The sequence below is a fragment of the Saccostrea echinata genome, unplaced genomic scaffold, assembly GCF_033153115.1.
Source record: "Saccostrea echinata isolate AGI-Se365-2 ecotype Australia unplaced genomic scaffold, CSIRO_AGI_Sech_v1 ptg000033l, whole genome shotgun sequence".
In the NCBI taxonomy this organism is placed as follows: Eukaryota; Metazoa; Mollusca; class Bivalvia; order Ostreida; family Ostreidae; genus Saccostrea; species Saccostrea echinata.
In genome coordinates, this window is record NW_026889782.1 from 8,858,064 (window position 1) to 8,930,152 (window position 72,089).

General features: G+C 35.0%; 1 protein-coding gene across 1 annotated transcript; it reads left to right on the top strand.

Moving 5' to 3' along the window:
• The first annotated feature begins 24,875 nt into the window (after positions 1–24,875).
• On the top strand, positions 24,876–60,061 carry LOC133198085 (uncharacterized). Its single transcript, XM_061334231.1, has 10 exons — positions 24,876–25,071; positions 33,176–33,295; positions 38,590–38,715; positions 39,032–39,133; positions 39,236–39,484; positions 55,574–55,828; positions 55,926–56,138; positions 57,360–57,466; positions 57,770–58,954; positions 59,975–60,061. The coding sequence occupies exons 1-10, from the start codon at positions 24,876–24,878 to the stop codon at positions 60,059–60,061; spliced, it is 2,640 nt and encodes an 879-aa protein (XP_061190215.1).
• Positions 60,062–72,089: the final 12,028 nt, after the last annotated feature.

The following is a 72,089-nucleotide window of genomic DNA, read 5'->3' on the forward strand; positions in this document are numbered from 1 at the left end:
GATGTCCAAGGACGCCTTACTTCAGCAGCAACATTTTCCAATGTAAGAATAAAAGTCATAGAATTATATCACGTGGTACTTTTAATTTTAAACTTATTTACTTTATACGAATGTAACAACTGTGCAAATTAAATAATCAGAATATCATTTTATCAATTTCAGTTCTGAAATGCTTGGAAATTAACCGAGAATTGAGATGCTTTTTGGCAGATCCGGATTGCCAAATTAGGTATATTATTATTTTTTAATAACGTGTTGTTTCATAAATTGTGAGAATAAAGGCTGAAATATGATGGCCCTACCAAGTTCCTTTTAGATTCGGTTTAAGAATGCGACCAAATAATATTCGGAAATATACTGAAACGCAAAAAGAAACGCAACACTCCTTTTTTAGGGGGAAATTATATAAAGGATATAACTTTTTACTTAAAAAGTAAGGACATCATCATCTTTGCCAAATCAAAAATTTAAAGTTTGAATGATTTTCATCTCATTACCGGAAGTTTGAGCCCGCTTAACAGAAATCAGAAATTGTATGTTTAACAAAAAATCGGCAATGATTTGGGTTTTCAGCTTTTTGTATCTGTTAATCATAACCATTGCACTAATATCTCGAGAAAAAAATCTTTTTTTTCTTTTCCCGAAGTGATGCCAAAATTTCCTCAAAATAACTGAAAGCATACAGTTCCATTGTTCTTGCTGGAAATTCTCAAAATAAAGCTAAAGGAAAGTTGCAGATGCAAATATGCACTACATCACGACTCATCTAGCTCAAACATTTCATAAGCATGATTGATAGTTCTTGGACCGGAAGTCGAAGGGTTACTACACTGCTCCAGGTTAGAGAAAAGTATCTGTTGCGTTTCTTTTGCGTGTTAGTATATGAGTGAATAGCACAGTAAAAAAAAATGAAAATACACTTTTTTTATCATAATATATAAGCATATCTGATTGTTGATGTTTTTTGCGACTTGGAAATGAAAAAAAATGTATAGTAATGAATATTTTTTGCAGGTTAAAAAACTCATTTGAACGCCAGTTTGCAACTATTATTGTTATTCTGAGGTTTTCAGTGATTGTTTCCTTTAGATGACATAGCAATGAATGGATAATATAGCATGGATTGTTTGTTTGTTTTATCATCCCTTCGAGAATATCTTACTCATATTAAGACGCCAGTTCTTGCTGGTGGAGAGCTGCAAAATTAAAGCTGTACTTAACATTTATGAATTTTGAGCGGTGAGGGATCTTTTTTGTATCATCACCTACTGCGACACGAGACCTCTCTTTATAGGGTCTCATCCGAATCACCGGTCTCAAGTCCCACAGTGGGAACCCGCGACGTAAGGATCAACTCCTTACTTCGCTACTCTAGCGCAAACGTTCTAACCAATGCGCCACAACGATGACCAAAATGGCACTGTATTGAAGGTCAATCCCCGTAGCCTTTATAGATGGGCTTTAAGGTCAGTCGGAACGGATTTATTTGAAGTAAAACATTTAGTCGATAGCGGGAATTGTTGTAATCTTACCCCTTCCTGGCATGGGGTCTGCAAAATTGATGGATATCACACCTGGTTTCTTCCATAATAGCTCTGGCTTCATTCTTTTTTTTTGTCTTATTCTTTATAATTTTTCTTCCACAAAGGTAGCCTAAATTTTCCACTCGGGTTAATTCTTATTGATTTTCCAGTTTTTGCAATGGGTCGGGGTAAATGCGGCACATCCACAGGACTGTCAGTCTAAATGATTGATCCTTTCTCCTTCTTGAAATTCTCGTCTTTGACTAGAAAGTGTTTGGTATTTTGTCAATCAATTCCTTGGGTATGTTTCACGTGAAACATATCGATTTCTATAGCACAATCTGCCAGTTGAGAAACCTTTTAAGATTACATGGCTTTTCTTTTGTCGAAAATACATTCCTCGTTGAGATTTTAACATTGAGTAGACTCATATTCTAAATGTCCGAATCCAGAGAAGGGTGGCAAATATTCAGTCGTAGATACGAGGGGTAATCACAAAGTCAAACTATCTCTATAATCACAAAACCATAATCTAAATCAGAATGAATGGAGATCGACAAACTGCGTGCAGAAAGCCTGTAGCTTCAAATATATAAAATTCATGTTCAATTTGTGAATTTAGAATTTAGAGTAAATTAAGTTATTGAAATTTATGGAATTATGATAACAAAACTTTTCTGAGGAAAATTTCTGGGCAAATTTATTTCTTTTATTAAAAAATGATATGGTATTCGTGGGGATCGAACCCTAGTAATAAAAATCCCGAGTATCATTTTCTTTTGAGACTAGCACGCTAACCACTGGACTACACAAGTCCTGATGAAAAGTGGCATTGAAATCATGTTTGTGATATGACCCTTGACTTCATGGACTTCAAGTATTTCCCGAAAAGATGCTGTGTTTATATCATAAAAGTATATTTTTAAGGTATTGTGGATCTTTGCTCCATATTTTGCTAACGAAAAAATGAATATTTTTATGCAAACTTTGAGGATTAACATTCACAATAATAGAGCAAAAACCCAATCATATCGAAAAATAGTGTTATAGTATGAGAAAATGACTCTCTTTGCCCTTAGTGTGTGTATAATATTTCAAAGGCAAATAATTTCAATCTTTGCGATATTTTTTTTTGCAAATTGTAGATATTTAACATAAACTATATTTTAATGTTAGATGAAATATCAAAAAAAAATTGATATAATTGAGATTCAATTTTTCACCTTCATCTTTGGCACACTATAAGTTTTCGCTCGTCGTGTTCATTCATCCTCTTTTGCCGTTACATAGTCATAAACATATTCTATTAAGGGGATGAAGGACACATGGTCACATGACTCTGTTTAACTACGTCATAGTCTCCGTTTATATAAGTGCAAAACGTGTAAAACATTAGTTCTTGTATAAATTTTTGACAATTTTTTAACTTTAATTACCATTTTATATGAAAAAAATTAAAAGTTTGAAAATTCTTGTAAACATTAACAAATTATGAAAATGATTGATCCACTCCTCTATTTCCCTAAACTGCGCATCCAACAAGTCGGTGACGTCATACATGATCTGTTAGTACAGCAAGATCATACTCGGTGAACGCAGGGGCGGTATTATTATGTAAAAACAGATCATTATCAGTATATGATGAAATATTTTGAGATAGGGTAACACAAAAATTATTTTCGCATGGCTGAGGACGGAAATCTTATGTAGGTATATCTTATTTCGCTTATTTAGTTTACATGTGACGTCATAGTTTTTTTTTCACGTACTCGAGAAATGTAACATGACACGTTTTTGTCATGCTTATGTCCTCTTTAACGATGTCCTGTGAAATATTGAGGTCAGCTTCACCATTCGAAATTTTTACAGTTAATCAATAATTCAAAGGATTTGCATTTCAACGTAAATAAAAAAATATTGAATGATAGAATTTTTTGTAAATTACGTTTTTTATTAATTAAGTTGTCTTAAAAAGTGCGTAATTTTCCCTTTCCAGATGCAGTGTGATAGAAGAAACTTGCTTTTTCGAATTTTAAACCCTATTCATACCCTGAATTATTTTAAAAGATATATGTCCACTTTAATATTTTTTATATATACTTAAAAAATCCCATTATGGACAGAGTAATGAACCCGGAAACATTGAGAATTAAAACTCCTCTTAGATACTGTAGGGCGTAATATTTGTTAATCAATATCTCCAAAATAAGGTAAGAAACCCAATGATATAACTGTTTTAAGATATGTGGGAAATACTTAATCAGAAATGTACAAAATATGAAAAAAATTGAATGACAAGTATTTTTTCAGCTCAAGGTCCTTCTCCTCCTTAAATAAAAGCAGATGCCACGTAATAATTTGCTTCAATGTTTATGACGTCACAATGGGAAAGTGACGACAATATGTAGATGACTTGTGACAAAAAAAATGGAGAACTTAATCGTACTCGGGCAAGGAATTGAAAGAAGTTCAATCATTAATTATATTAATACTTTTAGTGAAGAAAGGGAGATGGTTAAAATGATGTTCATTCTGGTACCGAGTGAAAGTAAGCTAGGGCATAGATATGTCCTTGGTTAAACAATTTGTTATGAAAGATCTCCATATTACAAATAGAAAAATACTTGAATATCTTGACAATAATATAATTATTAAATCCCTAAAATATAATTAATTTTAAACTTTGAATATATCAGGTATGAGAAAAAGAAAGTGCCCATGCTTGATCCACATTGGATAAACGACAGACAGAGAAGTCGGGTGATGGTCACCATGCTCAATCTTGGAAAAGATACCGTTATCAACCCATTTTATTAACAAGATCTGGCTATTTGTGATAAATGGGCTATTCTAGTTTTAAAAGATAACCTGCATTGTAAGACTCGGAAAATCGTTAGCTGTTATAAAGCGTAAGCTAAGAAGCATGTGACGTGACCTTCTGGACCACGTGTTTCAAGCGTGGGCAGAACGGTGACATATGTGAATTAAAACCAGAGAGGACTATTTTGGAAAAAATAATAAACACTGAAACATAATTTTACAGGGTTCGACACTAACGTTAGTCCGTTAGTCTCAGACTAATACATTTTCATTCGGACTAATAAAATATGTGGCTAATTAGTTCGAACGGACCAATAAAAATTTCTGAAAAACAATATGAATAAATTACCGATGTCCGATTCTCGACAAACTTTCACCGGAAAATCCCGCGTGTATTTTTAGATTTCTAGCTTTTGGCGGGTAGTTACGCAATGCAGGGTCAATTCAGCACTTAATTTGTCGACTGATCGTTATGAAGTATAAGGTTTTAGCGATCATTATTTAGTAGGACACTTTTAAGAAAGATGCTGGACAAAAAAAAATAATTAAAAAAAAAAAAACTAGATTGGGAATACGATCGAACTTGCTGATTGAGAGATTTCAATGAATCTGTGGAATAATATATTTCACGTAAATACTTTGTTTATTTCAAAAAATAATACTTATATTAATTGTCATGTTAAATTAATGTTAAAAAACATTGATGTTTCTTTTTTTTCACGGACTAATAAAATCGTGTGCGGACTAGTAAAAGTAATGAAGAACTAGTCCGGCTGGACTAAAGCCTTAAAAAGTTAGTGTGGAACCCTGTTTTATTTTTGTTTTCATGAAAGATGAAGTTATTCAATTAGTTCGGCCGTCAGGGTGGCACTGGCTGTAGAGCGATCGTTGCGTGATCGGAAGGTCTTGCCTTCTAATTACGGCCGCGACTGACCTAAGTCGATAAAAAATAGGTAGCAACTGTTCCTTCGCCAAGCGCTCGACACTTTGAAGTGAAAGTCGCAGGACATTCGATTGAGACCTTAAAAACCGAGGCCCCGTGTCACAGTAGGCGTTTTTTTAAACGACCCATTTTGAATTTATAGCGGAAAATCATCCCCTTCCGCCTTTCTCCCAAAATCACGTTTCTCAAGTGTCTTTCAGACTTGAGACGACAAAATGCTATGAATCTACAAATTCAACTTGGAAAATATCTTTTGCTTTGAAAATGTTATTTACTTTTTATTTTATCAGAGTTTTCAAATGTAAAGCACATTTCAATGTAGATTTATAGGCATTTTTTTCTACGACCCCCCCCCCTTTCCCCTTACTTTTTATTTATTTATTTATTGCTACACAGGCTATCTGAGCTTTGTGAAACATCGGATACAATTCAGATATATTTATACCATTGAATTCCTGATGTACTAATTTTGTAATTCGTGTAAGCATATTAAATATTGACTACTAGTACGTTTTATATTTAAGCAGAACTTTGCTTACGATTTTATGCCCAAGTGTCCGGTATGTAGTCCAAACATATATGCATTCATATTTCATATCTGGATATGGAATTAAACTGTTATTGAAATTCACTTTAATTTAATGAATTTTAATTTAAGTTCTTGTTAAAAGTGACCTCACAATGGCGTACGTTCAACTTTCCTGTGATATAAATGGGATAATTATAGTTTCTTAATATTTGTAAACAAAGAAGTGAGTTGGGATACCCCCTCCCCCCACCCCCCGATATTGTAAGCATACTTCAGTTGCTTCTATAGATAAAATGGAAACTCCTTATTCTTTCATATTAACTTCAATGTATCAAACTTTAAACTCTTCATTCATTTTAAAATGATTCATGTGTACCGTGATACATAACGTTGTGATTTGATTCGAGGAAATGCGAACCGAGACGGTTCACAGTGACAGAAGGTCGGACAGTTTGTTGCAATGAGATATTCATGAATTCAAATAATTTCTGCAAATAATTCTTTTTTACTTTTGATACTTACTTTGTATATATTACAGTATTAAGTTACCGAGTTCATCAGGCCAGTCTGAGTAAATGTTTCTGTGTATTCCAGAAAAAAACACATAATTGGTCCGAAACAGGAGGAATAACTCAGTTAAAGGGAGGGAAAACAAACATATCCCACATTTTTAGAGTTGTTCCTCTTTGACCAGTGAGCTTCTGAGAACGGTATCGATAATTACATTGTTTTATATATATATATATATATATATATATATATATATATATATATATATATATATATATATATATATATATATATATATATATATATAACATTTATTTGATGAATGCATAATTATAAGATAGACCTTGAATCGGAATGTTATGTTGCCAAAGGTAACGGGGGAAAAAGATATGTAGCATAAAAATTTTCAGATGAAAAATGCTGTGCTTTAATCAGGGATACGATTTACATATGAAATTATAAAAATTTGTCTAAGGGGTAATCTTTCGTTTTTTTTTCCTTTTCATAGAGGGGAGGGATTTAATTTAAAAAATAATAAATGATGGACTTTGGTACTTATAAAGAAATAACAATCAAGCCTTCCCATTTTTTTCTGTTTCTACTTAATACATCGGGGTCGAATCGCTAGTCATTATGACGTTTTATTATTAACATCAAATTTGACTTCACGTTAAACGTTTAATTAAAATCGCAAGAGTTATCTCCCCCCACTGTGTTGTACATCTTTAAATAGATATCTAATAGCTTATCATACCTTCTTCTTATTTTTTTTTTAATCTTAAAGGCTGCTGTGCATGTACCTGTAATAGTTGTTTCCTTAGAGTGCCAAGGTTCATGTAGGCAATGAAAGAATCTGACAACTAAAAGAGCTCAACGCTTAAAGATTGCTTTCTGGAGGCTGGATTTGAATCGCTTCAAAGTTTGTGCATTGACCGTAGATAGTTCTGTCTAAGCAATTTCCAGATGTACACACAACATACAGTAAAAGTACAAAAAAAGGTTCCAAATCAAGGGATTGCGCGTACTTGGAATGTGCAGGTGTTTTTTTTCCACATCAACCTCTTTGTCAATACGCTGGGTTTTCCATATTTCAGTATAAAGTGTACTCCCTAGTCTCAGTCAGAGAGGAACTCAAGGGATGATTTTTTTTTCCAGATTTGACCACAAAGGTGCACTCAGTTTAGCTAGGCTTGCTATACTGTACTGAGTGTGGGACACAGTGTTAGTAATATTTTGGCATTGTAAAAAATAAATGGTCTTAAAAAAGATAAGTGGGCTGTGTTGAGTAAGAGTTCAAATCAAGTGAGATTGTACATTTATTCTGTGTGTTTCCCCGTCCTTTCGTATATCTGTTCCTTTGTCTGCTATTTTTGCTACCTTTTGTAAACAAGATTGAGTTTCTACTTGTATTGTTTTGATTTATTGTAACAAGTCTTTTTACTACTGAGACATATTCATGATTGGGATTTTAGTAATTATTTTTATGGTATAAATTATACTCACCTAAAAAATTATTTCAATAGTTTTTAGTGAGAAAGAAAGCAATGCCTCTTATAGACAAAGCAACAAATTGAGTTTATTTCCTTTTTTCCCCAGGTCCAAGTACAGTCTGCCGAACAATTATAGTTGTAATGCTACGTCTGGAAACTGCAATTTAACCACCCTTGTCTCTAAAACTGAACCAAAGGAAAACTACTGGGATTTTGAAAGGATTTTCGATTTTATAGCTGCAATTTCTTTAATCAGCTTGATCACCTTCATCAGTTTATTGCCATACCTTTTGAAAAGACTTGTAAAAGCAACGATCCGTAAGTAAAAATAAAGTTTAATTTATAAAACATTTGCAAGAAATATTACCAAGATTATAAAAATATTTAATATTGTCTTATTAAAAAAAAACGTTCGTTTAAAAATAAATTCATAACTAAATGTAAATTGTTTCTTTTTTCAAAGAAAGTTACTCCAAAGACTTAATAAATAAATTTGCTTTTGGTCTATAGCCAAGAGTCTATACAGATAAGAAAATATGGAACATTTAATTTTCACTTGACCTTCCTAAAACATCCCAACACAGGGGTTTATTTTTATGTACTATCTTCCAAAATTCAAAACAATTAGTTTTGATATTTTGTTGGAATTTCTGTAAATTGCATAAAGTTAGTGAGATAAACCAAAAAAAATGAAGTATTCTGGATCTGCAGCTTTGGCATAAATAAATATGAATATCATAAATGAACTATTTTTCATTTAAAATTTCATCTAAGCTTTCCCAGAGATAGCATGAGTAAACACATAACCTTTAAATCGGAGGACAAAGAATAAAATTACATAGACGGGGAAGGAGTGTTCCTGTCCTCAATCAAAGTAATATAATGAAAATATAAGGAATGTACCTAATTTTGAATTACTAGTATATTTAAAGCAGAAATTCATCAAGGTTATGACGAAATGTAAAAAAAAAGGTTTTGAACTTTTTATCTTTCTATCATAAACTAAAATGTGTTATTCAAGGAATGAATTATATACATAACCATTTTATTCTCTATAACCTGGGCTAATACAATTTACGCTTTAGCAAAACTTGTGGAGCTATTGAATTTATTCTTATAGGTAATTTTTTCATTTTTCATTAAGTGTGAAAAGTAAGAAATCTTTATAATCATTCACAATATTACCGAATTAAAATTATCTTAAACACTATATGGATCCTTGAAAAAATATTATTTGATTTGTATAAAATCTGCTTGTTTAAAAGGCGAAATGCCTATCAATGTCTTTTTTCAAATCCTTCTTCAATACAGTCTAAATTACACTCTGAAAGATATTTTATTCATAATCTCAGAGAGAAGTAAACGTTTAAACAATTATAGTTTTATATTAAAACTCGTATATTCTTGAAATGTAAACCATAATTTTAGTTGATATTGCCTAAATTGCATTTCGGTGAACGGATTGGTTGATTGACTGTATGGTGTTTTACGTCCCGTTCGAGAATTTTTCACTCATATAGGGACGTCACCATATCTAGATAAAGGGCTTTAAATTTAGACCTTTACTTGGCACTCAGGGCAATTGAGCACTGAGGGTGCTTTATCGTGTTAACACCTACCGTAACATGAGGCCTATGTTTTTAGCACACCTGAGCCAATGGCTCAAGTGAGCTTTTCTGATCAAAGTGTGTCCGGTGTCTGTCGTCTGTAAACTTTTCACATTTTCGACTTCTTCTCAAGAACCACTGGGCCAATTTTAACCAAATTTGCCACAACGCATCCTACGAAAAAGGGGACTCCAGTTTGTCTATAGGAAGTGCTGTGCCCTCTTTCAAGGGGAGATGATTAAGAATTTGTAAAAATTTGGAGGCATCTTTTAAAAATCCTCTTCTCAAGAACCACTGGGCAAGAAAAGATGAAACTTATGTGAAAGCTTCATTACATACTCTAGATTCAAATTTGTTCATATCATAACCACCCATCTGAGGGCGGGCCACAATAGGGGATCAAAGTTTACGTAGGAATATATAAGAAATACCATATTATTACAGAAGTATCCTTAGGTAGTGTAGATTCAAGTTTGTTCCAATCATGACCCCTGAGGGTAGGGCAGGGCCACAACAGGGGTGTCAAAATTTATCAAAGGAGTATATAGGTTATATATCTTTAAAAATCTTCTCAAGAACAGCTAAATCATTATTAAACATATAAATACATAGTATCCTCAGGAAGTGTAAATCCAAGTTTGTTCAGATCATGACCCCTAGGAGGAGGGGCGGGGCCCATCAATTGGTTAAAGTTTACATAGGAATATATAGGTGTAATGGTTAAGGGGCATTTGAGTAAAACGCATTGAGGATTTCAAATAGTGGACTGACCTGACAACCCTTGGAATGGACTAAGCTAAGGGTATAAAAGGCAAAGCTTTGGGAAAGTCAGGCATTCAGAAGGTAGATGTAGAAGTGGAATGATGAATCAGCAATAAAGAAGAAAAGGTATTCTATCCTAAAAGGAAAAGATCAATGAAATTGAATGCATAATAGAAGATAGGTGATGAATACTCAGTATATTTAAACATAATTTGATATTATTACTATTATCATGTAAGGGTGGGATTGTCCTAATTATATCCGCAGTTTCTAAAGAAAGTTCGGGTATATTGTTGTTACTCATGTCTGTCCGTCCGTCCGTCCGTCTGTAACACTTTTCTTTCTCAAACTCCTCTTACATTTTACACAGTAGCCTAATCCTCTTTTGGGAGATGGTTGGTGGTGTCATGTAGATGTGCAGTAAGGTTTCGGAATTTTCATTTTCACCCTAGGGGTCAAATGGGGGTCGAAAAATGACGTTTTTTATGCAAAAAGCCCCTGCTTCCCTAAACTCCAATTACATTTTACACAGTACCCTAATCCTCTTTTGGGAGATGGTTGGTGGTGTCATGTAGATGTGCAGTAAGGTTTTGGAGTTTTCATTTTCACCCTGGGGTCAAATGGGGGTTAAAAAATGACGTTTTTTGTGCAAAAAGCCCCTGGTTCCCTAAACTCCTCTTACATTTTACACAGTAGTCTAATCATCTTTTGGGGGATGGTTAGTGGTGTCCTGCAGATGTGCAGTAAGGTTTCGGAATTTTCATTTTCACCCTGGGGGTCAAATGGGAGTTGAAAAATGACGTTTTTTATGCAAAAAGCGCCTGGTTCCCTAAACTCCTCTTACATTTTACACAGTAACCTAATCGTCTTTTGGGAGGTGGTTTGTGTTGTCATGTAGATGTGCAGTAAGGTTTTGGAATTTTCATTTTTACCCTGGGGGTCAAATGGGGTCGAAAAATGACGTTCTTTTATGCAGAAAGCCCCTGGTTTCCAGAACTCCTCTGACATTTTACACAGTAGCCTAATCATCTTTTGGGAGATGGTAGGTGGTGTCATGTAAATGTGCAGTAAGGTTTTGGACTTTTCATTTTCACCCTGGGGGTCAAATGGGGGTAGAAAAATGACATTTTTATGAAAAAAGCCCCTGGTTCCCAGAACTCTTCTTACATTTTACACAGTAGCCTAATCCTCTTTTGGGAGATGGATGGTGGTGTCCTGTAAATGTGCAGTAAGGTTTCGGAATTTTCATTTTCATCCGAGGGGACGGGTCGAAAAATGACGTTTTTTATGCAAAAAGCCCCTGGTTCCCAGAACTCCTCTTACATTTTACACAGTAGGCTAATCCTCTTTTGGGAGATGGTTGGTGGTGTCCTGTAGATGTGCAGTAAGGTTTCGGAATTTTCATTTTCACCCTGGGGTCAAACAGGGGTCGAAAAATAACGTTTCCCCCTGGGGGTCAAAGGGGGGGTCAATTTAAAAAAAAAAAAATTTAACATGTTTAAACACCCTTACCTCCCTTATATTTTATGCACTAGCCTTAAATCATGATCATTTGGAAGATGATTGATTTTGTCCTGTGGATGTGTAAAATGGTTTTAAAATCTGCATTTCCATGTGGATAGCAAATAGGGGCAGGAAAAAAATGGCCCCTCCCTAACCCATGGGGTCATGATTTGTACAAACTTGAATCTACACTTTTTGGGAATGTTTCCATATTAATCATGCTTTTGTTGTTCTTAAAAAGAAGAATTTTTAAGATTTTTTTCCCTTTTATTCCTATATAAAACTTTGATCCCTTGTTGTGGCCTGACACTATCCTCGGGGGTCATGATTTGAAAACTTAAAATATGTCCATAGGACATAAATGCCCCGCCGAATGTATATTACTAATGCAACCTGAAAATTTGTATGAGTGAATGAAGTTTGATGAGAATATCTTGAACAGTTTATTTAAAATTGAAACTAAAACCTAAAAAAATGGATATAGATAATAAATTCTCACCAAATTATGTATAAGTGCATGCTTACATAAAAATATCTTACATTGTTTCTTTAAAACTAAGCAAAATACAAATTAAAGAGAAGGGAGGTCAAGGTCACAGGAAAGTGCAATGTGAAAAGTTTTTGATGCAGTTGAATAGCTCTCACTAATACATATCAGCATATTAGGTTTGATAAAAATGTCTTGAATGATTTATTTAAAACTGAGCTTAACACTTATTTGAGAAAAGAGAGGTCAAGGTCAAAAGAAAGGTTGAGGTCAAAATGTTGATGCAGTTGAAAAGCTTACCTCAGTATGTATTTAATATTAGCATATGAAGTTCGATAAAAATATCATAAATGGTTTATTTAAAACGTAGATAAACACTAATTTAAAAACAGTGAGGTCAAGGTCAAAGGAAAAGTCAAGGTCAAAAAAGTTGAATGCAATTGATAGCTCTCAGCAGTATGTATCTGCATATGGAGTTTGATAAATATATCTTGAATTGTTTATTTAAAACTGATCTAGACACTAATTTAAGAAAAGTAAGTTCAAGGTCAAGATCAAAAAGGTTGATGCAGTTGAAAAGCTTACATCAGTATGTATCAGCATATCACGTTTGATTGAAGTCGGACATGACAAACACTATATGCCTCGGCAATATTAATGGCAGGGCATAAAAAACTTGAATCTACACTATATGAGGATGTTTCTATATCAAAATGACTAACAAGCAAATTTAAAGAATTGTGATCCCCTGCTTTCCGTGTCCTAGTGGATGGGATGCCATTATTTATGATATATTGTTTCAAATATGCACGCCCTATCATATGTCATTTAAAAGTAATCACCAAAGTTAAAATTTTTGGAAATTAGGTAAAACATCAAGGTCAAGGGGTAAAAAAATCATAGCATGTTCGGAAACATCTTGTTACATTTAATGTACATGTCAAATATGAAAGTTATAAGGAAATATAGCATTTCTGAAGAGTAAGTTAAACTTCAAGGTCAATGTCACTGAGTCAAAAGTCATGATATATTTAGAAAGGTCTTGTCACAGGTAATATACATGTATAATATGAATGCCCTATCTCTTTCAAAATGATCAATTTGATTTTTTTTAAAAGTAGGTCAAACTTCAAGGTCAAGGTCATGGGTTCAAAAATCATAGTATGTTTAGAAAGTTCTTGTAGGTAATGTACATGTGAAATATGAAAGCCATTTCTCTTATTATTCAAAAGTTATGACCAAGGTTAAATTTAATGTGACAGACGGACAGGCTGACAAACGGACAGACTGACAGACAAATGAGATTTAATGTCCCCTAGGTCCCTTTCGCGAAAACGGATGACAATAATGCCCTTGCTGTTCATGAGAAGAAGATTTATGATGGAAAAATCCTCTGCATTTTTCTATGTAAATCATTGGATCCCCATATGTGGCCCCACCCTACCCCAGTGGGTCATAATTTGAACAAATTTGAATGTACACTAAGTCTATGTAAAGAAAGTTTCAACTTTTTGGGCCATGTCAGTGGTTCTTGATAAGACTTTTTTTAAATGATATCAACAAATTTTCACTAATTCTTGATTATCCCCCCTTGAAAGAGGGTGTGACCCTTCACTTGAACAAACTTGAATCCCCTTTACCCGAAGATGCTTTGTGGCAGGGTTGGTTGAAATTGGCCCAGCGGTTCTAGTGAAGAAGACAAAAATGTAAAAAGTTTACAGGCGGAGAGATGGATGACAAACAAAATGTGATCAGAAAACCAGAAAAACTCAAGTGAGCTAAAAACATATGATCACAAGTACTTGGAAAGAGTTACAGTATTTGAAAAGCAGTTTTTTTTTTCATGCATTGTTTTCAGAAGCTGAGAAGGTATGTCTTGTATCCATGTTGAAAAAACTTCACATTTCAGAAAACAGTATGATTAAAAATGGTTAATCAAGGTGGTTTGAGTAGCAAAATAAGCTAAACTGGTATAGTTATTTCAACCACAGAGCTTAGTCAATTTTAAAATGCACAACCTTTTCAACTCTCAATCATTCTTAAAATATTTATATCATCATTTCTGATTCAAGGGAGAACTAAAGATATGATCAGAAGTATATCCGTTGACTAATAAACATGTACATGTTTATTGTGTTTTTAAGTCATTAATGTTTGTTTGTTGTTAAATGTCCCTCTCGGGAATTTTTCACTCATATGTAGACACCAACACTTAAAAATATTGACGACGTACAAGTCGGATTTGAGGTTAACATTCATTTTAGGAGTTTTCAACAATTTCAACAAACTTGTCCCTTCCCCTTCCCAGACCCCTGTTTGTTCATGTATGCAAACTAATACTTTGATTTGACATAAAAAAAATGTGAATATATATACAAATAGTTTAATGGCCCTTCTCTTTGAATGATTTTAATTCCTAATTCTAGGAGGGTACATGGGTTGACCCAAATTCATGAATGAAATGTCAAGTAATCTTATCATTGATGCACTTTTATTTAATTTGATGTAGTCATATTGTGAACATTTCCAGTTAAGAGAGTGGGGATCACCTCCAGGGGTTCATAACCTTGAACCATTAGATGTGCATAACATAATAACACAAGAAACAAAATTATGTATAGTCAAATGGAAAAGTTTTCTACTATTTAGGAGTCACATGATCATTTGTCATTTTAGGGACAGGGAGCGGCTAGGGAGATTGGACCCCCCCCCCCCCGGAATTTGCAGAGTTATTTAAATAGGACTATATACTGATTTACAGAAGCAAATAGAAAATGACTTTGGATCCCCTCCCGCTTTAAAAATATGGACCCCACCATCATTGTTTTTATTTTGTTTGTTTGTTTGTTTGTTTTTTTTTTGTTTTTTTTTTTACTCCTTAGGAAATTCTGGGCTGGAATTTTTTTTGACTGAGGTGTGGACCCCCCCCCCCCCCGGAAAAAATTCCTGGATCTGTGCCTGTAACTGAACGTAATGTCGACAACGGGAGATAACTCTTCAGAATGTGAAATTCGTCTATTTTGGCATCCGATGATCCACTCTCTACCATCGGCTGATACACTCAGTGTCTGAGAGAGAAACGAACGACAACTCTGCATAGGAGATTGACGATGATCTTTGATCCTTTTAAACTTTAACCTAACAATTTGCATTTCGGTTTATTTTACCCCAATCTATACTCAAACTTGTACTTACCGACTGTCATAGGTCCTGTCAACTTGATGAAATATAATCCAATTAAAACACAAAATGAATCCACTGATATATACATGTAACACTGCACCATGTGCAATCTAAAAATGATAATAGTAAAACTAGTACTAGTACTGGTTGGGTGACGCAAGCCTAATGTGATGTAGAAATTATCAAAAAGGTGTTCACATACATGCACAGTACAAGAACAAATTTTAAATCATCATAACAAACGATGTTTTAACATAACTTTGCCATCAAGTCCTATTTCCAAAAAAAGCAAATTGTGTGTGTGTGTGTTGGGGGGGGGGGACAAATTTGATTGGGTATGGCTTTTCAAGGAGGTTTTTGCCTAATCAAATACTAAAAAAAGTTTGCACATTTTGATAAATTCATTAAAAACACTTTGTGCTAAAATAATATTATTTGTTGTTGAGAAAATATATTTAAAAAGTTCCAATTATGGGCCCAAAATTTATACCCCCCTCCCCTCTTTTATCAAAAACTAATTTACATCATTAATTAAATTCTGTTATTTCAGACTGGTAATGAATTAAGTATATGAAATGCGTATAAGAGGTTCATGGGTAACATGGTCACCTAAGCATTTTATGCTCGATTTGACGAATACATGTACAGTGTAAATTATAGAATTATTTTGACTTTTACCTTGGTAAGCCCAATATGAAGGAGTGTGCATTTAGAGGCAAACTCCTTAGTGCGGGTATTACTGTCTCATGACAGCATCTAGTTTATAACCTTGCATTTTGTTAAGAGTTTTCTCTCTTTGTTTTTAATTCATTAAAAAATCAATTTAAAGAAACTTATCTGGTTTAAAAAAAATCGTTTCAAATTATCATTCTATTTCTTACGTGTTTCAGTGCATTTTTCCACCACAGTATTTTTTGATATTCTTTGAAATTTTATTTTTTAAAAATTGCTCCATGAACTTTAATGCAATCTTTGTTTAATACTTACTGCTTAGTTAATTACATTTTTGAAACTTTCTCTTGGTAAACCCTTTTTTTACTGTAGTATGCTTTAAATTAATATCTGAGTATTATGTGTGTGATGGACATTTAAGGATAGAGGATGACAGATATGAAGGGTAAGAGCAAAATAACAGTATAAAAGTTATAAACACCAGTGGCAAGTATCCTAGGGAATTGATATTAAGCTCTGGATGTAGTAAATCTAAAGAAGATTGAGACAACTGGTTCTTATCTATCAATGGGAACCTAGGAGAGAAACACAGTGCAAGTAGTACCTTACTCAATTCTCATCTCTAGATAAGAAAAAATTAAGTATGGTGTGATATACCCTCGGACAGAGCTGTCTTAAAATAATCATTCCAGTCATTAACTTAGACAGAGTAAAAAGAAAACCTATATATCCCTTGCAAGTACCTAATCATACCATTACTTAGGAAATATCTATGACATTTTTTTCTCAACTTAGCCATTATATTTATACAGAAGCATCCTTAGGTACGTGGAATCAAGTTTGTTCAAATAATGACCCCTCAGGGGTTGGGGGCACAACAGAGGGTAAAAGTTATAAAATATATATCTTTAAAAAATAAAAGCCATGACAAGTCATATAATTAAAGAAGCATCATCAGGTAGTGTAGTTTCAAATTTGATCAAATTTACGGTGGGTGCGGAGGGGCCACAATGAGCAAACATTGGAATACATAGGATTTTTTTTCTTAATTCTTAATTCTTCTGTTTAAGAACAGCAAAGCCATACTTAGAAATATTGATATAGAAGCATCCCGAGGTAGTGTTTATTTAAGTTTGCCCCCCCCCCCCTCAAAACTTTCAATGCTAAATTGATTTCTGCTTCTTCGTAGCCAGTGTGCTCAGGTGAGAGATGTGGCCCATGGGCATCTTGTTTAGGACTCACCTGAAGGACCCACAACTTTCACTTTAAAGTGTCAAGCGCTTGAATCGAATTTGACACATTTACAGACTACCCTAAAATACATATCTCTGTTATTTATTGTTTATTTTAGTTTTATTTAAGAAATAAATAGCAAATTAAAACCTCCACTGGGAAATGAAGTGGATCGGTCACGTGATCAAATCATGTGAAGGCCGAAGGACTTCTCATAAGAAATGATCACATATCGACCCACTTCAATTCCCAGTGAAGTTTTCAAAAATGTTATTTATTATTTATGTATACATTTGAGCTAAACAATCGAATATAAATATTGCACTACCAGTCCGTCGTAAATTTTGACAAAATTACGCAAGGTATAAATCGGCTTGAAAAGGGGTTACACTTCGAGTTCATACTGCAAAGGATTCTGTTTTTAAGGGAATTATTTGTAATAGGCTAATTGTAACCAATAACAGTGAGCATATTGTTGTATGGGAATTTTTGTTTTCCTGAGAACCGATATTCGATGTAGAAAAAGGCACAAGAAACAAGTCCGATGTTTGATTTTAAAAAGTTGGAGGATTTCGGTCGGAAAGGTATGGATGGAGACATTTGTCCGAGGCAGTTAACTTGAAATCAAGCTTAACGTTATAAAATTTGATCAAAAACATTATATCTACAATTTCAGTAAGGCAAATTTAAGGCATATTTATTATGATGGAGACACAGAGACAATTTTTAAGACACCGCTCTTGAGGTGTGCTTACCGAAATGTTTGTGGCGTGTATTCATTGACATTTTCCAGCAGATTTGCAAATTCACCGTGAGTAAAGTTTATTGAAGAAAAATCTATTGAATACCATTTAGAGTTTACGATAAAGATGAAACTAAGATGAAACCAAGGATAAATGATGAGACCCTGGAGGCTAACATAAAACTTATAAATCATAGTTTTTTATCTCTCTATGTAAAATCCCCCCCCCCCCCAAAAAAAAAAAAAAGAATGGATTAAATAATACTTGTTTACATTTTAAATAAAAAGTTTATTATTTTACTTGCATATTTTGCACATTTTTTGGACATTAAAAGCATTCTATAACTGCTAAGAAGTGCAAGTCATTTTATGTGGATATTATTGCGGCGTGTGATTAGGTCACATAATAACCTATGAACTTCAAAAAATTTCATACAAGTATGAATATATTTTCTCCCAGCATGTTTATATATTAGAGAGGTACCAAAACTGTATCTATATATTTATTTATTTTTTATTATTATTATTTTCATTTATTGATTTATTTTTTTTTATTTGCAATAAAAAATATTTGTGAAAGCAACAATTTATGTAAAGGTTATAGAACTCAAACTGTCCATTCTGTGAGAAGAAAGAACTGTTGGAGGGCCGTTAACCTACTTAAAACATTTACTCTACTGTGTGCATAATGTACTCTCTTAGAATTGTTTCTCATCCATTGTATAAATAGAGAATATTCAATATGGAATTTATTTCACGATCGAGCGGGACAGAATTTTTTGATATTTTCACGAGTGCGAAGCACGAGTGAAATTATCAAAATATCCTGTCTCACGAGTGAAATGAATTCCATATTCATCTACAAAACATTGAATTTTCTGTTTATTACTTTTTCTTTGTTTTTCCCTTTGCCTCTGTCTTGACACGTGTCAAAGGCTTGACGTCATCGTTGAACGGTTGAGACGTCATAGCTTAGCAGTTGTGAGATTGAAAACATTACATAGCATGGATTTTAGCAACATATTTGGGAAGAAATTTGCAGTTAGCTCTATCAAGATTGTTAGTTACTATCTCTATCTTATGACAGTCCAGAAATTATTTTTTTACTTACTTCGATATCCTTTCACACTTTGACAGAATATCATTTTGGTATCCTTTCACACTGTGAGAGAATATCACTTTTATTCGATAAATAAATCACAGTATTTCACTATTGAAAATGTAATAAAGTACGCATTGTCTACTTATTGTACTGTCACAGGTAAAGGTTGTTTACAATCAAATGAAACTTACAATCATTGTAATTATTGACTTAGTGGACTTATACAGGTAAGTGCTATTTTTAAATAAACGAATTAAGAATATATACCACAATGCCATGATATTCCAAAATCATTTTCTTGTGATTATCAATGTTAAAAGCATGTCTTTATCCAAAGAAGAAAGCATATTCCTGATTCAAATCAAATTCAGATAAGATGGGCATTCTACTAATAATACAGATGTCATTTATCAAGTGATTTTTTAGTTTTGAGCTTATAATTAGGATTGTCAAGATAAAGAACCAACTCATGTGGATGCTTTTATCAAATATTTCTCAACTTTTGGCCAAGGATATTCAATGGATTTTGACGTCAAGGCAGCGCAGCGAGCAAACCTAAAATTTTGTTTTGCGCTACCGAGAACTTTTTTCCCAACTAAACGACCTGCTAAAACAATAACAATGAGATAAACATGTCTAAGGGTTTTTTTCTCATTTGCACATATTTTTTCTTACAAATAATTCAACCAGAGTGAAAACAAAAGCTCCTGACGACCATCAATTATTACGGACGAAATAATGTTGACCAGCGTTGCATAAATCGGTACTGCATCATGCTAAGTCCACCTGTATATGACACTTCATGTATATTTTACACTGAGGTAGCAGCAACATACATTTTATTATATTTTTTTAAAGAATCGTTTAGGAAAAGAGAAGGTGTTCCTTTTTTAGAATGTTACAACAAAGAAAGAAGGCCAAATGCTTCTCAATCGTTTAACATGCGGAAACATCGTGACGTTAAGATGTAGCGATGCTGTTCCAGGTCAATAGACATATGCATGTTTATAATTTCACCGGAACTTATCTAATTATCCTGTAAATTAGAAATTTTTCACATTTGTTTTATTTATTCTTTATAAAATGTTAACGATTTTTCTTGAATGAAATATATGGAGATAACGAACAGTATTCAAGCTCAAAAGTCCATTAAGCAATACATAATAGGAGCAGAGCAAACACGGACCTCCAAAACATTAGAGGTGGGATCAGGTGCCATGGAGGAGTGAGCATCCCCAGCCGACCGGTCACCCACCGTATGCTCCGTGTTATGATCGGGAAACAACGGAAAAATCCGTCGACAATTCAGTGTGTAAATAATGGCCTAACAATTAGTATGAATTTATTTATGAATTTATCACTGTCCTTTTCGGAATAGAAATGAATGTCTTAATAATTTCCGAACAGCCCTCGTAGATTAGTCCACCTCGTGATATGTCACCAATCAATGTGTTCCGTTTAATTCTCTCCGTTTTTTTTCGAAATAAAATTAAAAAAAATAATCTTTGTATTTTTTTTTTAACAAAATTACTATCAGGAACACATATAATTGTATATATTAGTTTAGAAATAGCAAGCGTCCGAATGATACAAGCCTAACCAAAAAAAGTTAATTTTCTTCCTTTGATTGATTGATTGATTGATTGATTGTATGTTGTTCTACGTCCAATTCGAGAATTTTTCACTCATATAGAGACGTCACCATATACCGGTGAAGGGCTTCAAATTTTGACATTTACTGGGCACTCAGGGCCATTGAGCGGTGAGGGATCTTTATCGTGCCAACGCCTTTCGTGACACACGGCCTCGGTATTTATGGTGTAATCTGAAGGATCCTTTAAAATATACGAATGAATCAATTCAAATCAACATGTCTCATCGAAAACGAACATTTTTCAATAATACAAAAAAAATCCATTCCATGATATATTTTCATCAAGTTTTTACTGTAGCATTCCTCTTTATCGTGGCCTCAATAAATACCTAAACATTCAACTGCTTTGTTTGTAACTTTAATTCCATAAAGCTCGTCAAACGTTTATTCATACTTCCATGCAAAATATATTGTTTTAGTAATATTAATTTTAGAATCAACACATTTGCAAATGCTTTTTCTACATCTAATGTATTCTTCATGGATAATTCGTCATTCATAGCTACCGTAAAGAACCCGCGTGGTGGATATTTTTAACTTCGTGATAATTCATTGAGATACCGTTAATGTTACGATTATTTTGTATTTTAATTGATAAAATTTCAGCTACAAAAAGGAAAAGGAGTGCAGATAGGGAACATCCATGTCTAATTCCTCTTGTCATTGAGCACACTTTGGAAAGCCATTCATTGTTTTTCATTTTAAACACCACGTTTGTATATAGAATGCTTGCTCATTTAATAAGTTATTCCATATATTGAATTTCTTTAAAACTTTATAAAGAACATTCCATTCTACAGAATGAAACACCTTTTTCAAAATATAAAGATAAAAAATAATCCTCCTTGGTTCTCTGATTCACAGTATTCAAAGATGTCCAAATTTTACCTAGCGTTTTTGCCAATGTATCATCCTTTTATATACGCAGTTTGATTTTCATTAATTATGACAGATAAAATGTTTTTTAATCTTGTGGCAAATACGAACGCCATAATTTTTTAATCAGTGTTTGTCAGACTTATTGGACTATAATATTTCAATGATTTTTATCTCCTTTTTTTTTTTTTTTAAAAAATATTATTGATTGCCGTTGTGTGTATGGTGATATATTTCTTTTAAGTGCACTATGGAACTAAGGTCAATTTGCGTCCAGAAACATCGATAAAATTCACTTGGTAAGCTATCGTTACCAGCAAATCTGGAGCAGAGAATACACCGACCTCTCAAACATCAGAGGTTGGATCATGTGCCACGGAGGTGTAAGCATTTTCTGTCGATCAGTCACGCCCTCCGTATGCTCCTTAATCGGGCAAACTGGAAAATCCTTAAACCGTTCAGTGTGTAAATAAAAGTCAACTGTTGTATATTTCTCAACATTACGCAAATACTTTGCTTGATACAATGACCTAGTTAGCGAGTTTTGACTGACGTGGTTGGTAACAATTGATAAATTGTATACAAAAATTTCATATCAAAGGCTGTACTTATTTACTTAGAGTAAAATCTATTACCATACATTATTTCACTATTCATCAAACATAGCTAGACAAATCATTAAACACTGTCTAATCCATAGATATTGACTTTCTTTTTTGTATAATGGTAAACGTGTTTATTACCACACTAACAGCTTTGTTTGGAGGAAGTAAAAAAAAATTAACATGTCCAATATAAGTACGAGTTTTCGATATATTACAACTAGATGTGATCTATCCTTCATACTAGAAGACCTACAAGTATTAGCTTTCCTAAAAAGCTTGTCTGATTTGAGCAAATTTATTTTACGTGAAGAATCAAGAAAAGTTAAATACAGTGTAATCAACATGACTCTGAGTCATGAAATGAATTCTTTTGCTAAGAAACAAAAAAAGTTCAATTCAGCAGATTCAGAATTTTTCCTTGAAAGTCTTCACCCTGAACCGAAAATTTCTGAAGTTTCTTCCAACAGGCCTGTTCATGGATACAAAGATATAACCAGTGCTTTTAAAGCTAAACATCAATCTGTGAACAATGTTGATAATTAAGAAATGTTTTATTAAAAAAAAATAAACGTGTTATAAATGAACTAACATTTTTGCATTTAAGCAAAAGAACATTCAACACGTGTCTTTCACTTTTATATTTTTTTTTAACTATGAAGAAATCAAACGTCTGCAAGTTATCAATATGTGTAGATTTATAAAAAACTCTGAAGGTAGAGAGACTTAGTATGCATTGAATATTTATAAGCATTCATTAGTTAATCTGATACAGATCATCCCAAGAAATCCCGTCCGATTTAGCTTTGAGCTGAACTCAATACAAGTGCTATTAGCGCTAATCACCGATATTCCCCTAAGAGTGATTCGAGACAATTTATGGCAGAATCTTGTAGAGGTGGATCTAAAAAAAAAATACTTTTACAAATATTTTCCTCGGATGTCATTGATAATTATAGCATTTATTTCCTTTAATATGCTCAATATCATTTTGCTACCACGCGTTCTTCTACCTTTTTGCATGTGGAATTTATTTAAATTTTATTTAGAATTAATTAAATTTATCTTGAAATTTAGCGATTTCTTTTTTATTATAGCCTTAAAATATTTTTAAATCTAAGGAGAATCTATAGTGTACAAGTCCCTCTAAGACATCGTGAGTTACCCCATACCCTGCATATTTAACTTACCCCTTGAGAAGAAGGTAAACATGGCCTATTTACACCCTTCCTACTACGCATTCAAAGGCAATATTTCTCAATATTTTAAATTTTAATTCTTTTCCCCCAGCCACTCTCCTTCCCATCTATGCCCTAAAATCAGCCCATTCCACCCCGTATACATCCGAAGACATATTTATGAAAAAACCAGTGTTTTTATATGGCACTACTTGAAAAGGGGTAAAATTAGTCACCTGTGGTACGCTTATACTTTCTAAAAAAAAAAGTAAGGGTTACAAACTCAAACATGTATTTTAATTTCCTTTTTATTTTAATTTGTTTATCGTTTACTCGTTTATTTTCTATAATTATATGTTTCATTTTAAACTCGTTATTATTATTATTGAGCACGTAGGAAATTGAAATCACGCCGCCGCCCCCACCCCCCTCCAATGAAAGGCCTTATATTGTTCTTTTAAAGCCTTAATTTTAAATCTGAAAAAATGTTGGATCCTTCCCTCAACAGTGCTGCCATCATTTGTCTCGCATCACTCTCATGGGTAATATAAAGATTAGCGTTAATTGCGCTTTGATTGAATTCAGTCTAAAGCAACACCGGAGAAAATCCACAGAATTTCTTCCCATGTAATCGACATATGTTGACCTGACCAGCTTCAATCCTTTGTTTTGCTGGACATGAATGATGCATTCGAGAATGGCCAAATGTTATATAACCTGTAATGTATAATGTGATAATAATGACAGCAGCTATAATGCTCTGGCTGGTTTGGGTATTTAGCATGTTTTCTTTACTCGCCATACTCTCAAAATTGATAGTGAAGATAGTATGAAGTTTCCAAGATCAAGTTATCACAAGAATTCTATTGAACGACTTGACCAACAAACCTTGGCTAAATCTAATACTGTCTGACGCCATGACGTCAGACAATGATAAGCCAACTGAAAAGTTGTAATGTTTTGAGGCATTGCAGAGCTTATCTAAGGCCATCTGATGCAGCGAAAAATCTTTCCACATTTCTATATTGATAAAGAGGTAGTCAATTACTGAAACAATAAATAGGGTAGTTAATCTTTAAATGATTCATAAAAAAAGTATTCTTATGTCACATATTTATAAGCATTTCAGGTATTTAAAAGGCCAATTCGATAATGGTAGGATTTTTTTCCCCATTGAATAGCCATTTGTCCAATGCATAGAAAATATCCTCTAACCCATAGTGAATTCTGACTAATTCAAAAAAATCTTTTCCAATGATATATACTCAATGAAAAGCGTACAATTGCTAAAACATTTTATGTTTCATTCACATATTCCAAGGTTTTCTCCATTTTATGATATTTAGTATTTGGTAGGTAGTAATTTCTCTAGGACTTGTTTAAGTACGAGGGTGTTCGATGAATAGGGAACTCACCCTATGTTTATTTTTCAGGAGTAAAACAGAACAAAAACACTCTAATGTTAGATCCACACTCGACAAAATGCACAGGGAATGTGACGTGGATGAAGGACGGTAAAATAATTGACGGAAGCAGCAACATAGATAAGTTCACATTCAACCCTAAATGTCTCTATATTCACAACCTGACAGAAGAGGACTCGGGGATGTACCAGGCAGTTGCAACATTTAGATCAGAACGCTTTACTGTAATTGGTAATTTGAGAAATAAAATAAAATTATGGGGATAACGAACACTAGATTCTCAAAAATACCATCCCTATACATTTCACACAGTATTGCCCAATATCAGTGCTATCATTAAACACGTTTCTCTATCACTTTAAATATATTTTGCTAACAATTGTTCCAGTAGCATCGTTTTGTTTACAGTATTCTTTATCTACATAGCTCTGACATTTGCAGTCAGCCATTGATAAAATTAACATTATAAAAGAATCAGTTTCAAAGCGTTTCAGTACTATTATACCCCAAAAGCTGTTTGTTTGTTTGTTGTTTAACGTCCCTTTGCGGGTGGAGGGCTGCAATTTTATATCTATATTTGGCACTGAGGGCCATTGAGCAGTGAGGAATCTTATTCGTGCCAACACCTACTGAGACACGGGACCTCGGTTTATACGGTCTCACCCAAAGGACAGGTCTTCACATCCTGCAGTGGATTCGAATCTGCGACGTAAGGATCATCTCATCCTTGACTCTAGAGCAGACGCTCTAACCACTGTGCTACACGGGCCACTCCCTCAAAACCTGTCTGCATTGTATAAAAAATTAAGAGTTAAAATTAAAAGGTAATGTTTTAGTACGATATATGCTAAATACAGATATATGTATAAAAAAAAGAAAACAAAAAGAAACATCTGCCTAATTTTTCACAAAACATACATATATATATGTCTGTGGCATATATCGAATACAGATATTATTTGAAGAAAAAAATAACTAAACTGACTAATTTAAATCAAATATTCCCTTTAAAGGACCGTCACGGTATCCCAGTCGGTAGAGCACTTGCTCTGTGATCGGAAGGTCGTGTGTTCGAATCTCTGCCGCGACTGACCTAAGTCTATAAAAACAGGTAGCAACTGTTCCTTCGCCAAGCGCTCGGCACTTTAATGTGAAAGTTGCGGGTCATTCGGATGAGACCTAAAAAATTGAGGCCCCGTATCACGGTAGGCATTGGTAAGATAAAGAACCCTCACTGCTCAATGGTCCTGACGGCTGACGTTGACGTCTCTATATGACCGAAAAATTCTCTCAAATGGGACGTTAAACAACAAACAATCAATTAATCCTTTTAAGGGTGTGTTTGCATGGGATCATAAAGTCGGTATTATGAAATGTCTTGAAATAAGTTTGTAGACGTTTCCATTTATTTTAATTAACTAAATTTAATATAATTTCTATAAGTATGTACATGTATATACATTTATGACATGTTTACCCCTTTATCCCATGGATATCACTCATCGGATTTTTTTTCATATCCCACTGCCATGACGTCTCAATGGTTTTTTTTGTGGAAATGATGAAGTAAAATAATGTGGATTCATTTATAAAAACAGTGTTAAACTTTGATATTGATGTATAAGAAGGTTGTTCGGAAAGTTCACGGACTATGCCAATCTTTCTTATACTATCTTCAAGAAACTTAAAATGAGCATATTTTCATATGTGAAAAATATTTTGTTTAAGTGTGAGGTTTCATTCCATTTGATGCTATAGAATTCATGTTATTTACTTTTAAAATCAATAATTTTTGTAACCAAGGAGCAAACTCAACAACACTGTAACGTCAAAAAAATACCGACATGAGATTCTAAAAATTACCATCCTATACATTTCACACAGAATTGCCCAATATCAGTGCTCTCATTAAAAACGTTTCTCTATCACTTGAAATCTATTTTGCTAACAATTGCTCCAGTAGAATCATTTTGTATGTCAGTGTTATATTTTCTCACTGCATAAGTGTGCTTTCACAAGATCAGTGTCTGTGTAGCGCCAAACTCTTAGCATGACATTACTAACTTTTCAATGTTTTCGGTAAGAGTTTTTTTTTTCATTTGTTAATTAAGGTTTCACATAACATGGCTGGATTCGGGTACATAGCAACAATGAGTATAAAGTTGTTTAATTTGCCATTGAGTGTCAATTTTTGAGAAAATTTCAACGAAAATCTTTTGGGAATGGAGTTTCATGTACAAAAATTTGATTGTTTTACATGAACAACAATTGTTTTTAAAACTGATCTTTTTTCTCTTGATTTATTTTTTATTTCTAAAATAGTTTTTTTTTCCACTTCAGATATTCAAACTGCACATCTTTATGGGATAGAGACTGTATTCACAGATGTAAGCAAATGTGCTTACAACGACCAGCAGTTAATATCATATGAGGAATCTGAGAATACAGATGTCATAATTATAAAGACAACGACAATAACAAAGTTAAAAAATAGTAAGATAAATTTTTACCGTCTCCTCCATAATCGTACTGCTATGTTATTTTTTTAAATTCTTAATGTGTAAACACTTAAGCATTGTATCATTATTTTTTAAAGATAAAGTCTCATAACTGCAACGGTGTGTGAGTTAGCGCCTTATGAAAATTTATTTGAATACACCATTGCAGTTGTGAGACTATAATGATTCAATGCTTATTTTTTCTTTACATTTTTTAACTCCTTGCCTTGACTGCAAATTTGATTGATATTTCAAAATCTCTGTAGTATCCTTCGGGTAAGTTATAATGAATGGAAGAGCCGTTGCAAAAGATTCTGTTCAATGTGAGCGTAAATTCTGATTTTCGCTTATGACGGTGCACTTCCACGGCGTTCAATGTTTGTGACGTCAAAATAAAACGCATACCATAACTTTTTGACCCCTGTCCGTGTTATGGTGTTTTGAATGCCGTAGCTTTCCTCACACTTTATAAGCAAAATGCATGTTGAATACAAATATAAGAATTTTAATGAAGAATAATTTCATTTATATTTACACACATATTAACTGATCTTACCATGATAAACAAAACGCAGTACAGTTAAGGCTACACATGAGGATAATATGGTAATGAGGTCATAATGAGGTTTGACGTCATGACAGTTGCTCCGCCTTGATAGATCCATATAAGGAAATAGAGCTCAAAAAAGCTATTTAATGATGATTGCGAGAATTTGTAACGAATGTCTGTATTTTCAGGTTTAAATAAATAAACATTAGTGATTTTCTCTTATAAAGTAACAACACGTCTTCGAAATAATTCTCTTTTTATTGTGTCGTTTGGCTGCATTCGGCGTCAGCCAAGCGCTTGCACTCGGTGACACGGAATGTTGTTTACATCTAAAAACGTGGCGACAGCAGCTGAGATATGCAGTGGATAAATGCAACAATCAGGCAATCTTTAAAGAGAATAGGGATAAAATAAGAGACCTGGGTCTTGTTTATCTTTTTGATGAGAAGATGATGACGTTATTTCGGGAAATCATGGAAAACTGAGACGATCCGCACTACCTCCCTAGGTCCCTTTGTGTTCATCAAGGTGTGTATATGTGCATAGGTATTAACATGTAGACATACTATTCTTTACATCGACGTAAAATAACCGTGAACATGTACAATAAGATGTATTATTACTATGCAATGCAGTGCTTTGTGCCCCCCCCCCCCCCTTACATACACAAAAACACACACATTAGGCCAAACAAAAAAATATGTGTGGTTCCGGTTACACTTCCAAAAAAATTAGGGTAGGTAGGTAGGGAATTTTTTTTTTTTTTTTTTTTTTTTTTTTTTTTTTTAACAAAATTATTTTCTTAATTTTTTCTAAATAATACCTATTACTGCTTTGCAAATGGCATTTAGATGTGGTGTGATAATATACTAGTCAGTATTGGTAGGGGACACCTACATGCTAGCTTGCTTTGGATTTATCACTATTAAACACTTGCACTATGATTTGCAAGGGGCCGTCATTGCTGAAACTAAAACTTAAACTGGAGCAATTGATGGAAATCGGGGAAAATTCCGGAAAAAATATGAAAATTGCCCCAAAAAAAGTTTAGGGTCGGGGTATAAAATAGGGAAGGTCGGGTAACCGGAACCACACATATTTTTTTATTTGGCCTTATGAAAGTTGCACACTTTTAAACATGCAATGATGTTGTCCTTTGGCATACATGTAACATAATATAAGCACAGCACGTCATGATATCAAATAGTATAATTTAGATGCAGTCACACTTACAATGTATTTGTGAATTCAAACTGAACAGTGTACAATGTATTTGCACTGTAAATACAAGAGTATAAGACCCTATAAATTTTAATTTATACCTCTGGCAATCAAAAATATGTGAATTTTAAGATTTCAGTTTTTACCAGTGCTTCATATTTTAAATTCATCATAGAACTTTTACTGTATCACTAGGCTGTAAATTTGTAGAATTTCTACATTAATGAAGATAAAATGTTTGAATTTTCATTTGTCTGACTTCATGTACATTAAGTCAGTCTTATATGTATATACATGTATTTATGTGCGTTTATATGTAGGCCTATAATTCTTTTGTCATTGTAGCTGTCACAGAACTGGTTAAAACTGGCATTTACATCACCTAGAACTATCAAAATAGATGCATCAATTTCTCCACTGGGTATGATCACACTAAAGCATTCACATTAATTTTATAGTGTGCCAGTGTTGATTTTTTTTTTTTTAATGTTGTATAGGTGAAAGAATTAAATGTTATCTCTAGTATATTGATTTTTTTTTACTTAAATTAAGTATCAATCAAATCAATTCTACTTTTGCAAATGTCATAGGTTTTAATTTCCCAGAAAAGTTTTGTATCAAAAGTTTGCTTCCATTTATTTTATGAATTTCAGAAAATATAGTATAGCATGGTTTGTTTTGTACAATGCAATGTCATTTCATTCTACAATAGTAATCATTATGTTATTCACTCATTACATATATATTGTGTTGTAGCTACTCCCAAACAATTTGAACAATTCATTCAGGCAGCAAGTGTTTCCACCAATAAAATGAAAAGGTATGCTCCATATAAGCTCTAAACCATACATATTCCTAGCAAGATTATTGTAATGTTTTGATAATAAAAATAGTAGAGTAATGTATATGCTTTCCATGTTACTCAATGCATTGTTTTGAGTATCACTTTTTTAAAACACCAATGAACTTTCCATAATGGTATTTCATTTTGTTTTCAGAATTGATTTCATCCGGAAGAACTGTTTGAACTGTAGACTGTTTGAAATATTTTGCACCTGCTCAGAAATCCCTTCACAGCCTGCCTTTGAATTTGAAAAGCTGTTTTTAATTAAATAAATTTTCTAGATAAATAATACTTTGAATTTTTAACAGTACAATGGTGTGAAAGTTTGAAGGCTGTTAAGATTTGAATATCTTTACTTGAATGTATTCTGACAGGCGCATAGCTACCTATACACAAATACGCAGACTGATGTGTACACATCGTTTTCAATTAAAAAAATGGGATGGGGGGAGGGAAGGGAGGGATTTGTGAAAAGAGAAAAAATATCAATACCATTCAGCAAATATTTCTGTTTCAAATTATTTTATCTTGTACTGTTTCGATTCAAATTCAAATTTTATATTACCATGTCTTTATAAAAAAAAATTGTAATGTTTTATTAAATCATTGCCACAACCAAATAAAACATTTATTAATTTGTAATTCTTCTACAACACATTGATAGTTTTTTTTAAAGATCTTTGAGAAAATATCAACCGTTGAATGCTGTGATCCACTAGAATATGATTTGAAATATAACATTATTTTTGTTAATAATTGAAATTAATTATATTTGTTGTTGAAAGTTAAAAAAGAGTAGATGATACCAATATATCATTTTAAAAAATATTCAGCCTCTGTACAATAAATTTGCACGGAAGTATTTAACTTTGTGATAAAAACAATATTAAGTACTATGTCATGTATTTTCTAACGAAAATCGAAATGGCATGATTTTGAATGAAATATTTGGTAAAACCCATGAGCTTCCAGGGACTTTGCCCCTAGGTCCTCATCAGGGCTTCGCCCTGGACCAACGGGGGTTCTCAAAGCGGACCCCAGCCGTTCTCTGCGTACATTTCACTTCCATTCTTGCTACGCGCCTGTCTGTGTTTTTGGGTACCAACAAGATCTAATTTTCAGCATGTATATTGTGTTCACCTGTTCTTTAACAGTTATGTTTCTTGATTACAAAGTTTTACTATGATTATCTTGTTTGCGCATGGATTGATAATAACTAAAAAAAAATGAGACTAAAGCCCCCCTCCCCCAATGTGATTTGTGCTAAATACCCAAAAAAGTAAAACCTGATGTAAACACTGTTTAATAATTTATTTTCTACATGCAAGTAAGGTAAATGTTATCAAAGAAGCCAGAGGCAAACTGGTGATGGGGAGGGGGGGTTAGATCTGTAGCATAGGCGTCGGAACCGGGGGGGGGGCTAGGGGGGGCTTAGCCCCCCCCCACTTTTTTTTTTGCAAAGATATACATAATATAGACATTGAAAATTGAGGCTTACCTTTTTTCGTTGGTTTAGCCCCCCCCCCCCCACTTTCAATTAGCCACACCCACTTTTAATTTCCTTCCGACGCCTATGTGTATAGAAAGGAAAACAGGTTATTAAATACAGGAGTAACCACCCCAGTCCCTTCCTCCTGTTCTTAAAACTTTTCACGTAGTCTAGAATCCCTAAACAGTTGAAGGTTTGATAACTAAAATAATCACATATGTAAAAAAAAAAAAAAAACTAAGTTCTGTTGGAGATATTTTTTGTGTGTGTCTACTGGGGGAGAATAAATATTTTATCATTGATAGCGGCTGTCTATTTTTTATTACAAATGATTGAATCTTTCAATATTTTTAACCATGGGCATTTTCCAATTGATTTACATGATGCTGCGGCAAATTTTAGGCCTATTATTGACGAACGGAGGAAATGCGGTAGGTGTCAAATACGTCTTGTGTATCGTATAAAAGAACGAAGATATACAAAATAAAGTAAAGTCAAGGATTTTTTTTATGCATACCAATTTGATTTAATGAAATAAAGCCCAGCACAGTCCGTAAGTATTATTTGTTCAAGATTTGCGAGGTACACAAACTCTATTAAGTATCACAGAGTTATCTCACATGCTGGGTCAATGATGCGTTTGAAAACTATATTTAGAATGAATGTGTTAAGATTTCAATTTTTAATCCAAAAGTGCAAGGGCAAGGCGACAACCCAAGAGGTAGGTTTTTATTTTAAATTCTTTACTTTACTGTATAGTTTTTTAAAAGTGATGCTCATTTCTTTGTAATTCATTAGGCAATTTAAAATTTCCGATTAAATGATGAAAAATACCCTATTTTTGAATACTGGTATTTGTTTTCAATGAATAACTTAAATATCTCAGAAATCTGACTGAATGAGCATCAGTTTTTCGATAGGATAGATACTAAGGGACACAATGAAACATTGTACAGTTCAAATATTGTTTGCCTTGCCCTTGCACTTTTTGGTTAAATTTGACATTTCATATTTTGACCTAAAATCGGAGCTCACGTGACTGTAGAGGGTCACATGATGACAAAAAATACCGATGTGAAAAGCAATGGACAAACTCTTCATAAAGCCATTAAGATGTTTCAGATAGAGTTTCATGCTAAAAAATAAGACGGTTGAACTTTAAGTGTCTCGTTTTTGGTGCCTTTTTATAGAAAATGTTGCCTTAACTGTACTGCGAAATTAAATATCCAAGCAACGATATACAAGACATTCTGATAAAAAAAATCAACTCACTTTTACATGACCCTTGTTTGACCTTAGCGATCAAAGAACTTTCAGCATAATCATTCATATGCTGTACTGTCTTCTTCTATAATAAAATTAGGAATTAAAAGAAGATCGATCTTTTGCATCTATCAAGGCTGAATAGTTATCAGGACAAAATCCCCGTACAAAAAATCCTTGGGTGAAGGGGATTTCAGTTTGTTCACAGGAAGTGCCACGCCCTCTTTCAAGGAAAGATAATGAAAAAGATGGTGAAAATTTGGTGGCATTTTTTAAAAATCTTCTTCTCAGGAACCCATGGGCAAGAACATATAGAACTTATGTAAAAGCTTCACTGCATACTCTAAATTCAAGTCTGTTCATTTCATAACATTTTTTTTAATGAATTTGTAACAAATGACTAATCATGATTTAAAATGAGTAGATTCTCATTTGCTTTAATAAGTTTAGTCCTCTTCTTATTTTTGTAGACATTTATACGAAAGAAATTAAAAATGACGAGGAAGAAAAGTTGTGGTTTCACACAATAATCCTTCTCAGCAAGAACACTTCGCTGTCACTGGTTGATAAAACAGAACTAGAGTTACTGGGTATGAGACGAGAAAGTCACATATATATATATATATATATATATATATATATATATATATATATATATATATATATATATATATGAGTGTGTGTGTGTGTGTTAACAAAATATTTTTTTCCAGATTTTACTATTTTACTTTTTTCTTTCTTCAACCCATTCCTCTGTACTGCAATATGCAAACTCTAATTTTTTTTAAACATTCTTTTCATCAATAAATGATATATTCCAACATTTTAAACAAATAAACCTTTATAATTGAATTCTACGTTTAAGTAGTACCGTTCACGGTAGCTCAGTCGGTAGAGCGCTCGCTCCGTGATCGGGAGGTCGTGAGTTCGAATCTCTGCCGCGACAGACCTACATGTAAGTCGATAAAAAATAGGTAGCAACTGTTCCTTCGCCATGCTCTCGGCACTTTGAAGTGAAAGTTGCGGGTCCTTCGGATGAGACCTTAAAAACCGAGGCCCCGTGTCACGGCAGGCGTTGGCACGATAAAGATCCCTCACTGCAAAATGTCAAAATTCATGATATTTGGAAAATTTGAAATCGCAAGATTTTACTAAAATCAACAGCTTAAAAACTTATGACTTTTCTACTTTATACACAACCATTCCCCACGATAAATTAGAGTCCAGGCTTTTTGATTTTATTGACAGCTGCTTTTTCAATAAAAATGGAACTCGTAAATATACTTACCTTGTCATTAGTAATTTGCAAAATTATTTTGTTAAAAAACATTCTGATTGTACACACAAGTACTCTGAAGTTGACATTAAAAAGATGCTTGAGTTTCTGATTGACAATATCTATGTGGTTTTTGGAGACCAGGTCTTCTAACAATCTATTGGAATTTCCATGGGTACCAATTGCGCCCCGTTATTAGCAGACCTTTCTTTGTATTCATATGAAGCAGAATTTGTCCAAAATCTTGTACGTGAAAAGAAGAAAAAACTTGCTGTGGCCTTCAACTCGACATTTAGATATATCGACGATGTATTGTCAATTAACAATGGCTATTTTCATTCTTATGTCGAAACGATATATCCTGGTTAGCTTGAGATAAAAGATACCACAGAGTCTGACACATCTGTTTCATATTTGGATATTTTACTTCAAAAAGACGTTAATGGTAATCTAACAACCAAGCTTTATGATAAACGTGATGACTTTAACTTTTCAATCGTCAATTTCCCTTACTTCTGCAGCAATATACCTTCATCACCTGCATACGGGGTATATATCTCTCAGTTGATTCGATACGCAAGAGCATGCTCTACGTATGAACAATTTCTAAAACGAGGTAAATTATTGACAAACAAGTTGATGAAACAAGAATATCAGCTGTCTCGTTTAAAGTCATCATTTCGTAAGTTCTATGGTCGATACAATGACCTTGTCAGCAAATACAATTTATCATTGAGTCAAATGCTGACTGACGTTTTTCATACTAATTGTTAGGCCATTATTTACACACTGAATTGTCGACGGATTTTTCCGTTATTTCCCGATCATGACAAGGAGCACACGGCGGGTGTGACCGGTCGGCAGGGGATGCTCACTCCTCCATGGCACCTGATCCCGCCTCTGATGTTTAGAGGTCCGTGTTTGCTCTGCTCCTATTTTGTATTGTTTAATGGACTTTTGAGCTTGAATACTGTTCGTTATCTCCATATATTTCATGAAGTACAACAAAACATGGCAGATACCAAAGATTTACATAAAAATAATAAAAATGATCGTAAGATTCTCAATTTCCTATGTTTAAAATTTTAAGAGAATATATTTCATACTTTTTTTTATTTAATTGCATAATTAATGACCCCGCTTAAAGAACTTCGGCTATTCATATGTCAAAAACACACTTTTACCACGTCTATCTACATGTACCATCATATGAAAAATCGTTTAAAAAATCAGTTATTTAAAAAGGTAATTAGATTTTTAACCTGAGATTTCCTAAATTTGTTAAATTTTATTTATTATGTAAAAATATTATGCAATCAAAACTCAAGTCGGCCCCCTTAATGTGCCCCTGATTAAAAAAAAAAAAAACATTTTAACGGCATTTATCTACATGATTTATATTCCAATAAAAAAAAACGTCTCTAGCTTCAGATTTAGTTATATAAAAAATCGCCAAGTGAACGAGATGCATTATGACTATATGAGACAATAAATATTTTTTTTCAATTTGATAAATATATTTAACTTAAAGTTAAATTAATTGATTATTAATTGACCCTGTGTTGTTTTACGTCCCTTTCTAGAACTTTTCACTCATATAGAAACGTCACCATATACCCGTGAAGTGTACTTAAATTTACACCTTTACTCGGCACCTAGGGCCATTAAGCAGTGGGGGTTATTTTTCGTGCCATCGCCTATCGTGACACGGGGCCTCGGTTTTTTACGTCTCATCCGAAAGACCTGCACCGAGCTTCGGGCTCGGCGAAGGAACAGCTACTACCTATTTTTATTGACTTAAGTCAGTCGCAGCCGTGATTCGAACACACAACCTTCCGATCACAGAGCGAGCGCCCTATCGACTGAACTACCGCGACGGTTACAGTTAAATTGAAAAGTAGTCTTTTATATTTCGTTTAAATAATCAGGTATTTTAAAAGCTTAATTTTTTAGGATTAATATTACAGTTTCGCATAACTTGTAACGGGATAGGTTTATGTCTTTCGTTCAGATGTTCCGTGATTGGAAGGTCGAGAGTTCGAATCTCGGCGGCGACTGATTTAAGTCGATAAAAAATAGGTAGCAACTGTTCCTTCGCCATGCGCTCGGCACTTTGAAATGAAAGTTGCGGGTCCTTCGGATGAAACCTTAAAAACCGAGACCCAGTGTAACGGCAGGGGTTGGCACAATAAAGATCCCTCACTGCTCAATGGCCCTGAGTGCCGAGTAAAGGTCAAAATTTGAAGCCCTTCACCGGTATATGGTGACGTCTCTATATGAGTGAAAAATTCTCGAATGGGACGTAAAACAACATATAATCAATCAATCGTTCAGATGTTTGTTTGTTTTAGGTCCCTCGATTTATTTTTGTCCGTGCGCCATCAGCTGCCTGTTGAATGTTGAAAATTTCGAACGAACTGAATGTCATTCATTGATTTATTTATTTATTGTATGTTGTTTTACGTCCCATTAGACCTATAAGGTTGTTCGATCCTCAGAAATTTGAAAATCAGGCCCCAGGGTAATTGAAATATCTCTCAATTCTAAAAGTAATGCGTGTTTACATGTACCCACGAAAATTCTTCAAACGTCACTATTAAAGTTAATATATTCCATAGGGGAAAACAGTAAATTTCGAATAAATTTTCAGAAAAACAAGCATAAACATCTACTATGCTTATTATTATTGGAGATTGATCAACAAATATGTTTTAGGATAAAAAGTATAAAGGTATTCAGGCTTTTGAAGAAAATAGATGATTTTTATACTTAAACAGTACTTTTGTTTTCGTATTTACTCCAATTTTTTTTTTATAATGCATGTGTATAAAGCGTTTCATATTATGGAAAAATATCATAAATCACTTCTAATTCCATATAATGCTTATAAATATTGGAATGTGTTATCGAAGGCTTGATTTAAAGAAATTTGATTTCTTTAAATATGTAATTTCTTAAATACCTTTATGGGGTACAAATATCAATTTTTATGGGATCGTTTGTGAGACTTCAAAGAACCTTGAATTACATTAAGATGCATGAAATGAAAATTGTTGCAGGAAAAAAAATTAACTTCAAGCTTTGTATTGAGACAATTTGAATGAATTTATAAATAAAAGTTACACTTCATGGATGTAGAGCACATATCCTTAATCGGCACTCAGGTCAGTAATGCGGTGAGAGTTCTTTGTTCCTGCCATCGCCGACCGTAACACGGATTTTCAGGTCTCATCCTAAAAAAAAAATTTCACTTTTAATACCAGGCGCTTGGTAATGGAACAATCACCTTCTTTGTTTAAGTCTGGTTGACGGTGCGCGGCGAACGAGAATCGAACCCTGGCCTTTCGTTATCTAAGCCAACGGGCCTTATAGAGACTGAGCCTTAAGTGGATCTTTTCATGCCTACAGGGGTGATGGTTATTCATATGCATTTTGATTATTGCCCGTAACCTAGATTAACTTTAGACAGTAATTATTGCTGTCTCCTAAGGTTTTACATAGTGTTCACGGCTAATGGTTGAAATGTTCTTAAGTTTGTAATTTTTTTTTTTGAAATTAAAATGAAATTCTTTTCCGAAAGGCGAGTTAAAACTTGATTTTAAAAAATACAGCTAAAATCTAAAAAATTCATTGATTGAAAAAAATGCATGTTGAGGATTTATAAAGAAAACACCAAAAGAAATGTGTGCCCCAGTATGGCACGAAAAGCGACGTCAAGTCAAATTCGAATTAAACAACAACAATCACCTAGTGAAAACGATGCAAAAGACATAATTAGTAATCATTCAATATCTTTAGTTCATTGATTTGTGGAACTGAGTAGACATGCATAACAAAAAGTAGAAGACCACAGTTGTTTGATTTCACTCTCGATAACTTTTTGTAAATCTAACTTAACATCAGACTGGGTATGCAGACTGTAAATAAGACCTATCTACACTGAGTTTTTAATCGTATTTTTGTCAAGAAATAAAGTCGATATCACACAGTTATTGACTGGATACGAAGACAACAAGAACTAAACTGTTTGTCTGAGGCCGTTAGGCACAGTTTGGTTCGAGGGTCGACAAAACGCATTTTGCCCGAAAAAAAGTTAATAAATGCTTTGTTATACCTCTTATTTTATTTACATACATATGTCTTGTACTGGTTTCCATAGGTGTCCAATATCTCATTCGACAGGTCCAATATCTCACTCAGCGGTCAAACATCGATATTTAATGGACCGCTCAGTTAAACATTGGATATATCAGACATGTTTAGCATAGATTTATATAAGAAACGGTTTTTAAAGGTAAAAACAATAAAATATATCTGTACACTTATTGCAGTTTATCTGATGACAAGGATTGTCTTCGCGAACGTGATATAAAGATACAATATCTGTTTAGGACTTCATCATGAAACCAGCTTTCCGTTATACTTTGTCATACAGCTTTTTTTATACTAACTACTAAGTAGATTAAAAGAATTGCACTGATAAGTTTAGTAATAATATTACATGTATGCGTTGCTTGAATTCTTGTGCACTTAGTTCATCATGGTATATATACATTTACTACTTATAGTTTTCTCTACATTAGTATATTGTATATGCTAACATTTTAGGTATGGAAACGAAAAAATATCTTTTCGAAAACTCTACGTTCTCCAACAATCTGATAGACGAACCAGCAGCGGCAACATCATTATGGAGTAGTATAGTCTTGGAAGAGAAAATGTTGAAGTTTGCCAGTGAGGAAGTGGAAATTGAAACACTATGTGTATTGTTTCAAACGTGCCCTTTACCAAAGGTTGTAATTGATTACATTTTTGAATTGAAGCAGGTCAAACTGTTAATGAAATACTTTCGGCTAGAGGGCTACCAACGCCTAGACGTGGAAACATGCATCTATCTACCAAACTCCTTCTCAGCTATTTATATTTCAACACTTTTGGATGATTTTCTGCAAAAAGAAACCGAGAGAGGTTAAAATTAACAGATTCATAAATTTATTTGAATTATTTTCATCCATAGAATGCATTTAAACTAAATGATCTCTCTTTAAAGACTACTTTCCTCAAGGATCATTGACACAAAGCACTGATAAGGATGGGGCTGAAAGGAAAACTGAGATGGCACTTTCTAAGAAAAGAGTTAGAGACATAGAAGGTTAACAGCCATATAAGAATATACTAGAATCAAGTATATATATCTGTATATTGTTGCATTGCATTTTTTCTCTTCATTTCATTTTACCGTTACCCTTTTCAGATCCATTCCATCAACCAACATCGTCTGTGTTTGACAGTGTGTTGTACTATTGCTTCATCAAAAAAGCGGCACCAAAAATGGTTTTAGAGGAATTTTTTCGATCCTTTAGATACGTTCGAGAAGAAAACGAAGAATGTATTTGCCTTTCGCTAGATTTTACCAAAAAATTGATAGAAAGATTGGATACAGATATATTACTCCATAAAACTATCAGCGATACGAGCGTCCATTCTATTATCAGTGAGCAATGTAAGTTCTTTCAGTTAAAATGATTTAACTGTGACCAAATTATAATAACATCACTGGGAAAATTACGTGTCTTTTTTTTCTAGAGATTTTGAGTTTTATTTTTGGGGTTTTTTTTTTTAGAAAAGAATTTGTAGGTGGAGTATACTTGTATGTTTCTTGCTAGTATTTCTTTATTTATCTATTTATTAGCTTCCTTCCAAGATTGAGAAAAGTATTTTGTGAATATATGTTTGTTAGGTTGTTGTATTGGCTACACTAGCATCTTCAGCCAACAGACACTCCTAGGTATAGATTGTTGCTTGTAATAAGATTAATATGAATTTGTTTTTTTTAAATATGTATACCAATCTAAGTGTATTTCATATTTAATGAGATTTTAAGCAGATTCATCTGTGAAATTCTATACGATTTTGCATAGCTTTTGACTACATCAGACCAAGACCAAGTAATCAAATGGAAAGTTGAATGAAAAAGAAAATGTTCTAGAAATTAACACATGTATATCATGACCCCTGGGGGTAGGACAGGGCCACAACAGAGGGTCAAAGTTTATCATAAGAATATATAGGAAATATCTTTAGGTAGTGTAGATTGAAGTTTGTACAAATCATGACCCTGGGGTGGGGCGGGACCACAACAGTGGGTGAAAGTTTTACATAGGAATATATAGGTTTAAAAGATAAGGGGCATTTGAGTAAAATGCATTGATGACTTGAAATAGTGGAATGACCTGACAACCCTTGGTATGGACTAGCCAAAGGGTGTATAAGACAATGCTTTGGGAAAGTTAGGCATCAGAAGCTAGCAGAAGACGTTGGATATTGAATTAGCAATGAAGAAGTTAAGGTAATCCATCCCTAATAGCAAAAGATTCAATGAAATTGAATACAAAAAAGATGTGTAGGGGTTGAATACTAAAAATATTTAGACAATTTCCTATTTATTACTATTAGCATGTAAGGATGGGATTTGTCCTGATTTATGACCTTGAATTTTGGTAAGCCTTATCTCCCGTTTTTAACTAATAAAAGATTAAATTATAGAAACTTATCTGATAAAAGAAGTTTTCAATTGTCATTCTATTTCTAATATTATTAATTAATGCTCAGTTAATTACATTTTTAAAAAATTCTCTTGGTAAATTCATTTCTATTGTAAAGTGCTTTAAATCAATATCAGTGTATTGTGTATGATAAACCCTTAGGCAGAGATGCATTGATAATCATTTCAATAATGAAAGACAGAGTAAAAGGAAAACCTATATATCCCTTGTTAGAACCTAATCATACACGTTACATATGAAATATCTTTAAAATCGTCTTTTCAAGACCAACTAAGCTTTATTTGTCATATTTACACAGAAGTAACGTTAGGTTTTGTAGAATAATGACATCACAGGGGTTGGCGCACAACAGAGGGTCAAAGTTTTGCGTAAAAATATATAGAAATCATCTTGCAAAAAATCTTCTGCTCAAGAACAGCAACGCTATGATAAGTCATATTATTAAAGAAGCATCCTCAGGTTATGTAGATTCAAATTTAAGGATGGGCAGGGTGGGGCCACAATGAGCGATCAGAGTTTTACATAGGAGTAAAAAGTCCTAAAAAGATCTTCAAAATTCTTTTGTTTAAGAACAAAGTCAAGTAAGTTAAGTAATGCTGATAAGGAAGCATACTGAAGTAGCGTAAATTTAAGTTTGTCTCTCTCCCCCTCCCACCCCCGTTCAATACTGAACTGATTTCTGTTTCTTCCTAGCTAGTGTGCTCAGGTGAACGAAGTTGCCCATAGGCTTAATGTTTTGATATTTATTAAAGTGTGGCGTACATTTACATCTGATTTAATAACTAGAATAAAGGGAAAGAGTTAAGACCGGAGGAAAACAGAATTGCTGTTAATATTTTTGAAAGGGGAAATTTTTTAACTGAAATCAGCAGATAATTATGAAGACCTCATAGTATAGTAAGTACCTTTATCAGAAGATATTTATTGCATGGTGAAATAGAAAATCGGCGCAGAAGTCGCAGACAAAAAACATACATCCCGTTATTATTACAAATTAGAACAACTTGTTAAAGTTAACAGGAGAACATTGATTTAACTGTACAATTTAACCAAAATAACGCTGCCAAAAGAACGTTACAGTATAATTTACATTAAAATTTTAACGACGTATTTTAAGGGGAAAAATTGTGAATAAAGAAGACAGAAAAAAAAAGCGATTTTCTGTCATGAAAAGCGGAGATGTACTGTTGAAATTAACAGGAGAATAATAATAATAATATATATATTCGGATAAAAGTGAACCAATGATTGGCCACCATGAAAGGGTTTATATCTCGAGAAATGCGAATCGAAATAATCGAGGAAAAAGCCAAAAAAAATATATTAAAATATCCGTCGACAATTTACTATGTAAACAATGGCCTAACAATTACTATGAAAAATGTCAGTCAGCATTTGACCTAATGATAAATTGTATTTGCTGACAAGGTCAGTGTATCGACCATAGAATTAACGAAATGACGACCTTAAATGATACTGTTGCTTTCTTGTTTCATCAACTTGTTTGTCAATAACTTGCTTTGTTTTATAAATTGTTCATATGTAGAAAATGCTGTTGCTTATTGAAAGATATAAACCCGGTATGCAGATTATAAGGGTATATTGCTGCAAAGGTAAAGAAAGATGAAGATTGAAAAGTTAAAGGCATAACGTTATCAAAGTTTTCTTGTTAGGTTACCACGTCTTTTTCTAGTTAAATATCCAAAAATGAAACAGATGTGTCAAGCTCTGTGGTATCTTTAATCTCAAGCTCACTGGGATATATCGTGTTGACATAAGAATGAGATAGCTATGGTAAATTGATGATGAGTCGTCAATATTTCTAAATGTCGAGTTAAAGGCCAGAGCAAGTGATTTCTTTTGATGTAGATTGATTGTATGTTGCTTTACGTCCCATTCGAGAATATTTCACTCATAGAGAGACGTCACATATACCGGTGAAGGGCTTCAAATTTTGACCGTTACTCGGCACTCAAGCCATTGAGCAGTGAAGAATCCTTATCATGCCAACGCCCTCCGTGACACGGACCTCGGTTTTTAGGGTCTCATCCGAAGGACCTGCAACTTTCACTTCAATGTGCCAAGCGCAAAACAAAGTTGCTACTTATTTTTATCGACTTAGGTCAGTCGCTGCCGAGAATCGAACTCACGACCACCCGGTCACGGAGCGAGTGCTCTACCGACTGAGCTACCGTGAACGATCCTTTTGATGTAGAAGTTTTTGAATAAATTCTGCTTCATATGAATACAAAAATACTTCTGCTAATAACGAGGCGCAATAAGTACCCATAGGTATTCAAACAGATTGTAGAAAGACCTGGTCTCCAAAAAACCACATTGATATTGTCAAAACGAAACGCATGCTTTTTTTCTACCAACTTTAGAGAACTTGTGTGTTTACAATCAGAATGTTTTAACAAAATAACCCGGCAAACGACCAACGACACAGCAAGAAAATCCACGAGCTCCATCCTACCGAAAAAGCAGCCACCAACGACGTTAAAAGCACCGACCTCAACTTACCACAGGAAACGGTTGTACATAGAGTCGAAAGGTCATATTTTTTATGTTATTAATTTTGGTAAAATTCTGTGATTTCCAATTTTCCAAAAGTTCTTTGGAATTTTGAAGTATCCACATGTAATTTACACCACTTCTCGAGCATATTATTGCACAGTACTCCTGACGTTTCTCCTTCACTGCTGTTAATATTTTCGCAAATATTTTAGTTAAAAAAAGGCTTGGTAGAACATTCACTGGAACCCGCTATGTATCTTTGATTGTAGGGATTTTTATGAAGTATCGGAATCCAATACAGATATGGTAATTCAAATATCTTCAACGATCCATCTTGGTAGACACAATGAATTCTCCCAACATTAAATTATCCAATCAGAAAATAATTATGATCTTTGGTGTGCTTCAATTTTGGAGTGAATGTATGGAGCACGATAAGAGCTTAAATTGTGAATCATAAAAATCTTGAACAAAAACTGTAACTATTCGACGTGTTTTACATATTTGCGCGTGATAAGAGCGTTCGCTCTAGAGTCGCGGAGTAAGAAGTTATCCTTACGTCGCGGGTTCGAATCCCACCGTGGGACATGGAGACCTGTCCTTCGATAAGACCGTATAAACCGCAGTAGGTGCTGGCACGAAAAAGATCCCTGACTGCTCAATGGCCCTAAGTGGCGAGTATAGATCAAAATTTGCAGCTCTTCACTGGCAAGTGGTGGCGTCTCCATATGAGTAAAAAATTCTCGAGAGGGAACTGATAACGATTAACAAACAAAAAAAAAAAAAAAAAGCATATTTGCGCTCCTATTAAAAAGATATTTAAATTCTATTTTTTCCCATTTCAAAGGAATAAATGTTTTAGAGAGGAAACGCAAAAGACGGAATTTGAAAAGTTAGTCAGGAAGAAGAGGAAGTTTCTATCATCAAAAGTCAAATACATTTTGTTAAACAGAAGAACACTTTTTGGATAAATGTTTAATGCTTGAAATTGCGCAGCATACAATCTGGATAGAAATCTGACCAATTTTTGTAAAACAAAACAACTAATTGGATAGGATTTGATCAGATGATTATGCAAGCGTATCTACTTTCGGATAAGTATAACTTTTTCGACGAGTAAGATGACTTATGGTTTTCTTTTTAACTTTAAATAGTTTTTAAACGGAAATTCCGATTGTAATTTATCAAGAGGCATATAGTTCACATGCTGTACAGTGCTGCTATCCCACAAGTTGACATGGGATGGGTTTGGATAGGATTCAGGATTGAGGGTTCACGATAGAAACATATAGTAGTTAATCCAATCCTATCCTATCCTATCCTGTATCCTACAGCCAATCAGATTCGAGTAAAGGTTGAGTCATATTTCAGAATTAATTACAAAAACGGAATATGTTTTAAAACGTTTGCAAAAGAAATATTTATAAAATTACGATAGAAAATAAACATATTTTGTTTATTTTAACACAAATTAATAATTAACTTCGAGTGACATTGCGTACGATTTAACCGTGAACGATCACCGGAAGAATCTTCGCATGTAAACAGCGAAGAGTTCGGACATCAAGAGATCTTATTTTCTTCAGCATGTTTGGAATGATTAAGCCAATCCCTACTTGTTTTAAAGTTCAATAACATGTAACTGTGTTAAATGTGCTCTGTTTGTCTGGATAATTCTACACGAACCGTTAACGGCGGACTTGAACAGATCGATATCGCAGTTGTTTGGTGCAAGAACATGTAAGTATACTATACACTGTACATGTGTGCATGTTCATACATTTCCCCCTTTAAACAATGTTATAATGACTTGAGCTATCAAAATTTTATTCTATTATAATATAGACAAAAATCGGGTGTGGAAAAATAGGTAGTGTAGTATCTGTGCGACTGTCCCGTGGTACGACCTACTGACGATGCTACGTCAGATGGCGGGACAGTCGCACGGACCTCTTTCACCTGTCAAGCACACCAGACGTGGTACAGAGACGGTGAGTCAGCCCGGGCCAGAACCCACTACAGAGTATATTGTATATTTGTATATAGTTGCTAATAAATATTGTTATAAGTACTACACCCCCGGGTAGTTACTTTACTGGCGCCCAACTCGCGGGGTCCGGTGCTAGATTCCCGTACTGCTGTCGGTTTGGAATTTTTTTTTTTTTGGCATTGTTTTTAGCCGCCATTTTTGGTGCTGAGAGCACGTGTGATAGTTGCAAATTTTTTTTTTTTTTTTTTGATTCTGATGTAATAATTTTTTGAATCAACTAAAATTAATTTGTATATATATTTATTGCAAGTGATTTAGTGATTTTATAGATTATCTGTGATTTATTTTAAAATTATTTTGTACAATTTTGTTATGAAAATGTCCCTGGAGGAAGCCGTGTCGGCTTTAGGTCTGGGTAGTGACCCGGCTGTCACGCGGTCAGACAATATCATCCCTCACACTCCGGGTAGGGTGGGGGGATACCCCGGGGAGGGGGGTTATTCACCATACGCTTATAGCGGGAGTGAGCATTTTGCCTCCCGTCACACACCTTTTGCTCAGTCAATGTCAGGCCACATGGGAGGGGGGGTGCCCCTGGGGGGTCCCTCTACACCTATGCCCAGCCTGCACTCGGGCATCCCCTGTGGGGAGGGTAGTGTATTACATGGAGAGTCAGGAAAAGAGGTAAGGTTTGCCCAGCATCACTTTGGCTCACCAGGGATGATGACCAGTGATTCCCTGGAGGCCTCTCTAGGTAGCCCGTGTAGGTGTGGCTCACCTGGTAGCACTGTGGGTTGTAGCCCACCTAAATATGAATATAGGGAGGTTCCCTTGAATTCGGGATTAAACCATCCGTATTCCTTAGGCCATGTGCGACCAGCTAGTAGTAGCCACCCTGTCCTTGTGGGAGACACAGCTAACCTGGGGGGCCCTGCTACCATGGGTTATAGACCAAGCCGCTTGGGTGAGGTTGTACCACACCCAGTTGACCCCGCCCTTCCGTCCCATACACCGTGTGTTAGTCAGCAACCTGAGAGGCCTGTGAGGCCCGCACAGCTCTCCCTCTCTCCCTGGGGATGATTTGCAACCCCGGAGCTCAATGCCACGCACTATATCTGCCCCAGCCCCTGTAAATGTTGGAGTGTCACCAGCAATGGTTCATTCACAAGTAAATCCTTTAGACCCTGGTGTGACTGCTGCCGGACCCCAACCTACATCATTATATGCTAGTTCCACAAGCACACCTTACCATGCGCCCCAATCAGTGTACATCAATCCTGGGGGTAGGCATGCCCAACCCCCAGTACCCGACCACGCCCATTCTGTGTTGTATCGAGGCGAGAGTACTCCAGCCACACTCCATGGTATGGCTGTGCCCAGTGCACTGCAGCACCATAGTGTTCCTGTGTCAATGACTTGTAGTCCTGCCCATCCCAATACCCCAGCCTGCCATTTTGGAAGGGAGGGGGAGAGGATAGCACATGTTCAACCTAACATGTATGGGGCAGCCCATCCGGGATACTATGGGATAGTATTCTAGTCAGTCAGTCCCGGCTAACCAGGCTTGCAACTTTAGTACACCAATACATTATGGCTCACCTGGTTACCAGGGCACCACACCATACCCAGGTAGGGCAGCCACTGGGGGTAAGCCCCGGTATAAGGACCTTAGGTATGATGGTAAGACCAGCTGGAAGGCATTTTTGCACAAGTTCGTTAGATTATCTCGCAGCCAGCTATGGACAGAGGAGGAGCAGCACGACCAGTTTTGTTTCTGCCTTGAGGGGGTAGCAAGCGAATACTACACCTTGCTGTTAGAAACCAGTAGCCAGCTCCGCCTAGGTGAGATCTTGCAGAGATTTGAGAAGCGTTTTGGCTCCTCTGCCCCCGATCTCACTCATCAACTCAACTTCCAGGCTGCCAATCAGAATCCAGGAGAGTCACTTCGTCAGTGGGCAGACAGGGTGCTGACCTTGGCGACGCGAGCCTTCCCTTGTGTGCCGGACGTGCACACACACGCCATACCTAGGCTGTGTTACGGAGCTGAGGACCGAGACGCTGGCTTTTACGCACTCGACGGGCATCCCAGGACCGTGGATGAAGCCGTGGAGCGAATGCAGTACTACCAGCACTCCCGGATACATAGGCCTAAGACCAAGAAAGAGCTAGGGAAGGTGATCTCCGATGAGGATGCCGAACAGGACGATCCCGGGACGGTAAATGTTGCTGCTGGGGAGGAGCTGGAAGCCCTCCGGAGCAGAATGGAAAAGTTGGAACAAGCTGTTAAGCAGACAGGATCTGCCCCCCTCCCTAAACCCCAGTGGTCTGGTACCCAGCCACCCAGATTGGCAGAGCGAGACCCGAAGCCCACTGTGTGTTTTAAGTGTGGAGAGGTGGGGCATTTTCGTAGAGATTGCCCCACCCAAGCTGCTGGGAAGTTAGTAGCTACTGATGGGCCGCGGGGCGGAGCCCGGATGAAGGGACCCCTTGGTGAGAGGTATCGTAGGCCTGAGTCCCAGGAGAGGGGACCTAGGAGTGGAAGGCCTGGATCCCAGAGAGGGTCCTCCCAGGCAGTTCGATTTATGAACCCAGAGCAGTCCCCAGAGAGGACAGACTCGGAGAGTAAGGAGCAGGGGGCTAGTCAGCCCCCCTCCTGTATGCGGCGTAGGCGCAAGCGGCGCAGGCTAAGGGTCCACTTTGAGAAGCCCCAATCGCCGGAGCTATTCTCAGCTGAGGAGGAAGAGGCATCCTTGGACGAGGAAGTGGGGAAGCTTGTGGCCCCCCACTCCACTCCGGAGCCACTTGGACCAGCTCGGGATAGGACTAGGAAGTTCCAGGGCTTTGGGAGGACCAGGCCTGGTGGCTCTGGTCAGAGGTCACCAGAGGATGAGGGGAATGAGCCCACTATACCTATTGGACAGCTGCGCCCATCTACAGGGTTTTCTGTTAGTTTACTTGTGCAAGGCACATGGGTCAGTGCTGTGGTTGACACGGGGGCTGAGGTCAGTGTTTTGTCGACTCAGGTTTATGACCAGCTAGAGCCCAAGCCCCCAATACGGAAACATGTTACTATGACTCAGGCGGGTAAGGACACCAAGTTAAAAGGTTTCATAGTGGGACCCGTGGCAGTGAGCATAGGTAAGCAGACTCACGAGGTTGACCTTTATGTCGCCCCCTTGCAGGACCCCATGTTGCTGGGCATGGAGTTTCTTCATGCCCGGAAGGCTCAATTAGATTTAGAGCATGGGACTTTGACCTTGGGAGGGGAGACAATTAAAATGAACTTTGGCCGAGCTGAGGAGATTCCGGAGGCCAGGGTGACTTTGGCCCGGAAGGTACGAGTTCCAGCTGGCTCTGTTGTTTTATGCCCCTGTCGCCTGGATCAGAAGCTGGATGATTTTGTGGTGGTCCCTGGCATTGATATGCAGTCTGATGTTCTTCTTATGCCCCATACATACCATGTGGGAGGGGACAGTGCAGTAATCTGTGTAGTGAACGCTTCAGATCAAGATGTGACCTTGGGGGGTAGCCTTGTTGGTACTGCAGTGGAAGCTGATCCACACCAGCCTGTGCCCTACTTGGTGCGGACAGTAGGCAGCCTGGATGACGGGGATCGGGGGGCAGGAGCCACATCCCCTGAGGTACCTGAATTTCTGCAGGATTTGTTAGAGCGCTCCTCGGTGGAACTCAGTTTAGAAGAGAGGGCCTTGCTAGCCAGTCTGCTCTCGGAATTTCAAGATGTATTTGCTCGGAGTGAGTTTGACTTTGGGAACTTCACCGCATTACAACACGAAATAGATACCGGAGACGCACCCCCTGTAAAGGAGCGGATGAGACGTACTCCCATGTTCTTTGCTGGTGAGGAGGAATCCCACCTAAAGAAAATGCTGGAGGCTGGTGTGATACAGCCCTCTTTGTCTGAATGGGCCTCAGCTCCAGTTCTGATTAGGAAGAAAGACGGTCAGGTTAGATGGTGCCTGGACTACCGCCGTTTGAACAAGGTGACTCGGAAGGATGTATTCCCCCTGCCTTTGATAGATGAGTGCTTGGACACCCTTACAGGGAATGTATGGTTTTCGAAGCTCGACGCCAACTCTGCCTTCCATCAGATAAAGATCCGTCCCCAGGATAGGAAGAAGACAGCATTTTTGACGAAGTATGGTCTGTTTGAGTTTGTGCGCATGGGGTTTGGTCTATGCAATGCCCCGGCTACCTTTTCCAGGGGAACCAAGGCACGCCTGCGTGATAGATTTTTCTGGTATGGCATGATGAGGGAGGCAGAACAGTTCGTGAGCACCTGTGGTCCTTGCAGCAGGAATAAGCATCCTCAGCGCCATGCCCGGGCAGAGATGATTAAGTACCATGCTGGCGCCCCTATGGAGAGAGTCCATCTTGATTTTCTGGGGCCCCTACCCCGGACTAAACAGGGTAATGAATATGTACTTGTCATGGTCGATCAGTTCACTAAGTGGGTGGAGTGTGTCCCTCTGCCCACTCAGACTGCTGAGGCAACAGCTACTGCTGCGGTCGATCAGTTCTTTGCTCGCTTTGGCTGTCCCTTTCAGATCTTCACCGACCAGGGTAGGAACTTTGAAAGTAAGCTCTTCACAGCAGTGTGCGACTTGTTGCAGATCCATAAGGCCCGCACCACTCCTTATCGTCCCTCAGCCAATGGCCAGGTAGAAAGGTATAATAGAACCTTGATGGATGCTGTGCGTTGTTATATAGACAAGGCCCAGAACTGCTGGGATGAACATCTGGCCCAGATAGCAGGTGCCTTGCGTTCTGCAGTCAACCGGAACACAGGTTTTACTGCGAACAAGCTGATGTTGGGCAGGGAAGTGAATATCCCTGCTGATCTGATGTATGCCCCACCTCAGAGGGACCCGGCTGTTGACCTTGAGGGCTACGTAGTGAATTTGGAGAAGGCCATCCAGTCAGCTCATGAGACAGCCCGGAGACGTCTCCGGACCTCAGAGCAGCGAATGAAGAGGGACTATGACTTGAAGGTCTGTGCCAGAACTTACAATGAGGGTAACCTAGTTTACGTCCTTGACACAGCTACTGCCAAGGGGAAATGCAGGAAGTTGAGCCCTTCCTGGAAGGGACCAGGTATTATCTTGAAAAAGTTGAGCTCCCACCTTTACCGAGTGAAGACCAAGCTCACAGTGATGGTTGTCAACCATGATCGCCTGAAAAAGTGTGTAGATCGGGACATACCGTTATGGCTGTCCCGGTATCAGGAGAAGTTCAGAGCCCAGTCCCAGGAAGGTGGTGAGTTAAGTAGTGTCCCATTGTCCCCAGGGGAGAAAACTCCCTCGAGTGAGGTCCCTGGACCTTCCCAGTTGAGCTCGTCCTCAGACAGCCCTCCCCGTATACCGAGAAAACGGGGGCGCCCACGTAAAGTGCGGTCGCCCTCTACCGAGTCTGCTAAGTCGTCAGATGGGGATCTGACAGACTCTGAGCTCTATTGTTTCTGTCGTAGACCGGACGATGGGGGGCTAATGATTCAATGCGACCAGTGTGACAGTTGGTTCCACGGGGTTTGTGTGGGGGTCACTTCAGAGGAGGCTTCCTCCCTGGATCAGTATATCTGCCCAGATTGTATGGGGGAACCCCGGGTGGTTAACATTGGTGCTTTTCTATTTTCTAGTTCCCCTGTGGACGGCCAATTTGACGACCCTTCATCAGATGAAGACTCCTCGCCAGTGAGAGGCTGGAGGAGGGAGCGCCCTCCCTCCGACTATTTCCAGAGAGGCCAGGAGGAAGAGAACGAGAGGCCCCTTACGTTATCCCCTGAAAGGAGGGTGCCTTCACCCTCTGGGAGCCCTGAGGGGTATAGCATAGATTGCGTGGCGGAGCCCCGCGTCGAGGAACATCCCCGACTTCTCTCGCCACCACCTTTATTGGAGAGGATGGAAGAGGAGCGGTATCGCTTCCGACCGGCTGGATCTGAGGGGACCCCAGACATGCCTCTTCCCAGACACCAGCCCGCTTCCCCTAGGGGCAAGGCTAGGGGGGCTAGGAGGGATCACAACCCCTCACCCTGCCCTCTCCTGTGTGGGGTGATGACCCGCAAACTCAGAGATCACATGTTGCGGTCCCATCTCCCCGCTGTGTTTAGACGCGGGGTGCCACCCACCCCAGAGGCGTCTGCCATTAGGATGGAGGCCCTCAAGTGGTTTACCCACCAGACACTGGGAGAAGATTCCTTCGTCCAGGACTTAGCAGATCAACTCCGGGGGGAAGATGTCTTCCCGGACAGGAATAGCCTGGCCACTCAGGACTTAGTCCTGGCCATGGATGCCCTCTGCCATCACGTCGGGGAATCTCCCCCGGCCGTATATTCATTGACTGGACCGCTACACCCAGCTTTGTTGTTACATTGGAGGGCCCAATCATATATCCTGCAGCGCCTATCTGGCCGCCTTCGTTGGGCGTATACCAATGCGTTTAATGGGCGCAGAGTTGGAGGTCGCCGGGTGACTAGTTTTGGGATGGGCCTGCCCCCTGGTGTCCCTGGTGGACCCTCTGATCGATGTGTGTGGCGCATGCCCACCCCCTCTACAGAACTGGTTCTTGTCCAGCTCATGGATGTTGTAGAGGACGAGACCTCCTCTGTTGAGGAGGTTCCCTGCCATGAAAGTGATGAGATATCCTCCGTTGAGGAAGTTCCCTGCCGAGAGGATGACTCGGCCCCATTCAGGCCCCCACCTGGGACAGTCAACGGTGGGGTTGTAACCATGGATATGCCCCAATTTTGGCCCGGGGCTAGACGGGTAACCCTGGCAGTTGTTCAGGAGTGGTGAGTGGGTCAGCTGGCTTTGACCCACTCTAGCGTACCCTGCCAGGCCAGACTCTTTACCTGGGAACTATCCCGGACTCTAGGGCCTGGAATTATTTAATTGGGAGCGATCCCAGACCCCTTTTCCCAGGAGTTATCTTGGGTGTGTTTTGTCTGGGGCTCGCCCCGGCACTACTCGTTCCTGGGCAGTCCGCCCGGGTGGGCGTTAACAGCGCCCCATCGTTGGAGATGGATCCGGACCCTCCCCGCACTGTGGACTCCCGCCTTTCAAAGAAAACTGGGGGGAGTGTAGTATCTGTGCGACTGTCCCGTGGTTCGACCTACTGACGATGCTACGTCAGATGGCGGGACAGTCGCACGGACCTCTTTCACCGCCAAGATGTCAAGCACACCAGACGTGGTACAGAGACGGTGAGTCAGCCCGGGCCAGAACCCACTACAGAGTATATTGTATATTTGTATATAGTTGCTAATAAATATTGTTATAAGTACTACACCCCCGGGTAGTTACTTTAGTAGTGTAGGAAGGGGAGGGGGTTAAAAATTCACAAATACTCTGTCATGATTCAATGTGTTCTAAAACAATAAGATGTATTATGCCTTTTTCAGTTTGTTATTACTATACTATTTCCCTACTGTGGTTTAAAAAAAAAGAGTTTTTTATTTGAGTGCTATTATGATAAAATAAAGACAGAATCATTTCTTATGCTACTTTTTAAATTGTATTATAAGCCAACTCAGCACTTACATGTACATTGTATGACCTATTCTGGGTTATGAATTATAAATTAATCATTCATTATTCTTCATTGCAGAGAATGATACTTGGTTTTGCCTGCCCTCATCAAAATATTTTGTGAGGAAAAAAGGATTTTACATTTAAAAAGTAGGTATGATTATTAACATGTGTTTATGCATGGATATCAGTATAATACATAAATATCATTATTAGATGAAGTTTCTGTACATTCTCTGAATAAGTGATTTTTCTTCTTTTAAAAAAAAAAAAGAGTAAAACTGAAAACAATGTGTTATTGTTCTAGTCATCATGGTCATCATCATGTTATATGTATTTTCATAATTTTTTCTTATTCAAATTTAAAGCAAAGAAGAAAACAAACAAAAAACATAAATAAATTAATACAAGCATAAAAATTCAAAATAGAGAAAAAAAAACCCCAAACATATGTTCTCATACTAGCTAACAAGTTGACGAGATGAAATGAATTACAATTTACAAGTAAATTATGATTGTTTAATTAAGATATGACTATGAAGTTGCTGTATAAGATTTGAGTTTGCTTGATTTCTTTAAATGCATTACTCTGTGAGAGAAAAAGATAAAATTCAGCTAGTCATACATGAAATGAGAAAGATAATCACAATAAAATACAGTTTTAATGTATAATGTATATGAAAAAAATTGCACAATCTACATGCATATATTGTTATAATAATAATAATAATGGGGTTTTTTTAAGGATTATCCTGCATATTTGCTGCTGTACATATTGCAGTTCATCTCATCTGCTGCTGGAATAAATATGAAAGATGTTCAAACCACTATACAAGAGCCCCTTAGAGTCTGAAATCATGATGTTTTTTATCAAGGAGATCGGTGTGTGAAGTATTTGTTTTCTGTGCATTGTTGACAATTTTGAAACTGTTCGGTTACTTATGACTAGCTCTTTGAATCAAACTTTGACATTTGAAATTCAATCTGAGTGACGGACAAGCAGGCAAAATCATATGCATGTAAAACATCATACAATTGGAAAAAGACATTGACCAACTTAAACAGATTTCATGTACATGTATCTGTGAGCTTGGCATTGAAATACATTTATACTTCTGATGAATTTGTCTCATAATGGAACATTCAATTGTTATACATTGTAGATAAAAAAATAAAATTGTAGATGAGATTTATTTGGCCCAAAACCTGAATAAATATTGTCAACTTGGTCAAGCATTTTTGTTCCTCATTTAGACCCTGAATAAATTTCAAGATCAGATGTCAAGGTCAAAAACAAAATTTACTTAAATATGGCTTATAAATACTGAAACTACTGTGAATTCATATACATGTTTTATAAGAAAGAATTCAAAGGAATATGTGTGTGTTCACTGCAATGATTATTGCTGTCACTCTATCTGACTATGAAGATTTATGGAAATGTGTTCTGTTAAACATAAATTAAATTCTCACTCATAAAAATATGGTTATTGAAATACATTTGTATGACACTGAAATGACCATAAACTAAAAAACAAAGTGAAGTGAAATAAGAAAATTTAACATTTTGAATATCTTGATTTTTATTTAGCAAACATGATAAAGTTTTTGCATGTTTGTAAAATATTCAAATTCAAACAATGATGAACTGAACATCTCAAACAAGAATAACTTTAAACAATGAATATAAAACAAATTTTAATCATACATTTAAATAATTTTTTACATGTTTAATAAATAAAAGTCAAGCTATTCTAAATTTCTGTTCTCGGTTTATGGTCTTGTCATACATGTATCTTCTTTCTGGATTTACATGAGTATGAATAAAATCTGAGGATATATACATGTATTATTTTTCATGGTGTTCAATTTACAGTTTAGGGGAAAATAGAGTTTTGCATAAATTTTACATGAAACATATAACTGTTAAAATATCCAACATATTCTCCTTTTTTCATTATTTATTATGTGTAGAGAAATTGTATTTTCAACGGGTACGGTTATTATACAGTGTTGTACCTTCCCCGTATGAAGGTACAGACATTAATAGTCTGAATCTCATAATTAAAGAACTTAAATTTTGTTCGTGTAGTCTACTTATTAATAATCATAACATAAGAAAAGTATTTGAAGTCTTAGTTGTTGTTTTCCCCCCTTTTCCACAATTTCCCCTCTCTAACTTTAACCCCATTTATTTATCAAAGTGTATAAATTCGAAAAGAAATCGCAAATACCGTGACGTCTCTCGATCATCGTTAGTATGTGAAAAATCAAAATAAAGTCGGATTATAATTTTTTTCTATAATTATTTTGAAAGCTTATTTTCTTTACACGGTCGCTAGATCAGTACTTGCCTATGTTTTATTACAGTCCCTTTGTTTACATTTTAACTGGGTACTCGAAAATTAATTCGTGCGGGGTGTCGGGAATTAATGGATGTCGATCTCGATTTTTTTTATCACTAAAACATATTAAATAAAATCCATAATTATAACTGATTTTTATATGATGGTCATTTTATTATTTTTTTTTTTTCGTTTTGTCAAATTAACTCCTAAATATTAAATATTAAAAAACTGAAAGTAGCAGGATACGATAGGATAGGATTAGACTGAAATCACCGGATAGGATTGTGAATGCAGGATTCACGATAGGATAGGATAGGATTGTCAACTTATAGGATAGCAGCACTGTACCACTGATTTCGCAACCTTTCAGGATGTTACAGGGTACATTTCAGTTGTCTGTTAGATTCAAATGTGCAATCCTAATTTCTTGCAAGGAAGCGTATTTTGGAATTTCTAGCGTAAAATATCAGGTCAAAATTTACATAGCCTGTTTGGAATATTTATGTATAGTCTGTTTGGGATATTTATGTATAGTCTATTTGTGTCAAAATAATCTGTTTGGGAGATACCATCCCTTTTGGGAGATTTGGTAGCAACCTGAACAAAGATTTATTTTTTCCTTATTTCAAGTACGTGTTCCAGAAGAAGTTTTGAAGTGGGATTATGATGCAAGGGAAAGGTTTGTACGAAAGATTGGAAAAGACGCAGTAAAGATCTACAGATCACGACTAATGATCGTAGGATGTGAGGGCGCAGGAAAAACAACTCTTCTGAAAAGGCTCCTCAATCGAGATATGGTTGAATTTCCTAAGACTGAATCAACAGTTGGACTAGATATTCATGAGAGTATATTCAAAATTTCTGACAAAACGAACAAAATGATCGGTAATATATTTCAACATTTAAAAATCAGCTGAAGTGTTCATTTCTTAAATTTGAAGCTAAACTTCAAATTAATAATATTCTTAATTTTCTCTTTAAGCACTCAGTGCAGATTATCACTGCGAAAAGGAAAAAACCTTGAGTATTACAGACTTTGCTGGACAAAGCGCATATTATGCATGTCACCAGGTTTATCTATCAAGGAGAGCGTTGTATATTCTTGTCATTGACTTGTCAAGAAATCCAAATGATTCTGTATCATCTGAGCAGAATATTTGCAGAGAAACATTATTTGACAACTGGACGTGTAGAGGTATAATTTAATATACAAACTGTAATAAATTTATTCAAATATGATAAAAATTAAACCACATCTGGTCTTGGCTAGTTTTGAAAACAAAAAGCTGAAAAGACGTGGTAGTTATGTTTTAGCTATCCTGAGCAGAAGGCTTAATTTAAGTGAGTTTTCTGATCACGTTTTGTCCAGCGTCTATCTGTATGTCCGTCTTTTAACTTCTCACATGTTCGACCACTTAGATAATTTCAACCAAACTTGCCACAATGTGTTCTTGGGTAAGGCGAATTCAATTTTATTCAAATGATAAGCCACAAATTCTTCCTAGGGGGAGATAATTATTAAAAACTTCCTTGCATTTAAAAAAAATTCATTTTCTTAAGAACATCTGGTCGGGAAAATATTAAATTAGTAAAGGCATCCTCAGGTAGTGTCAATTCAGGTCTGATCAAATTATGACTCCCAGAATCAGGGTGGGGCCACAATGGGCGATCAAATTTTTACGTAAGAAAACAATGAAAAATTCTTTAAGAAAGTCTTCTCAAGAACAGCAAAGCCATAATTGGTCATATTTTAGGCATCTTTAGATAGTGCAGATTAAAGTTTGTTCAAATCACGACACCCGCGGAAGGGTGGGAATACAGTAGGTTTGTGGAACTTCAGACTCCCGGGGTTAGGGTGGGGTCACAATTAAGGATGAGAACACACAGGGAAAACAATGACTAAACAATGACTTTATGATTATCTGACAAACCTGAACAGGATTAAATACGCAAAAATGTATATTAGGGAAAACATTTGCAAATGTAAATATATAAAAACTAAGAGAATCAATAAAATAGTTAAACAAAAAATAACCATATGGAGAGCATATTGAATGATTGAAAGATTCAATGATTAACATCGAATCGACATAATTTCAGGCATATATCGGCACTATTGAAATAATCTTTAGATACTCGGTCCTTCTTCCTTATAAAACAAAGAAAAAAGTCTAAGAATCTTTCTTAACTTGCAAAAAATGTTGTAGCAATATTCTTTTTCAAAACAAGATATTTTGGCATTTTTCTGATCGGCATGAAACTTGATACGATACAAAAGAGGTGTTAAAAATCAAAGAGAAAAATATTCAGAGTGCAAAATTTTTAATAGTTAAGTAGAACTATACTCTGTTACATCTCAGTTGTTAATTACATAATACTGAAACTACTTTATCAATACTCTTTCTATATTTCCCAGATTACAACAAATTCTGGATGGAATCCATCAGTACATATTGTGACACAGCGAGTCTAGTAATCTTAGTCGGTACCCACAAGGATGTTATCAATGAGCACACGGAGAAGGTTATATGAAAATCATTGAATGGGACTACGGTTCCTTAAATAATTATTATCATAAAATTTAATGAGAAAGTTGGGAAGTAAAGATAAAATACTTAAAACAAATAAGAATATATTACATATATCTGGAATTAGTAAATGCGGATTAATCATTTGATACATACTCGAAAATCATATGATAAAACAAGAGTTTAGAAATCATGAATAACTCACATACTAAGGTGCCTACTTGGTGGTCCCATAACAATATATTTGTTTAATACCATGTCGTATATATCAAAATTAATCTTGTAATAATTGGTTTAGAAGAAAGATCGGTTCGGCAGTTTTCTTTCACAACTACCAGACGTCAGTCAATTACAACAACATCTCCATAGAAAGAACTACTTTGAATTAGGAAAACCGGGGGAAAGCAGGAATGAAATTGAAAGATTGGAGAAGTGTATTGTCGACCTGATACAGAAACAATCAACCTGGGGAGAAATAGTTCCAAAACTATGGGAAAAATTTGATCAGGAATTACAAAGCTTAAAGAGTAAACGATTGATAACTTTTTCGGATTTAATCAAATCCAGCGATTGTGAAATTCCATCACAAAAGGAGGACATCTTGGACATGCTACGATTCTTTCATGATTGTGGCAAAATTCTATTTTTCAACGAAAAACATCTCTCTGAACTGATTATACTCGATGTCCAATGGTTTGTTAATGTATTTAAGGAAATTGTGACTGATGAGAATCACCGGACACGTGTTCAATCAAAAGAATGGACCGCTTTTAATGAAACAGGGATGCTGGACTATGAACACCTTCTAACAATCTGGAAAGAGCTAGGGTTAGATGAGATGATAAAGTATAAAGACCAGGTGTTATTTTATATGCAGCGGCTTGGTCTTATCGCTGTAGGGAAAGGAAAGCTCTATGTTCCAAGTGTGAACAAACATGAACTGTCAGATAAAGATTATGAACGGATTGAACAGACAAATCACACCAGTATTTTGAAATTCAGATTTCCAAACTTCTTACCCCATTTCTTTTTCTATAGGCTTGTCGTTGCAAGTTTGGATGAATGGAAAGCACAGATAGACGGTAAACTTCCACTGCTTTTCAAAAACGCTGCCTTCCTGAAGTACAAGGACAACTACCATCGAATAGTCTTGGGTGTAAGCAGTACACAAATTCACCTTCAGATATATACTTGCAACTCAAAACCATTGCATGAAGATGTAATTTTAAAGATTCGCTGTGAGATTGAAACACGTTTGAAACAACTAACTCAAACGTTTCATAAGCCGGTTGAATATTTTCCCGGATTTACATGCAAATCAACCAACGTAACGGAGGAACGCGATGATGCTGTTTTCATTCGTGAGTCAGAGGCAGTAGATATTTACTTAGCCGATCCTTCTGAATTGTTCTCATCATGTCCAAAACATAACAGAAATAACCATAATATATGCTGGAAACAAATGCTCAAATACTGGAGAAAGGTAGTAATCTTATTTCAATTTCTAACACAAACATGCTTTCTTTTTTTATGTTATTGTTTTTTTTTTAAATTAAATTAAATTTTATTTTATTTTCACTTCAATTGAACATTTGATTAAAAACATTTCCTTTTTTACACTTCAGTCATCTTTTATTTTTTCCATTTTATTTCAATGTTCTTACGATTTGCAAATACATGTCTTTCAATTAAATCGCTTCCATTTAGGGTAAAACATATTGATATCGTATGCATACGATATGCCCCGCGCAAAGAATTTTTAAAAAAGTTCTTAAGGAGATTAATGCCCTCAGTGTCTGTCATGTTGAATAATTAAGTTTGAGTACGTCAATTCGGACTTTCGAGGTAGATTTTATTACATTGTAATTTATAAAATCGACGAAATTGTTATTACTTTTTCGAAAAAGGAATTATTAAAATGACCTTATTTCAATATAAAATTTTACAAGCAATGGAATGAAAGTAACGTTGTTTATGCAGCTAAACGTAACGGAAATGAATTTAAAACTATTTAAATTGTAAACCATGGGATTTAAAGGATCCATAATGTCTTGTAGTTTTATATTATTATGTTATTCCTTCGCCATAGATACATGTACAAAGGAATCTTTCTTTCTGAATTCGAAAAGTTTCAATATTAGTTGCCTTTTGTTATCCGTACACAAAATCTAATTAAACCAATAAAATGTTCAGCATGAGAAAACTCTACATCTAGTACATTATTAAAATACATATATAGATGCTGGTTTAATCATTTAACAACATAGACTAACTCTATCCTGTTCACACAGAGGTCCGACCTGCATGACACATGCTGTCAACGCTTGTTTTCCTGTCGGCGATCACGTCAGGTGATTGTACGTATTATCATTGATAGTCTGCCTTTTAAATAAAAAGAAAGAATGAAATAAACAAGTTTTTAGTCGATTTAAGTGACACTTTTTTTGCAACTGTAGCATTAACTTATTTTCTTCAGATAAATAATCATTCTATATTTTTTCAGCAAAGATATAAACAAATTAAATGGAATAAGGAGGACATCGATGTTGAAAAAGGCGAATCATCTGTGAAATTCATTAACTCAGATTGAGTCTATTGAAACTGAGACCCCAACTTGAAAAAGGAAATAATTTCTATGCATAATTGCAAAATCAAGCACTATATTAACTCTGATATACATCTGACAAAGATCTCAACTGTATCACTGTCCATCTGATCCTGAATGGTTTTTCTTTCAATTGCTCAATTTACAACTGCAAATATTTACTGCGATTTAATATATTCAAAGATTCTTTTTAAGTAATACCGATAAATTAATGTTTTACAAGAAAATAACGTATTTGAAAAGAGAGTAACTGTGAAATGTTCAATATATTTTACTTCATTTTTATGATGTGTAAAAACGTCTAACTGATAGTATACAGTTATGGAATGGGTATGAGGGAAATAGCAAATTTATGGTTTCCCAAGGGAGAAAACTATTTCCCGAGGCGACGAAGCCGCCGAGGGAAATAGTTTCCTGCCGAGGGGAACCATAAATTTGCTATTTCCCGAGTACCCATTCCATAACTGTTTTATTATACCGAAACAATCATGGGAGATTTATTAAACTAGAGACTCAGACATTTTTTAAAACAATATAGAGACATTTAAATAATCACAAATGCATGTGATTAAAAATATTGTAAGATAGCTAATGCATTAATACCGAGGAAAATTAAATTATTAAAAAATATAAAATAATTTTACTGACTCTTCGAAGGATTATCATTGTCGTCATTTTGCTAGAATTCCAGTATAATTTTGACATTGCATGTCGAAATGTTTTGACGTCATAGTTACATTGCTAATAACATAACGTCACAGACTCGAGATTCCTTGAACGCTCCGCCCACTGTTCATTTTAATTGGTTAAAATTATTAATAAATATTCATGAGGGAGTAGTCATAGGGAGTAGCTCCTATTTTTCAGGGAGTAGTCCTCATATTAGGGAAATAGTATCTTCTTAGGGAAATAGACAGTTTTATGGTATTAATTTTATATAGAGTAATAACAGCAGAGGTATAATATTTCATATTATACGACAACCTTCTACAAGTCGAATATTCAGTGGTAAAAATAATGTTAACTGTTATTATAATGAAATTCTTTAGGATTATTTGATTATTATAAAATCTTCAAATAATATTTTGATCAAATTATAAAAAAGACAAAAACAAGTCTACTAAAACAATCAAATTATTTAAACGTATATAAAGGTACAGAATGAATTGATACCTAAAACTCCCTGTTTGGGAATTTCGTAGTCGTACAAGAATTTTTATCTGATGTTGTTTAGTCAAAGTGCACGGATGTGAAATACTACCGAGTATTACATGTTTAAGATGTTATTATAAAGGTTTTAGGTTTTTAATTACGCCAAACTAATATCTAAATTAAAAAAAGCTAGTGTGTAATTTCTTTAGTTGAAAATTATTTCATAAATATATTATAATGTAATAACACAATTGTATATATACATATACATTTTTTTCCTAAATTTTCGTGCAACTGCTTATCAGAATGTGTATATGGTAAATACTTTTAAAGTGTATAAAGAAACTGCAAAATAAGCTTATATTTTTGAATGTGTCTTAATTAGACCTGTCCTTTAATGTTTATTGACAATACAGAGAATCGTTTGTATTATTCCATTATTGAATATCTTTCGTTAAAAATTTACAAATACCTGTATAAGTTCCATAACATATCAGATAGGTATATTTGCCATTTATATTGATCGCAAACATTTTTTGGGTTATTTTCATTTGATATAATCCATGCACTAGAGAAATGTGAGGAGAGAGCAATTGAATACACTTTAGCTGACAATCCATACACCTTACTTATGCCGATAATCCATACACATCACCAAAATTGACAATAAATAGTTAAATACATTCTCCAAATCTGACAATATATACAATACAGCAACGCCAACAATCCATACACTTCACAAATACCGACAATCCATACACTTCATAAATGCCAACAATCAATACACTTCACAAAAGCCAACACTGCAGTAAAGCCAACAATCCATATGCTAACAAAGCCAACTATCCATACACTTCACCAAAGCTGACAATCCATACCATCCATCAACTGCTGTATGACTGGATTTTTCAGTGTGTGTATCTGCCATTTGCATACTTCTACAATTAGTTCGTTCCAGTGGTTTAATGGTTATCTAAGTAGTCTATACAGAACACAGTGACAAATTAATGCAAGTTTAATTTTTTTGCGATCTAAATATGCTCGCAAAGAAAGCGAATATTGGAACATCGCGAAAATATCCTGTTATACAGTACTTTTTTTTTATTAAAAAAAAATTGATAATTGCTGTAAAATCATACAATTATAAGATACACAGATTCTTAAACAGGTATTTAAAGTTACTGTGAGGTATTAAGTGCTGTCTTGTGACAAAATGTAGACAAAATACTCCAGCATTGCAGATGGTGAAAACCCCATTTGTCAATTCATTATTAAACTATATTTCTCTTTGAAAAGGTATTTTTTACTTGCATTTTTACTAGTTTCTGATATTCATCCCTTATCTGTATTGTTGTTTATTTTCTTCATTGTAAGCATTGAGTGATTTCAATTTAATTCTTACGTATGCTTCATCTAAATCCTGGAGTTTTTTAGATCTTATTTTTCAAGAGCAATGCCAGCAAGGTTGTGAAAATGTACAGAGCTAAATGGCATAGTAGAATAAAAACAAAATACATGACTTTAAGTGGAGAGATTAGATAACGTGAAACATAATTTCAATGAAAAGAAGAAAAGACCAAATATTTTGGGTATTGATTCAAATCAAATGGTTTTGTTTCGTGTTGTAAACTGCTTTATGACATTGTTTTGGTAGATTCTCTTTTAGCTGTTGCACCAACAAGAATGTGACTGTCTGAGTAGATGTTACTGAACAAAATAATGATTTTTCATAAGATTGAACGCAATTTAAAAAATGCACAAAACAAAACTTGTTAAGAAAATGTTGTCTAAAGTACTAGTTTTTGAGAGTTAAAAACTTGACTTTTTTAAAACCACAACAAAGCTATTTTCAGTTTAAACATCTATGTTATGTCTATTTAAAGTTTAATATTCTGGTAATATTTGTATATAAATGCACATATTGTTGTTACTTTCTCTCCTTTTTCAACAAACATGTTTGCATATATACTTAATTTTACTTAATACTTTTTACGTGTACTAAAGTCTAGGGTTTTTTCTCAAATTAGGTTTTTTTTTTTTTTTTTTTTTTTTTTTTTTTTTTTTTTTTTTTGTACCCAGACATACCTCTTGGACCATCTTTCAGAATGGGTTTAAACTTAAGCAAGCATGCTATTAGTAATAGCCCAAGGGTGTACATTTTTTTTTATCTTGACTTCTTGAGGTCATATCCATAAGTTTAAGGTCACTGGGAAGAGGATGTGAAACTGTTCTCTTGTGATAATACTGGAATCCTGGTTTGGAATTGGATAACAATTCACAATCAATATGTGTTTAATGATATTGATTCAAATCATCCTCTTACGTTGGACGTTGTCCTGACAGTCTAGTGAAGTGAAGCTGGTAATGTTTTTTTTTATAGAAGAATGAAAGCATATTGTTCCGTTGTCAACACCTAATTAACAAAAAAGAACAACGAAAGTCAACAAATAATTTAGTATGTAATGATGTGACTGCAAATGGAAAGATGGTACATATAACTGTTGCATTCCCTTATGCGCTTCTTTGCACAAGTGAAAATTAAGTTATAAATAAAATGAGTATTTATGTTTGATTTTTTTGTGTAAGGTTTGGTGTTACTAATATTTGTAATGTGTATATAAATTTATGCTATGTAATTAAAATCTTTGAATACTTTTTGAGCTTGTTTTTCCCATTTCTAGATAAGTATATACGATCCTGGAACTCATTGCCCGCTTATTTTTTTTTAATTTCAATTATTACGATGATTTTGCTGTTAGAAACATTTTGTTTCAAATTCTGTAGGATTTTTTTACTACTATTCCACACAGTACACCACAATCAGCAAAATGCAATTTATTTTGAAGAATATCTAAGAATCGAATCTGCACAAAATGCAATCTACAATGTAGACCTTTTTTCATATATGTAAGTACAAAATCGGAAACAAATAGTTTCAAAATATGTAGATAACTCTGAATAGCTGTTTTTTCTTTGATAAGATTTAAGAACTTGTTGTTTGAAGACAGCACTTAAGAATTATAATGAATCCAAACTCGAATTTACATCATTATGGTTGAGTTAATGTTTTCGAATGTGAGATTCATCCTTTCTGCGAATTCTCCTTACATATAGTGATATCATTATGATATCTATATGAGTGATAACAATAAAAACATAACTTTTATGCATGTGGCATATATGGTATTCTACCCCGTATCTTCTTGTGATATTTAGCTCTACTGGTCAGAAACCAGAAGCGCTTTTGTGATAGTAAGGTGTCCGTCATCCGTTTGTTTAGCTGTTCGTCTGTTTGTCTGTAAACATTTTTTCAAAATGCTACTCCTACAGTTTTGCTCCGATCTCAATATAACTTGGTACACAAGTTGAATACATTACCTTTTATAATCATGTTTATCTTTCTTTTTTTTTAATATTAATATTTAATATATTGAACAGTGTTGCCATAGTTACTAAAAATAGAAATTAATGTGAAATACTTTCAAAACGATATATAATACATATTTTGTCTGACTTAAATGTATTTTTGATCACAATTAGAAAACACTAAGATACATAATTTTTTGATATCAGTTTTAGCTCACATGAGCTGAAGGTTCTTACCACATTTTCTCCGGCGTCCGTCTGTCTGTCTGTAAACTTTTCACATTTTCAACTTTTTCTCAAGAACCACTTGGCCAATTTTAATCAAACTTAAATTGCCGCAAAGTATCCTTGGGTAAAGGGATTCAAATGTGTTCAATTGAAGGGCAACACCTTCTTCGGAAGAGAGATAATTACGAATTGGTGAAAAATCAATGTGATCATTTGAAAATCTTCTTCACAAATACCACTGAGCTTAAGATATGACACTTATGAAGAACCATTTTCAGGTAGTGTAGATAAAATTTTGTTCAAATCATAATCCTTAGGAGTAGGGTGGGGCCACAATAGGGGATCCAAGTTTTACACAGGAATAGTAGAAAATGTATTTAAAAATCTTCTCGAGAATACCATTGTCATAATAAGTCATACTGATATGGAAGCATCCTCATGTAGTGTAGATTCAGGTTTGTTCAAATTATGACCCCTGGTGGTAGGGTGGGGTCAAAATGTTCAACCAAGTTTTACATTGGAATACATATTGGAAAAAAAACTTATAACATCTCAAGAACAGCAAGGCCGTGATTATGTGATGATTGTATTTATTTAGAAACATCCTCAGTTGTTGTAGATTCAGGTTTGTTGAAAACATAATCCCGGGGTAGGGAGGAAGTGATTAAAGATTTACGTAGGAATACATTGGAAACATCATATAGAAATCTTCTTCTTAAGAACACCAGAAGCATCCTCAGGAATTGTGGAATTCAAATCTGTTTAAATCACACCCCACCCCCCAAGGAGTAGAGGAGAGTTGCCACAACAGGTGATCGATGTTATACAAAGGAATATAAAGGATATATAATTTTTTTTCTCAAAAGAATAGCAAAGCTATGATTAATCATATTACTTCAGAAGCATCAGAAGGTAGTATCAAATTCAAATTTTTGGACCTTCTATGAGGTTCGTACCAGGTCACGTTTAGATAAATATGGGTGGGTCCCTCTCTCTCTCTCTCTCTCTCTCTCTCTCTCTCTCAATTTATTTATTTGACTCTTTCAGTTTTTTCATTCATTCGTCCATTTTCTTGTTAATTTCCCAGTTCCTTATTTCTATTTTTGTTAAACAGGGTAGGTTAGTCATTCCGTGCTAGGATGATCATTTTGCTTAACATTTTAATTTGGCTAGGAAGGGCTCTAGACTTTGTCAATGTGTTAGATACGAACTAATTTTATTGAGGCTGTTTAGTACTTGAAGGACAACAGGTCATTGATTCTCTAATTGAATATATGCCAGGTACCGTGTAAAGAAATTCGGTTACAGGTTAAACAAAACAGTCCTCATGTATTGAAAGTGAAATAAGTGTAGATAACGAACAGTGATCGATAAAAAAAAAAAACATACGAATAATATAAATCCAGAGATATGAGAGAATATCAGATAAATTCCAGAAGCAGGATCAGGTATCTAGGAGGAGTAAGCATCCACTGTTGACCAGTTACACCCGCCGTTAGCCCTATGTTTTGATCAGGTAAATGGAGTAACTTGAACTTTTTTTAAGTTATGAAACACAAATTTACTTAAAATTATAATAAAAGAAATCCAAAATGTTAGTAATCTAATATGATACATGTATATTACTTTGTAAAAAAAAAAAAAAAAGTTACCGTTATGTTTTCATTCAGCGTGCCCAGGAGTCATGTTTTGAACCTGTTTGAATCTATACATTCAAGACAATCTGTTCGTATAACTTTGACAATTGTGAGTCTTTAAAGATTTTTAAAGATATAACAGTGCGACATTTAACTCCGGACACGACATAGTCCGGACTTTTTACTACCATTTCTAATCATGTTATCCAAAAAAAATTTATAGTAGTTGGTGGGATTTTTTAGCAGTATCACATGCTCTCATGTTGAACTCACAAAGATCTCTAGTTTAAAAAATATAAAGTCCTAAACATCAGAATCCCATGGGATAATGGTGGGATTTTCAGTCCTAACAACTATCCCACCTTTCTCCCATGGGAGAAAAAGTATCAGATGGGATATTTTCTCCCATTAGGATATTTTCTCCCACGAATTTGTTCAAATGGGATAAATCCCATGGATTCTGATCAGTGGGAGATTTTCTCCCATTTATTGTCAAACATGGGATAAATCCCATATATTATGATATGTGGGACATTTACTCCCATAAACATTTAAATGTGGGATAAATCCCACTGAATTACTACTGAACAACACTGAATTTGCTTTCTAAATATTATTAAAGTACATATGACATAAATTCATATGATCCACTGATAACATATATGTTGAACAGGTGATATTTCTTAAAACCTGTTTACATGTACAGAAACATGCTTTACCTGTAATATCGGTACTTTGATTTACATATACACACATATATAATAACATATACAAGTAATACAACATAAATCTTTCAGTGTCCAAATAGCTTTTCTTCTCTATGGATATGAAAATATCACTCTTCTTAGCTGCTGACAAATTTTTGATCCCCACTTCCCTTGTATCCACCTCTAATAAATTTGGATCATGATCATCCATGTCTCAAAATACAGTTAATGTTTGAAATCATTCATGTATTGATTAACATGAAATTAAAAAAAAAATCCTACAACAGATATGTATCCAAATCACCCACTAATATTATGGTGAAAGAAGTTCTGACATTGAAGTATCAGTTATTTAAAAAAAACATTTTTTTTTTCAAAATCCTTTGAAACTTTAATGCATATCATTCAAGCTCCCCTTGAATCCACCACTCAAAAGTTTGGATCTTGCTCACACGTGCTGAAAAATTTTGATCCCCACTCCCCTCATGTCCACCACTTATAAGTTTGGATCATGATCATTTATATCTCTGACTAATGTGTGGTTAATCTTTTAATGTTTGAAGTCATTCAGTATGTATTAATTAACATGATTATTGAATTTTTAAAAATCCTTTGATCCACAACAGATATCCAAATCACCCACTAATATAATATTGGGAGAAATTTTAACATTGAACCAATTAAATTTTAAAAAATATAATTTTTTTTCTTAAATCCTTTAATAGTTTAAAGTCCACTCCCCTTGGATCCACACCTCAAAAGTTTGAATTTTAATCACATGCTAAATTTTGATCCCAACTCCCATGGTATCCACCACTTATAAGTTTGGATCATGATCATCAATGTCTCAAAATATAGTTAATGACTTTTAATGTTTAAAGTCATTCAGTATGTACACAATTATTATGAAATATATATCCTTTGATCCACAACAGATATCCAAATCACACACTTATTATGTTGAAAGAATTTAAGTTTTGACATTGAAGTTAACTTAGTTAAGGTTAGTTAATTTTTTTTTTTCACTTAATTCTTACTCCTTTAAAAATTTAATTAATGCCCGCTCCGCTTGGATCCACCAATTAAAAAATTTTGATCTTGATTATGTGACCGATAATCTTAATGTTTGAAGTCAATCAATCTTTTATATGATCAGTGAAACTACAAATTATCCTCAGATCCACCTACAAGTATTTTGGATCCCAATCCCACTGATAATATTCAGTACATGTTGATTTTAAAGTATTGATATTTATAATGTTACAGTGAAATAAAAAAAATATAAATACATATTTTAAAATCTTGAACCCTGACCCCATTCCCCTTGGATCTGCCAAAAATATATATTCCTGGATTTTGATCACCAATGCCTAACAAAGAAAGTGTTAATAAGTCTTTCAGTTAATCATGAAATTAGAAAAATATCCTTTGATCAATTCATTACTAACACATCCTTTAGCTCGACTGCTGACAATGAATAAAATTAATTAACATTATAACCTGATAACAGATCCTATTTTGCAAAAAAAGTTGACACCTAGCTAATTTACCTTTGATCAATAATCATTAATAAATAAATATGATCTGATCATCATAATAATAATATAGTATGTATAAAGCTTGCCCATCTATTTTTAGCAACAGGGGTCTACCCTTTGACCCCATGACCTTACTGATCCTATTGTGCAGGTCTCCATAAGAACAATTAAACATGGATTATATGCAGTCATGTATATATGAAAATTCTTAACTCCAAAATCAGCTACTCCAGGTATTCAACAGACACTAAATTTCTACTTTTAGTAACAGAGAGCATGCTGTTTAATTGGTACTCTGTCACCCCAAAAACATATACCAGCTAGTTGAGCAACCAATGTGAAAATACGACAATCCCAAAGTATTACCAATCTCAACTTACTGCACAGTAAAAGGACTAGTAATAACATTGCCTTGACCATCTACCTTGGACAACAAATTTTGTTGGGTGGTCAATTTAGCTACATTAACATATATGATGAGCCACAGTTGCCTGTGGACAAGTGCTTTGCTGGAACATTTATGTATTATATCTATATGTAAAAAGCATGTCAATTAAAGAAAAAAAAATGGGAAGTACAAGCATCAATATAAATCAGTCAGAGAGTAACTTACTGTAAATTTTGTAATTTTTTAAAAAATCTATTTGTCAAAGGGAATAGGCAATATTTATCACCAGGGTGTGACCGGTGCAAAGCATGATGGCCGGGCTGGGGAAGGTACTTTTTTGGGCATTCATAAGGGTGGGACAATCAGTTTTTTTTAAAACAGTACCGTAGATGGGAAATCTATATTTTTCATCTAAAAGACTGTATGAACTAAAAATTATCACTTAAAAAAAATTACCATTATAGTCATACAATAAGTATGGAAATACCAAACTATGGAACCTAATATTTTTTTTTTAATATTCATATGAGTGAATATAATAATGAAGCAAGTAAACACTTCATAGTCATAAATGAATAGTAATTTACAACCAGAAATCACAGTTTCCTTTTATTTTCAACAATTTAGACATGACCTTGAGTGTGGAACAGTCTTCTGACTCCTTTAACATTTCAAAATTGTCTAGAAATTAAGGTATCATTTTAGATTTATAAAGTATAGGCTATTTCAAGAAAAAATTCCAAATTTGCCATATTCTATTGAAAAATATAAAAAATTATGGTTAATTAGGAGAACACATCAATATTGATTCGACTGTCCTTAACATGATGATAGATGCTTTTCATGAAAATTCAAGTCTCTTTACAATATTTCATTTTACATTTAGAAAGTTCATCCTATTACAAGAAAAATGATAACAAATTTGCCAAACTTCACTGAAAAATAAAAAAGTTATGGTCGATTAAGAGAACCGACCAATAGGGATGGGTAGACTGACCTTAACATGATGATTGATAGATGCTTTCTATGGAAATTCAAGTCTTCTTACAATAAATAACTTAAGATTTAAAAAGTACATGCTATTGCAAGTAAAACAATACCATATCTGCTATATTTTAATGAAAAATAAAATAAGTTATGGACAATTAAGAGAACACACCAATATCGATTGACTGACCTTAACATTGATGATGCTATGAAAATTCAGTTTTCTTACAATATCAGAAACTTTCTTTTCCCAAATCAGAAGCATTAAGAATTCTTCATTATTTTCAAATGTAAATACATATTAGAAATTCAATTAGATTATCAAGATTTGGACTAAGGTGCTCAGAGGTATCCCTCATCTTCCTGTTTTTTAAAGTGAAATATGGCACATATAATCTTCATTTACATGATTTAACCTAACTTTTATACATTTGCAAGGTGATTGTAATCCAGTATCACATTTAAATTTCTTAAACATTTAGTTCTGAAAAGAAAAATACTCACTTTACTTCAACTGAATGGAGTACTGGGTATGTACTAATGTAAACTTGTGGTAACTTAGTCTCCACCTTTCTAGATGGCTATAATGACAGTCGCCTTGTTTAGCTGTTATGTCCATGCCACCATACGTATGCACAAGAATGATATTCGTGTATATATATGAGATACACTGTCCAGACAAGACATTCATCCTTAAAACATGTAAACAGTCTAAAATATGGACCCCCAGTGAGTCCAACACGCGTTCAGCAAAATCTTAAAATCATACAATTCTCTATGCCAGTCATTCTATTAGAAAGATCCAAAATACTTTACCGTGCCTTTGTATAGCAAAAAGAAATCGGGATCAGCTGGTAGGCCTTATAGTAATACATATGCCTGTATTCCATGTCCTTTTTCCTACTCTGACGTCACGAAAAGAAAGTGAAAGGGTGCGTTTGATGGCCAGGTGTGCAGTGCAGTCATTCGAAATCACAGTTGCAAACGATTTGATTAACAACTTTATAGATGGCTACTTGATATTTATGGACAGTATTAGTAAGCGTAAATATCGTATGAAACACGAAATAATAATTTTATTTTCATATCAACATTGATCTTCGATCATGACTGGCCTGCTAACATCAATGATCTAAGGTACAATCTCACAAATATCAAAATGTGACTAAGGTATATTAAATAAATATATAATCATAACGTTACATGTATATATAGTTCATAAACTTAAAGGAGACAACCACTTCAGTGAGGGGGGTTGGGGGTGTATCAAGTCTTATTTTTTATATCTCTGTCCTTACTTCCAGACAGGAGAGAATATAAATTTATTTAATTTATTTAGTTTCTTTGATCCCTTGAATAGGTTGACAACAAAGAAAAAAAATTATTGGGGTTGCATGTAGGTACCACACCAGTCAAGGTCACTTTAGTAATTTTTCTTCCGTTTGAAGGATAGATTTCAACAATTTCAAATAACCAAAACCATTAACCTGTTAACAGTACAGTGTGCTGGAAATGGGGGACTTCTTGACTCTTCTCACCGAGATAAAAAATAATAATAAAAACGCTTTGAAAATTGAACTGAACATTTTGATGTAGATGTTTCATAACTGAAGTTGGAAATATGTGCGACAATACTTAGATTGAAAAAGAAGCATTTCAAGTTGTATAAGATAAATTTAATGATTTTACCATATTTTCAGTGTCGTTTAAATTATATACTTATAATCTATAATACTTCCCGCTAACTGTTTTATGACTTACAACTTGTACATGTATGTAACCATGCAATACCAATTAATCGATTTTTAATATGGGGGATCTTTATTCTTAGTATATGAAAGGTCCTTTCCTCCAATTGTTAAAACAAACATAAATTGCCGTATATATACTTGCAATTTCTAATAACCCCTGTTAATTACATGCCAACAGAAGCCACATACAGGCACATGTATCTACAAGTTCCATGGCCCTAATGTAAACAACGGAGTTCACACTTCGCAGATCACCGTT

Excerpts from the sequence above, each read along its gene's own strand:
- LOC133198085 (XM_061334231.1), top strand. The coding sequence starts at position 24,876 with ATGTTAGATCCACACTCGACAAAATGCACAGGGAATGTGACGTGGATG. Across the intron at positions 39,485-55,573 it reads TTCTATTATCAGTGAGCAAT|TACGTGTTCCAGAAGAAGTT; the intron begins GTAAGTTCTTTC and ends CCTTATTTCAAG. Across the intron at positions 58,955-59,974 it reads TGCTCAAATACTGGAGAAAG|CAAAGATATAAACAAATTAA; the intron begins GTAGTAATCTTA and ends ATATTTTTTCAG.